Source organism: Hyaena hyaena, unplaced genomic scaffold (assembly GCF_003009895.1).
Source record: "Hyaena hyaena isolate Hyena2069 unplaced genomic scaffold, ASM300989v1 scaffold_817, whole genome shotgun sequence".
Lineage (NCBI taxonomy): Eukaryota > Metazoa > Chordata > Mammalia > Carnivora > Hyaenidae > Hyaena > Hyaena hyaena.
Window position 1 is genome coordinate 180,044 of NW_024081450.1, and position 72,089 is coordinate 252,132.

At 35.3% G+C, this 72,089-nt stretch overlaps 3 protein-coding genes across 13 annotated transcripts in view; 1 reads left to right on the plus strand and 2 right to left on the minus strand.

The window, feature by feature from the left end:
* ARL6IP6 (ADP ribosylation factor like GTPase 6 interacting protein 6) overlaps window positions 1-6,452 on the minus strand; it is a 38,542-nt gene extending 32,090 nt beyond the window's left edge. The window contains exons 1-2 of the mRNA XM_039219419.1: window positions 5,973-6,452; window positions 4,387-4,437 (exon numbers count right to left, since the gene is read on the minus strand). Coding sequence (XP_039075350.1) covers window positions 4,387-4,437; window positions 5,973-6,372 — 451 coding nt within the window. The 5' untranslated portion in view covers window positions 6,373-6,452. The remainder of the gene's footprint in view (window positions 1-4,386; window positions 4,438-5,972) is intronic.
* A 767-nt stretch (window positions 6,453-7,219) lies between these two features.
* On the plus strand, window positions 7,220-60,151 carry PRPF40A (pre-mRNA processing factor 40 homolog A). Of its 8 annotated transcripts, none has more exons than XM_039219411.1 (26): window positions 7,404-7,790; window positions 8,863-8,994; window positions 20,685-20,765; window positions 22,132-22,162; window positions 24,200-24,216; window positions 38,023-38,133; window positions 39,502-39,622; window positions 39,861-39,914; window positions 41,375-41,399; window positions 42,084-42,458; window positions 45,113-45,221; window positions 45,692-45,756; window positions 46,103-46,267; window positions 47,232-47,340; window positions 48,405-48,555; window positions 49,249-49,382; window positions 53,095-53,209; window positions 53,371-53,474; window positions 53,587-53,703; window positions 54,014-54,151; window positions 54,442-54,537; window positions 56,459-56,545; window positions 56,626-56,722; window positions 56,811-56,872; window positions 57,713-57,844; window positions 59,103-60,151. In XM_039219411.1, the coding sequence occupies exons 1-26, from the start codon at window positions 7,581-7,583 to the stop codon at window positions 59,193-59,195; spliced, it is 2,931 nt and encodes a 976-aa protein (XP_039075342.1). In that variant the 5' UTR covers window positions 7,404-7,580; the 3' UTR covers window positions 59,196-60,151. The 8 variants fall into 8 exon arrangements, with proteins under 8 accessions (XP_039075344.1, XP_039075342.1, XP_039075345.1 ...); XM_039219415.1 differs by having other exon boundaries at window positions 7,415-7,664; window positions 59,103-59,195; XM_039219416.1 differs by having other exon boundaries at window positions 7,421-7,664; window positions 53,383-53,474; window positions 59,103-59,195.
* Window positions 60,152-64,622: 4,471 nt separating this feature from the next.
* Window positions 64,623-72,089, minus strand: part of FMNL2 (formin like 2) — a 319,145-nt gene continuing 311,678 nt past the window's right edge. For 2 of the 4 annotated variants that reach the window (XM_039219404.1, XM_039219407.1), the window contains 2 exons: window positions 72,077-72,089; window positions 64,623-66,715 (listed from right to left, as the gene is read on the minus strand). The exon at window positions 72,077-72,089 is cut by the window's right edge and continues 111 nt beyond it. In XM_039219404.1, the coding sequence (XP_039075335.1) occupies window positions 66,606-66,715; window positions 72,077-72,089 (123 nt within the window). In that variant the 3' untranslated portion in view covers window positions 64,623-66,605. Of the gene's footprint in view, window positions 66,716-68,543; window positions 68,638-72,076 lie in introns of all 4 variants that reach the window. The other 2 variants (XM_039219406.1, XM_039219405.1) reach the window with 2 other exon arrangements.

Sequence of the window (72,089 nt, forward strand, 5' to 3'; positions counted from 1 at the left end):
AACATGAACGCAGCCATAATGTATAAGGAAATGGTAAAGCCAGGCTATAACAAATTTTATTTACAAAAAACAGGTAAGTCAGATTGGTCTGTAGGCCATCGTTTGCTCTAGAGGATTCCATCATAATTTATTTATCTTTAGCAAAGTTAAAAAGTAACTGATAAGTACTATTAAGATTACTCCTAAATAATGAAATAGCAAAATGTCTTGAGATATAGAAAAGATCACTAAAATTTCATTATGTATCTTAGGTTTACAAAAGGACCTAAAAGACCAACATGGTAGTATCAAGATTAAATAAGCTTTATCAAAAATGTAATTCAATTTTCTCTTTAGTCACTGAAAGATGCTCCAAGAAAGAATTAAAGTCACAAAATATCAACCTTTACAAATAAAACTCCTCATGAAAATGGAAAAATGGGACTTTGATGTTATATTGGACATTAAAGCACGCAGCCAATTAAGTGACTTTAACTTTGATTGAGTAGATAAGGGTTCTGTAAATTTAAAAAATCTGCAGGGTTTCCCATGAAGATTTCTTTCAAAGATCACAAGAGAATGGCAGTGTCTTAGATCCATTCAAAATTATGTTTCTTAAGAGGCGTTTGCGCTTATATACTATTTTTAGTCCGTCACCAGTCACCTTGCAAGGACTTTTAACTGCTCTTCAGCACACTTTTAGAAGGCACCTGGATGGTTCAGCTGGTAGAGCATGTGACTCTTGATCTTGGGGTTATAAATTCGAGCCCCATATTGAGTACAGAGATTACTTAAAAATATAATCTTTGGGGCAGTTGGGAGGCTCAGTCAGTTAAGTGTCCGACTTCAGCTCAGGTCATGATCTCGTGGTTCATGGGTTTGAGCCCCACATTGGGCTCTGTGCTGACAGTTCAGAGCCTGGAGCCTGCTTCAGATTCTGTCTCCCTCTCTCTCTGACCCTCCCTTGTTCACGCTGTCTCTCTCTCTCTCAAAAATAAATAAAAAACATTTAAAAATTTTAATAAAAAAGAAAGAGAAGGAGAAGAAGTATCTTTATTTTATTTATTTTTAATGTTTATTCCTTTTTTCAGAGAGAGACAGAGTGTGAGGCGCAGAGAGGGAGACACAATCTTTGGGGCAGTTGGGTGGCTCTGTCAGTTAAGTGTCTCTGTCTCTCTCAAAAATAAAAACATTAAAAAAAAATTTTTAAATGCAATCTTAAGAAAAAAACCCAAAAAACTACATTTTAAAAAAATGAGATTCTCACCCTGCAAACATATTTCCTTAATGGCAGTACAGCAAAATCACCTGTTATAAATGAAGATTCTCAGACTCCAGGTGCAGAAACAAAATCTAGAGGTACTTTTTAAAACAAAGTCCAGGTGATTATTACACATACTAAAAGGAGAACTGCTGTAAAATCTGCTCTTAATGAGCTATGCTGTAAAATCTGCTCTTAATGAGCTATGCCAATCTTGGAATAGGCCTCAATTGCAATGCAAAAATTTGCAGGGGCACCTTGGTGGTTTAGTGGGTTAAGCATCCAACTTCCACTCAGGTCATGATCTCATGTTTCTTGAGCTCAAAGCCCTGCTTTGGGCTCTGTGCTGACGGCTCAGAGACTGGGGCATGGTCCAGGTTCTGTGTCTCACTCTCTCTCTGCTCCTTCCCTGCTTGTACATGATCTCTCTCTCTCAAAAACAAACATTTAAAAATTTTTTTAAAAAAACCTGCAGTGTGAAAATTTTTATTAGTAAGTCTAGAAAGAGAATGGTTTCATGGTAGAGTAGCTACTATGCTTACATTACTTGTTTCTAAAAACCAGCTGATTTTCAAAGAATTGAGGCAGTAAATAAAATTTAAATAGGAATCACTGAAATATAAAGATAACAACATGTACAGACAATAATAATTCAACAAAACAAAGGGGAATGCACAAAACAATCAAACATTACATTAAGCTATGAGATTCCGAGCAAACAAGGCAAACTAAATATAATAGAACAAAATCAGAACGACTTGAAAAGGCTGCATTCTGCTTTGTCTGTAAGTAATGGACAAATTCAACACAGTTTTTACTAAGATTGTTTCTTCATGTGAAAGCTGTTATATCAATTGCAAATAGGTAAATATATAATTCCACAGGCATTATCTCAGGGATAAGCTAATACAGCAATCCTTCATATGTAAGCTAATCAACTCAAGGATGATTTGAATGTAAGTAAAAATTTGAAAAAAACAACTGGCCTATTTTCACCTATCAGCTGTCTCAACTGGACTTTGAACCAAAGACTAGTAGTCAACCCACAACATTATTCTGTAAAGGTGTAATGTTCTATTTTTCTACCAAAGGAAGAGAATTTCAGCTTAAAACAATGTAAGGGCAAGTGTTATCTCAGTAACCTCAACTTTATAAGAGTTTAATCATCCTGGCACTGCTTCTCCAGAAGAGACAGGTTTTTAAGAATCTTACTCTCTTTCTAGAGAAGAGCATTTTCTATTACACGTTATAATGAATACTTGTTACAAAGAAAGTTACGCTTACTTCAAAGTTATCCTCAGGAAACTGAATTAGTCCATTAGGTGACCCTGAATATATTCGCCATTTGACCACTGAAGCATTGGTTCAAAATATGGATTTTTGTTTTGGCATAATTGTTTAGTGGGGTTTTTTTGGCCATATAGATATAGCAGTTTCTGAGGCACCTGGGTGGTTCAGTTGGTTAAGCATCTGACTTCAGCTCAGGTTATGATCTCATGCCACAAGGCTCGTGGGTTCGAGCTCAACGTCAGGCTCTGTGCTGACAGCTCAGAACCTGGAGCCTGCCTTGGATTCTGTGTCTCCCTTTCTCTCCGCCCCTCCTCTGCTCATGCTGTGTGTGTGTGTGTGTCTCAAAAATAAACATTAAAAAAAAAAGATATAGCAGTTTCTCACCTCATTTGAATCTCCAAAGTATATTCAAGATGTTAGTAAAGACTTAATGATCTTCATATATGCTGTCACAACATTAACTATCAGGCACATCTAAACACAATACCAGACTAACTGGAAGTAGATAAAGAAGTGGGGCAATGATAAAGCCCTATTATATCCTTTTGATATTGAACAAGCTATTCCTTCAGATGACAAGTGCTTTTCATAAATGTGAATGAAATCTTGTTAACTTAAAAAATTTTTTTTCATTGATTTTTTAGAGACAGAGAAAGAGCACAAGCAGAGGAGGGGCAGAGAGGGAGACAAAATCCAAAGCAGGCTCCAGGCTCTGAGCTGTCAGCACAGAACCCAATGCAGCGCTCAAACTCACAAAGTGTGAGATCATGACCTAAACTGAAGTCAGACTCTTAACTGACTGAGCCACCCAGGCACCCTATGAATCTTGTCAATTTTTAAACAACTGAGAATTCGTGCTTAGTTCTTAAGATTCTGTTTCTGTTGTATTGAGCTGATAGATCAATAAATGCTATGAAAATACTTATAATCTTGACTGTTTTTAGACTGTTGTTACACAACATACATTGTTAAAATGAATCATCATGAAGTACATTTTCTCATGCAAGAAACTGAGAAGACAATAGACAAGTTTTCATGGGACATCTAGCAACTAATTTGTTTCTATAATTTGAAGATAAGTTTCTCCTTCTGCAAAATCAGGCAGACTCTATTTTGTATCATTGTGAGGGCATTAGCCTTGAAGACTAGATTAAATAGTTTAGCTAAAATTGGGAGGGAGTTAACATGCAGGATAGGATCTCAACCATTTTTTCTGTCCAATTCAGAGTGACCAAAATAAATTACAGCAAACAGGAGTAAAACACACTAAACAGGTAAAGTTCTATACATTTTAAAATCATTTTGGCAGAAAGAAATAAATACAAGAAAATAACCCTCAAATTTTTCATTAGTAATCTGTATTCTATAGCATTCTACAGACATTGCATAAAAACTAAAGTCTCTTAGTCATCACTAATCTGTACACGTATGCCCAATGCTTTTCACGTTTTTGAAAAACAAGTTGCTTATAAGGAGAGTTGAATTTAAATTTCTCCTGAGGTCTGCTTATGATGCCATCTTTGCTTAGTTTATAAGTTTGTTTTTAATTCCTGGGAAGAGGTATAGGGAGACTTTTCCAGAAGGTAATTAGAAAACGTTAAATGGTCTCTGGGTCTTCATCACATACAGTTGTGTTCAAATTGTATTCCTAGTGTGGGCAGTGTATACACACACCAAACATACAAAGAAAAAAATCTAACAAAATATGCCACACACAAATGCAAACAAAAAAATTAACACTGAATCACACAAGGGAATATATTAAGCATTTTATCTAAAATTTTGTATAGTTTAAACATGTTCCGGGAAAATAAAAATGAAGTCAAAAACAAATTAAAGGACAGTTAAGTCTATACCTAGTAGCCCAGTGTCTGCATCTTCAGTCTTCAAATTCTCAGCATGTAACTCTGTAAAATACAAAAAAATGGGGCTTGTGTAAAAAAGATGATTTTACAATTTGAACAGTAGCTCAAAGGCTTGGAAGAAACTGTGGGAGTTGTGGAAAGTGCTCTGGAGTCATAATCAACTGGTTCTAAGTTCTGATTCCATTTACTAGCTCCGTGACCTTCAATAAGAAAAAAAGGTAGTTGAGTCAACTTTAGTGTTACTGTGAAAATATTTTTTTAAGTTTATGTATTTAAGTAACCTCTACACCCCATGTAGGGCTTGAACTCACAACCTCAAGATCATGCTCTTTCAAATGAGCCAGCCAGCTCCTGAAAATATTCTATATAACACAAATTACACACCATATTAAGTTCCTTCCATTCTCAAAAATAAGAACTCAATGTCTTCCACAATGGCCTCCACTTACCAAGTTTTGTGACTTTATGATATAAAGGGAACCTCTCACGGCATAAGAGAAATGACTTACAAAACTCTCACAGAGTTTCAGTGAAAAAAAGGAAAGAGTAGTGAAAGAGAAATGAAACACTGGCAACCACACGTTTCATATTGACAGTTTACACCCAGGACCGCTGTATAAAGAGGTTCATGTTAACTTGCCAATCTGTCTTGTGAATGGAAATCAAGCATAAGTTGTTAGATGCCATCTGCAGCCCAATAAGGGCTGGGAAGCAATGAGGAAAAATTCAAATTGGAGTCAAGCCGATTTTATTCTGTTAAGTGAAGTAAAACGAATACTTGAGTGACATCAGTTGTGTGCTTCTCACAGAACTAAGTGCTCTTGTTTCAACTTTTCTTTGTCAATACCTTGGCCAAATCACACACAGTGAGAACTGGCATTTAAACTTTGGCCTGATTCTTTCCACTGTAACGTAAAATATTCCAGCCATATAATACAACTACATAAATTCTGAAAATTCTTTCATGGCACATCTCTTTCTTGCGATTGGGCCAGTATTTAAACTTCAGACACAAGAAAATAAAACTGGTAATCAGAAAAACAATAGATTATCTAGCTCCTACATCTTCACACTCGGTTGAAAATCTAACACAGAATCAAGAGAGCTAATTATTTTATCTGTGAAAGTAGAACTTTAGGCTGTGGGATGGAAATCCTGGTCTCTCAGGAATTCTGTGAGTGTACAAGCAATCAGTGGACAGCTCAATGACCACTTGTGGATTAAATCAAGTCTTTATGTTTAGCCCATTTTAATCGCACGCTCTTCACCGTCTTTTAACGACTGTTGCCCTACATACTGCTTAATATTGCCGACATTTCACCGCAAGTGTTCGCTGACTCGATTGTTTATTCGACAGTACCCATTTAATCAAGACCCTTCCTTATAATGGGTCTCCGAAGCTTGGACCAAGGTCCTCCGCTCTTAAGGAAAAACAGAGGAAGAGCAAAGAAAGGTGCCAATGAGGACTCCGGGTGAAAGCCGCTACCCGCTCGCTGGCCTCTGATGGGGAGGAGCGAGACGAAAGCAAAAGCCTTCAACTTTACTCTGGAGAGACTTTCAAGGCCGAGCTTCAGTACCTTTTACGATCAAGTAGGTGATGGCGAGGAGGAAGGCGAGGAGGATGGCGAACAGCAGCGAACAGATAATTGAGAGGACCTGGACAGGCCACCGCCGAGCCTGGGCCCGGCCGCCCGCAACCGCAGAGAAAATGCCATTGCGCTTATCGGGCAGAACCGGCGACCCGTCCCCGTCCCGCTGGAGTAGCAAGCCCTTTCTAGGCTCCGACGACGCCCCGGCCGAAAACTCCGCCCGCAGGTCGCGGGCCACTTGGTCGCATCCGTCCTCCTCGTCCCCTTCACCTTCACCCCAACTGTCCCCCTGACTGAAGGCGGAAAAGGCCGGCCGGGCAAACGGAATGGGGGTGCCGAGGCGTCGGCGCAGAGGAGCCGAGCGCCGCCCGCTCTCCACAAACGACATGGCGGGAAAGACGAGGAGGCCAGCAGGCGTCGAGAGACTCCCACCCGCCCCGCCCCGCCCTCGCAGCAGCCAATCAGCGGCCAGAGCCCCCCACAGCCTCCACCACCCGGCACTGACGCGCAGGGGTGTCCGGGAGCGCGCTACGGGGCGGAGAAGGTGCTGTGGCGCCTAAAGAAAGGGTGGGCGCCCTGGGATCAGGGCACGACCCCCGGGTAGTAGGAAGGAAGGGAAGCAGGGAAGTGCGCAGGGAGAGGAGAGCCGAGGCCGAGGGTAGCCAAGTCTCCTCTCCCTGCAGTGCTTCGTCCCGACCAGAGACCTCCGCCACCGTCGCGTCACCTCGCGGCAAGCGCGCGCCCCGGCAGCCCCAAAGCTGCATCTTCTCGACGCCCGGTCCTAGCGCCCGCCCATACTCCTCTGATTCACATCTCCGAACTGATTAGCTTTCTCCCTTCTTCCACTGGACGCACCTAGTCTCCTTTGGCTTTTCTGTTTAACTGCAACTTATCGCCCAAACGCTCTCCCCTCGTTCTAACTGCCCTTCCCTCTTTTTCTTTTGCATTGTTCTCCCCGTCCCTATCACAACTTCCCTCCACGCTGCTCGACACGCCTCCCTCCCGCCCCCGCCGCCCCGGAGCGGGCTCAGCAGCTGGTGCGTACGGGGCTTTAACTCTTCTAAGGAGGCCCCTTCCTCTCCTCTTCCCCGCCCCCTCCCCTCCGCCTCGAGCACCGCGCGCGCCCCCGCGCGCGTCTGTCCCTGACCACCGCTAACGCTAGAAGCTGCTTACCCTACCCCCCACCCCACCCTACCCCACCCCAGGCAGCCTCAGGTTTGTGGGGCGTACGTAACTCGGGCGGAGTGGGTGAAGGTGGCAGGCCCCACTGCCCCACCCCCTACGGGGTGAGGCGGTCTAAGCTCGGGAAGCTGGGACAAGGTGGTCTTCTCTTCCCCGGGGAAAGTTGGTGGAGTTTTCCCGGAGGAGGCGCAGAAACTTCCTCCGTCCCCCTCCCCCCCCTCCATGCAGGCGACGCCGAGTGAGGCTGAGGCTGGGGGCGAATCGCCGAAGAGCTGCGTGTCGACAGCGCACTCTGATTGGACGGCGGGGAAGCCTGTCAGTTTATTGGCCCCGCTGATCCCGCCCCTTAGCGCAGCGCAGCCTTTAACCTTTAGCCCCAGCGGGCGCCAGCCACTCAGATCGCTTCTTGTTGGTATGTGTAGCGGCAGTGGCCGCCGGCGGAGCAGTCTGAGCCCGACGATGAGGCCGGGGACGGGAGCTGAGCGTGGAGGCCTCATGGTGAGTGAAATGGAGAGCCATACTCCTTCGCGGGGTCCCGGGGACGGGGAGCGGAGATTGTCCGCCTCAAGCCTCTGCTCCGGCTCTTGGGTCTCTGCTGACGGCTTCCTGAGGAGACGGCCCTCGGTAAGGGATCGGTGGAGCAGGGGGAGAGCGGCACAATGAAAAACGGAGTCAGAGAGGGAGGAAGCGTTTTCCAGATGGAGAAGAAGAAAAGAGCGGACGGAGGAAGAGCTCGAGATGGTGGGATATGTAACGAGGGAGAGAACTGGAGAACGGGGATGCACAAAAGCGAAGGATGTGGGTCCCTGGAAGTTCCCATAGGGCTTGGCCTAGACAGATGCGCGGTGGAGGTGCTGGGCCTTGGGCGCGGCGAGCCTCCTGGAGAGGCAGGCCCGCTGTAGCAGGAAGGGGGAGGCGGAGACTTGATTTTGTAGATTTTTAAAGAGCCTGGCAGAATCCGTTCTCACCGGTAGTAGTGGTGTCTGCAGGGGGTACAGCTGGGAAAATTGGGAGGGGATAAGACCCGGAACAATGGGCACACAAGTAAAGAAATAGTTGTCTTTTAAAAGAGAATTAAAATGGGTGTGTTAGTTGTTTGTCTTAAAGGTCTGTGAATGACAGATCTTAGTCTTTGAAAATTTTTTTCTTCTGGCGGAAATAATTCTACTTGTGTTAAAGATTGTATTAGAAAATAGGTTTATGTGTTTAGAGTTAAGTGCCCAACGGTACACATACTGTTTTTTTGGTAAGACCAGTTCTTATCTGAGTTACTTCGGTAAATTCTCAGTTCAAAATTTAAAATCCATTTAAAAACAAATTTAAAGATAATCAGTGTTGTGACATTAGTTAGCCATCTTCTGTGTGAAATAGAACAAATTTGTGGTTTTTCATCTCTAACAATTTTTAAATTGGCTTGCACATACATGGGCTCTGAGTTTAGCAAGCCATCTAGTAACTGATAAAAGCAGTGTGTTTAAAAAAAAGAACGAAAAGAAAAAGTTTAATTCTTTCCATTTTGTTCTGTAATTTGGTTAGTTGCAAGTTCATTATAAGTACTTGTGTGTACTGCATTTTGTTTGTTAATTAAATTACACATTGACCTAACATGCCACTGCACATAACCAGTTTGTTGAAATCAGGTTTATGAGAGCATTTATTGTTACTTGCTAATTTTTAAATTGTCTGTATTTTTCAGATGGGGCACCCTGGCATGCATTATGCCCCAATGGGAATGCACCCTATGGGTCAGAGAGCCAATATGCCCCCTGTCCCTCATGGAATGATGCCGCAAATGATGCCCCCTATGGGAGGGCCGCCAATGGGACAAGTAAGAAAGTTTTTGTTTTATTTTGTATTTATTTGTTTATTTTTGGTGGTATCATTGTGTCAAGATTTCAAAATCTGGGTCAATGCTTGCAGCTGTTTAAGGATTAGTTTATGCCAAAATAATGTTGTCAAATAAATCAAATGTTGAGTGATGATGTTAATCAAATTTTGAATGTAAGAAAAAGCCTTCTGCATAAAAGATTTATTTTCTACCAACAACAAAATTAAATTCTTTTTTAAGTAGCTGTATACGTATGTAGTCTTTTTAGTTTAATAACTTTCTTTTTCCTATTATGTGAATTGAAGATAATGTTTCAATAGTGGATATTTTATAGGTCAACATAATTTATGTCTGTGAACCATGTAAAGGCATAAAATCTAAAAATAGCGGTTGTTTAGGTCTTGGCTTAGAATAAAGTTTATTCGTGAAATAGCTTCCTCCTCTGTGTGTGTGTGCGTGCGTGCCTGTGTTGGGAGTAAAATAGGGAGGTTCTACTCTATTTTAGTTTATCATAGGAAAGATGATTCATTTTCCACTTACACTGTTTTGTTTTGTTTTGTTTTAAATGCTTATTGCTTCTGCACTCCTGCTTTTGAGCTGTCCCTTTCATTTCCAGTATAAATTGTAAATGGACATTTTGTGGGAGTGATTTGTATCAAAAGGTTTTAATGCTGACTCAGTGAATTCAGTAGAACTGAGTTCCTAGAGAAGCATCCAAGAAAGGTAACAGGTTCAGTTACCATGAATAATTTTATGCCCCCTGTCAGGTTCTGTGATACCTATATTCTTTGTTGGCTGAGTTCTTTCCATTTGAGTATCAATAAATCATCAAAAGTATTTTGGAAAGCCAATTAGGTATGGTCTTTCTGCTAATTAATATGGTTTATGTTGATAATTGCTTGAGACTTGATGCTTTAATTTATTGGTGCAATCATAGTGGAGAAAGGAGTTTGCTCTGTGTCTTTCTCTTTTTAACTTAACATTAGGAGTAGAAGGGCTTAAAGTCAAGTGGTTTTCTTTTTTATTTGGAACATAGCCCTTAATTTTGTATAAAAATTTTTACTCAAAGACACCAGGCCCAAAAGATTCTGCTGGTAGGATTTTTGTTTGCTTGTTTTAATAAAAGAACCATTTATTCTGTGATTCTAGAGTAACACAAGTTTTAAAACTCCCTTAGCTGATGGAGAAACAACTCTGATTCCTTTTCTGTTTCTCTCCATCTCTAAGCAGCAAGGAGCTCTTCTGGTTTTCTTAGTAGAGCTGCTCTAACTAGATAATGAGCTTTAAAAAATATTTATTCTTTAAATGCTCTGGTTCTTATTTAAAATTAGTTTCTTTCCACAGAAAGATAAAATAAAACAATTTGCTACTGCCAGATGCTTCTCTCTTTTCTGGGGCCTTCTGTTTCCATTGGGCCAATCAAGGTAAGTTTTGCAAGGGATTGACCTGCTTACCCTTGCTGTAATGGTGCTGTTGCACTACCAAGACAAGACACCAGCTAGTCATTTCTAGTAAAACGCAGCTTTTATTTATTTATTTTTTTTAAGTACCTTTGTGTATCTCATTGACATAAGCTGGTCACAGTTTGCTTTATGGCCCTTTCTCTTCAGGTTTATCAGTGACCATCTTCCTAGTAAGGTTAGTTGCTGTTTGGTACGCATCAGTTCAGATCCTCTGAATTTTACCTTGTGGTTTTCTTTTTTCCTAAACCAGTGTATGGCATGTATCTAAGTGGACCTGAGTATTTAGAAGTTTAAAAATCTGTCTCCCTGTTGGCTCCTGTTCAGATCATGAATGAATGAATGACTTAAGAGTCCAGCTCTGAGGGTCCCAAGAGAAACCCCATTGTTTTTCCTTAAAATTAGAATTTTTTCCTTCTTAATATCTAACTTATATGGGACCCAAATTAGTAAAACTAATTCTTATTTTAGCATTGGTAACAGACTGGGAGGGCATGGATAATTTAAATTGTTAAGTAATCTCGAAATCTAATTTAAAGCCCTGTAAACAACTAACTTAAAAATAAAAGTTGCTAATTAGCAAAATTGTTCTTTTTTCTGCATATATCTCTTCTGTCTACCCACTCTCAGAGATATTAATGGTCAGAAGATAATGAAAAACAGTAGGGTGCCTATATAGTTCACTGTGGTGACACAAAGTTAGAAGGATTCTGCCATTCAATTTTAAGAAGCCAATTTACAGATTTAGACTCTGGGACTGAAGGTTATGGAACCTTCATGTATATTGCCTCGTTCACATTAATATCTCATTCTGGGACCAACTGAAGATGAAATTGGTGCCAGTCTCACTTGCTAAATGATTCTGGTCTTTGGAGTGTTAGCGAACATGACGTGAAATTTTAAAACTTGTTTGTAAAATGGTATGCAGACTGGACAGAATAACCATGTATGGAAGCCAGAAGTCATAATTTTTTTTTTGGTGCATCAAGTTACAGGTTAAAGGAAAATTACGGGTTTTTTAAAGAGTTTTTTGTTTGTATGTTTTTATTCAGGAAACAACTTAAAATGCCCTTTTTAGAATTCAGGCTGAATCTGTTACTACTAAAAACTGTATGTCTTTCAAGTTTATATCAGTTATCTGTTGTATAGGTTAAATTTGCCTCTTACCATATGTTAACTTCAAATGGGAAAAGTTGTCCCTCTGCTTTTACAGGATTATAGAATCTTAGCACTGGAAGGGATCTTGAAAGTTGTGTAACCTTTAATTATGGAAATTAAATAATGGTTTATCACTGGTTAAAAAACCATTGTAAATAATTTGCTTGGTGACAATACTCAAAAATTTGCAGTAGAAATTTGCCTTAAGACGTGATTATATGTGAGACCATCTTCTATTTATATAGTAAGTAATGTTTTGCTTTTAAAATGTTTTCATATCTTACTCATTTTTGTTCTTTGTACACAAAGGACATCAAGTCCTACCCTTCTGACAGATGATTTTGCCTTCACTGAAAGCCTAAGAGAGTCCTTCTCGCTGGCTTTTTTTTTTTTTAATTTTTAATTTTTCTTTTAATGAGAAAGTAGAGTAAAAGACTTAACTCTTTAGTCTCTAACATCCTATGGTTCAATTCAGATCATTTGATAAGAAAAATAGGTAACATGTATGAGATATTATGGGTTGATATGGGAATAAAAACAAAATACTTTTAGTAGTGCCTCCCTAATTCTAATTATTCATTACTTTTTGGTCTCTTCAATTAATTAATAAGTGAGTAATTGCTTTTTACAAATTAGTTTGCTTTTCTTGTTCTTAAATTGAATAAGACAGGCTTTATAGATCTTGAGTCTATTCCTGCTGCCATCTGGACCCCAAGTAGTTACACCCCCATGCCCAGCATGCTCTTAACTTTGAGGGGTTTTTTTGTTATTTGTTTTGTTTTGTTTTTGTTTATTTTTGCTTTAAGCCTGCCCCTTCAAATTCTTTTAGATTTCAGCGCGTTGTCTCCTTGCCCAAGAACCTCCAGTGTACCTGTATAATATCTACATTTCACACTTTAACTTCAAGACTCTCCCATAGTACAATTCAGTGCATGATTCTGAGCTGCATGTCTTCACACTCCCTAATTTGAACCCAGGCTGGTCTTTTTATGATATCTCGAGTGATTTAATTATTAGCTCATGACTGAGCTCGTACTGTTCATCTCCTCATGACCACCATGAGCTTTCCTTTACTGACTGAAATCCTACCATTGCAAGTTCTGCCTTCTCTCAAAGATCCTCAGCAATAACTTTGTCCAGTATACACCTCCGCTTCAAAATATTAAAATAAAATCCAATGAAATCTGCCTATAACTCTTATTATTTTGCTTATTTGGGAATTTAATTTTGATTTGTTCTGTTTAATGGTTTAATTGCTCTGTCTTTCCAGCAAGTAATAGACTGTAAGCTCTTAGAGGGCAGGGCCTGTGTTTTCTACTTTTTAAGAAGTCCACAGGTGCTGAGCACAGTTCTTGGCACAGCTTGGGTGCTCAGTAAAATACTTGTTGAATGAATGAAACAAAAACATATTCTTTCCTACATTATAGGCCATGAAGACAGTAGATGTTACATGTGACTATTTTCAGTGGTTACTTGTGACTTTACATTGTTACCACTTCGTATTCTTAGTGTTTGCCTCTCTACAATTGCCTTTTCATTTGATAAAAATGAAAGATAAGATGAAGTAAATAATTTTTGTTTGGTGAATAAAGCAAAAATATGTATTTCCTTTCATTTTAAATTCTAAGCAAATGTATTTCTATCAGTATGACTGATATGATGGTCTTTTAAAGGTTTACTGTAAATTTTTCCATACCCTAAGGGAAAATGATTTGGAATATAGACCTTCCAGAGAAATCCGAAGTATTGGTATCTTGGGTTTTTCTGGCTGATTTGACCAACTGATTTGTTCCTATTGGTTTTGAATTATGTTTACTTTTGGATATTTACAGAATCCATGCCGTTGAATTGGACATTAGTAAGTGACAAAAAGCCTTTTTTCTTAGGTTATTTGCTCATAATTCTTGAATTTCAGTAACTTTCTACATGCATTTACGTTATCCAGGCAAGTAATTTTTTTAAAAAATAGATTGACCTAGACCTAATGTGTTTGTATAACTTCTAGGCTGTGTGTGCATAGTTAGATTTTGATGGATTTACTAATGATACTATTTTCTCTAGATAGTGTTCAGTTAAATATGAACTAATCTATTCAGAAACCTTAGCTAGAGTAGTATTTCTAAATATGGAGAGTATTTGGAGAGATCTAAGAAGACGATGTAAGTGTGGAATAATGAACTGTACCCCTCTCCTGCCTTTAATATTAACAGGGAACAGTATTTTCTAAAGATGTTGAGAAGTCTTGCAGAAACCTTCTAAAACCGTTTTTCTTAGTGTTTCTTGGTTTTATTTTACCGTCTTCCCCAGCCTTCTTTACCCCCCTGTTATGTGTTTATTTTGCTTTGTCTAATACATTGCATGGAATTGATGTTGCGTGGAATTAGCTTTTTATGAGAAATGCTATTATTGGGGCTGCTGATTCATTTAGTCTGGTCTTTAGGAGAAACGGCAACACCCAAATTAGTATTAACAGACATGAATGAAGCATTGTAGAGTGCAACAAATTTATTCATTGAGCAACAGGATTAAAAAGGAAAGAACAATCTTAACAGGTTAACAGGTTGACTTTTAATTGGGTTTGTTTGAAATGTCGATGACATGACTTAGAATCATGAAATTGTATTATCAGTAGCTAGGTAAAGATTTGGTGGCTGTGTATATCCTATAGCTCTGTACTAGGGTGTTTGATTTTTACCTAGAGATATAATAGAGCTAAGTTGTGAAAGTTTATGAAAGAATGAATAGATTACTGTCTCATATAGAAGCTGTTAGTCTTTCATTCTTCCTTTTTTTTTTTTTTTTTTATACCATACCTTGATATTACTTTCAGTCAGTAAGCATTTAGGTCTTCTGGCTGTAGTGTTAAAATGAATATATGTATCCTGTACTGAAAACTTACAGGCACTGCTCACATGCTTGACTGACTGTATTTTCTCATCTTCTAACTGATGGCTGTCACATTACTCCAGACCTTTGTAAGTTTTGTGGAGATGGATCTTTTATATTTGTTTTCTTTCTCTAATCAAGGAATCCTACATTCCTTTTGCTTATTAAAGAAAAATAAACAGTAGTTATAAAAATAAATAGTTACTAAAGATAATTAAGTTTTGCATGATGGGTTTGTAAGAAAATCTGCTTCTAATTGCTTCTTTTTTACTTGGTACAGTACACTGAAAGTAAAATCTGAATCTTCTCCAAATCTGGATGGTGCTGGTAACTATGTCTTTTGAAAGACTAAACATGCCAGCAAATGAGGACTGTTTTGAGTTAACAGATAATTTGCTTTATCTTTGGTTTTGATTTTTTTTTCCCCTTAAAACCCATTTATCTTTGACTTAACAAAAAATGTTCTCACTACAATACAAGTATAATTTTACTACTTAGGTCCTGATATTCTGTTGGTGTTAAGACTTTTTAAATTATCTTTTGATAACAGTAACAGCTATCAAACTGTTTTATGTTCCTCTATACTTGAATCCTAGGTAGCTTGTGTTTGAAAGAAGGCCTCGGTGACTTTTTTAAAGGAAGCTTCAAAGTATAATTCTGTATGACTAGAGACATCACTGCTTGTGTGTGTATTCCTAGTCCATGTTTAGAGCTTTTTAAAAATTAAAATTAGTTTATTTTCATTCTTCTCTGTTTTTAAGTTTTTGTATATCCATAGTCAGTAGTTTTTTCTTTATATTTTCTTTGCCCTCATTTAAGAAATTTGGAGTTTAGTAAGAGATAGTGGGCTAAGTATCAATTAACAGAGTAAAGTATTTATTTCTCCTTTTGCACATAATTTTTTTAAGGTTTTAGAAAATAGTGTGGTGATGCCTAATCTGTTTAAGGATTATAATTCTAGCACCATCTTTATATATAATTTTGTGATATTTGATCCTTTTGACTCTGGAAAGTGAATTGGCTAGAGGATGTATGTCTGATTTATAGATGGCAATAGTAGGGTCCTGGGAATGAAGTGATTTGTTTGGTGACATGGCAGAGCCAGCACTAAATGTGATGCTCAAAATGGATTACCTTATTACACATGTTGATTCCTGGCAAAGATGATAGTTTTACATTATTTACTAGATACCATCTTAAAGAACCAAGGTGCCTATCTAATAGTTAGGGAGTAGATTAGAGACCTGGCAAGAGAAGAGAAACTTTGATGATCTTAGATGAAGGAGAGCAGTGATAATAAAACAGCTGCCTTATAGAGCACTGTTCTATGCACCTTTGTGCATTGTCCCATTTGATTCCTATAGCAATCTTAACAGATGAGTGCTATTCCCCCCCTATGTTACAAGGAGAAAATTGAGGCCCAGATAGCTTAAGTAAATTAGGCCAGGATCACACAGCTGGTAAGTGCCCATGCTGGTATAGGAATTCTGGTAGTCTCACTCTAGACTATACTTAATAGCTGTAGTAGGCTGTTTCCCTGTATAGCTATAGCAATAGGAGATTATGTCATTAAGCTAACCTCCTTAGAATCTGAAGGAATAGTGTATACTTCAGCAATTCTGCACTATCCAGGTTGAGAGAATTTAGCAAACTAAATATTTTTGAATCCTGGAAATTAATTTATTAAATTTTTAATGGTTTCATATTGATGGTGCTCAATATGACTGACCTAAGTCGACACAAATCCTCTCAAAAAAATTCAGATGTGTTGAAACATATATACCTATGTTATGTGTATCCTAAAATGAATGAAACCTCATAAATGGTAAGGTTCTATTCCAGTTTGTGCAAATGTTGTCTATCTTTTGTTTATCTAAATATAATATCAGAAAATGGTAAATATTTTGAATTTGTATATAATTGTAGATGAGGAGGACAAAAGTTAAATAATTGTCCCAAAATACAACTACTTATTATCTTGGGTTGTTAAGAGTATGCTTTAAACAGAAGTATTTCTGTTTATTTCTAATCAAATGAATATCTCCTTACATTCAGAGATGTCGTTTTTATAGTTTTTCACTGATTAATTTTTGCATTCATTCATAAGGTAAGTTAGTGGTATAAAAGATCATGGTTTTTAAGTACTAGACTTAATAGCCTCTGTGTACATATTTGTGAAATTTGACTTTAACACATTTAAGAAGAACCAAGTAAAAAGACAGTCTTAACTTTTTATGAGATGCCTGGGTGGCTCAGTCAGTTAGACGTCCAACTTTGGCTCAGGTCATGATCTCAGGGCTTGTGAATTTGAGCTCCATATAGGTCTATGTGCTGACAGTTCAGAGCCTGGAGCCTGCTTCAGATTCTGTGTGTCCCTCTTTCTCTGCTCCTGCCCTATGTGCTCTTGTCCTCGCTCGCTCACTCTCTGAAAAATGAATAAACGTTTAAAGATATATTAAAAACAAAAGACAATCTAACTTTTTAGATAATCAATTTGCAGCGTCAGGTTTGCAGAAAGGATGGTTTTGAAAAAATCAACATGATTTAAAAGTTAATATTTAGACAAAAGATAGCTTAGGTTGTGTGATTTCTTTACAGCAGGAAAAACTTCAGGAAAAAATAATGAAGAAAAGAATTTTTGAAGGGCCCACGTGAAGATCTTTACTTTGTTTTATTACTATAAAACAACTGGGCTAATTTAGTTTACATTTTGAGTAACTAATGTGTTGTAGCACTGATGGGATTGCTTTTATTACTTTACCTTTAATTTAAAAAATATCTGGTAAAGAATGAAGCAGGTTTGTTTTTGTTAACATTAGGACCTTCCCAAATTGGGATACTAAGATTGAGCAGATTGTGCAGTGCTCCCTTGTTTGTACTTGTTTTTTATTTTCTTCATACTGTATTTCTTTTGAGGACATCATGATAATTGATTTAATTTGTATTGTTAAAAGAATAGAAATATACATAGAAAAATTTTTATATAGTATATATACACAAATGTTTGGCCATTTATGAATAAAGTATGCCAAGTAGTATATCTGAATATTTTTTTGGTTTTTAAAAAGTGGCAAAATGTCCATAAAATTCAGGTATTTAATAATTTAGACAATTTAACTTATGTTTTACATGTATTGTGTTCTACCATTCCCATTTTCTTGTTTCCTAATAATTAAAAAGTTGTAATTATAAAACTTAATGTATTCTCCAAAGTACCTTAATTAGAAATTTGTAAAGTTCTACGAGGCTGTGATTTTAAAGTGTGCTTTTCATTAAGCTTATGTGAACTCCTACTTTGTAGCTTTAAGAATGATCTGGCTGATAGACTTTGTAGTGGCATCATTGTAGTAACTGTGTTAAGAATTTTTCCCTTTAACTCTTTTGAGTCAACATTCCATTTTCATTGAACTTAAGATGCCTTTAGTGGTAAGATACTCCGTTATATTATGTGTCTTTAGAGAGGAAAAAAAAAAAACTTAATGAGAAGTCTAAAATACTCCAGGGTCAAGCTGGGAAACCAAGGGTTTATTTATTCCCTTCATGTGAAGCAAGATAACCATATACAAAGGGACAACTTTTGAATGCCTCAACTTTGGTTATTGGGCAGAGGGGGGAAAAGTCACTTCTGAGGATTTGAACCAGAAATCTCATAAGCCTGCAACTTGGATCAGTTTGTATTTTTTTTTTTAAATTTATTTCTAGGAGAGAGAGACAGCGTGAGCAGGGGAGGGTCAGAGAGAGAAGGAGACACAGACTCCGAAATAGGCTCCAGGCTCTGAGCTGGCAGTCAGCACAGAGCCCGACGCGGGGCTCGAACCCACGAACCGCGAGATCATGACCTAGGCGAAAGTCGGACGCTTAACCGACTAAGCCACCCAGGCACCCTAGGATCAGTTTGTATTAAAACAAAATAATGATAACTTAGAAATTTTAAATGGTTTCACACTGATGGTGCTGCCAAGTAATTAGCCTAAGTTAACACACATCCTCTAGAAGAATTCAGATGGATTGAAAAATATATCCCCTATTATGTGTATTCTAAGGTTAATGTTTAAAAAAAAGGAAATCGCAACATTTTCACAAAATAGATTCTTTAGGCTTTGGGAAACCGACTTTTTGTGATGCTCAGGCGTCTGCTGGATGAGCTCCTATTTTGTCTAATTTTTTAAACAGCTTTTCATAAAAATGTATTTTTCATATTTTATGTTGTTATTTAGCTTCATCTTTAAAATACCACAATCTTTTGTTTAAAATTACAATAATAACCTATTTACTTTTAGATACTCAGTTGTACATAATTTAAGAATCTTTCCAGTGTCCACCCTAACTAGTTGCTTAGCCTAACTGCCCCCTCAGAATTCAGAGAGATATTGAGGGAGAATTTAGATTTTTATTTAACACTAAATCTCATTCTATAATCAATTCCATGATAAGTGCAAATTTCTAGATGTTGTAAAATTGAAAGTGTGGTAAGAAAAACAATTGAGAGAACTCTGTCAGACTGTTTAATGATTTTCAAATATTGTTTGCCTTAACTGTCACTGGCCAGTTTTAGTCAACTTTTGTTATATATAAGGATATTTGTCCCATGTTATTTAAATGGGATTTGATCACTATCTTACAAAGTCAAGAGTATTTCAAATTGAAATTACATTTTTGTACTGCTAGCATATGGAAATGTTCTGTTATTACATGATGGTTTTATCCTACTTTTCTTGATGTCTTTAATTGTTATGAGAAAATACTTCTTTCCCAAGTTTTCAAAGTTCAGCTTTTCAATTTAGCTTAGAATTCTAGTTTTTAGGTATGTTGACAGCTTTGGATTTTATATATAGGCCATTTTAAATACCATGCTGTTTCTCTCTGTTGCCCAGTATGCTTCCCCTCATAATCTGTTATTTAGTACTTTAAGAATTCAAAACTACTTTGCTATTAGTCTAAAGTAAAATTAGGTGTGAATGTTTATGTGTTGGGAGAAGTGAGAAGAGGGAATAAGCCTAGTTCTCATTGTATGCTCTTGTTTTTTTCTCTTAATGTATAAATGATTTCTCTAATTCTTTTAGCCTGGGTGGAGGCTTGTGCTTCTGTTTTCAGATTCTGAACTTTTTTTTTTTTTTTTTTAACCATTAATATCACCATATATTCCAAGTACTGGTCACATGTTTTCTGTCAGGTTCTTGTTTCATGATGTTTAAGCAATTTATTGGCTATTTTAAGGAACAAAAAACCTTCCTGTTTGTTTTTTTAATCCATTAATACAATGCTACTTCATTTTAATGGTACTTTAGTCTTGTTTTGCTCTGTGAGTTAACTTTCTCAAATAATAAAATTCAGTATGCAGGTGGTTTCATAACCTTTAGTAGACTTGATACGTTCCTGTTGATCACTATACTTTTTTTTTCCATATTTCTCCAATTTTCATTTAATTTGAAACTGAATACCTGTTTTCTGTGTTCTAGTGCCTATGATTGTTATATGCGATTTTTATCCCCCTCCATGTTTTTCTTAGATTTATTCATATTGAAATCAAAATTATAAGGTGGGATTTTACTAATATGGATGACTATTGTGTCAGAATTAGAAATTTATGTTAATTCTCATGATTTTTATTTTTAGTAGTAAAGATTCATTAATAGATTTGGATGGCAGTCATTGGTAGGCTAGATTAACCTCCAAAACTAATATTTTCTTTCTTCAGATATTTATTTATGTGCTTTATTAAATTTTTCTTTTCAAGAGAGAGCATAGATGATTTGTATCTGAAGTTTGGCTTTTTTAAAAGAGCCAGATTACTGTCAAATTTATTTAATACAGATATTAAAAGTCAAAGTTGAGAAATAGAAAAAAAAATTTGTCTTGCTCCAAAGAAGGGAGAAAACATGAGTGATGAGTTAAAATTAAAAGGACATTAATATTCTCAAATTCATTGGAAATAACAACACAAACTTTTAAGTTTATTTGTTAAATAATTTAACTATACATTTAAATTTTGGCAAATATTAAAATAGCTCATTGATAAAATACTTCATTCATTCAACAAGCACTTACTAAGCATACTATTTATGTAATACAATGTTTTTTGGGTTTAAATCTTGAGGTGTACATATTAACTTTGATAAACAGATTTTTAAAGTCCTGTCAAATGCTTTGGTTTTATATAGTAATCGTTTTTTACTTTTATTCTAGATGCCTGGAATGATGTCTTCAGTAATGCCTGGAATGATGATGTCTCATATGTCTCAAGCTTCCATGCAGCCTGCTTTACCGGTAAATCTAGTAAAAATGATTATTTTTGTGATATTTTGACTGCTTTGCCGCTTTTATACATGATATAACATCCTATATATATTTTTTTATAGGCAGCCATGTTAGCTTTTTAAGTATTTCTTGAATACTGTAACACAAAATGGGAATTACTGTGGGCCTTTCGTTTTCTAGGTTCTTCAGTGTTAGGCATTCACATTTTTTCCTGTACTTTTTTGCAATCCTTAATTTTTAATTCTGTGTTAAACAAGAGTAGTGTAACTAAGAAGTATAACCTGTCCACTAGAAGCATTTTATTGATCTGGTTGCATTTTTTGAGGAGAGAGAGAGAGAGAGCGTGAGCGCATGTGCACAAGCGGGCAGGGGTAGACAGGAAGAGAGAGAATCTTAAGCAAGCTCCCTCCCCAGAGCAGAGCCCAACATGGAGCTCAGTCTCACAACTATGAGATCATGACCTAAGCCAAAATCAAGAGTCAGATGCTTAGCTCACTGAGCCACACTGCCCCTGGTCTGGTAGCATTTTAATCTTAAAGAGTAGACATTTTCTTTATGGATTGTTAATTAAAAATTGATGTAATGGGATATAGTACATCCCATTCCTAGATTCAGAAATCAGAAGGTTCTATTTGAAATTTATATTACATGAGACTTCAGTGATGGCACATTACTTAGAAAATGCTTGACAACTTTATCACCCTTATTGGATTGTATGGCAATATGTGTATCATTATGATATTCATATTAGCATAACTTATTTATTACTGGATAGCCTAGTGAATGTAATGTGCAGATGTGGCATACTCCACTGGGGTGGTAAGTTTGCAAATCTTACCCAAAACCCTTGGACCAAATATATTTTTAAATGTTTTAATATTGTAAAATTATACTTTGTGTATGTCATATATTGTATAAAGATTTCCCTTGGGGTGTTGGACAGTGCCTTGTAATTTTGAACACAATATTTCTGTAGCAGTATCTTGGTATTCTCTCTGGGGTGGGATAAATAAAGACAAAGAGCTCATGTCATTCAGGGCAGATTTTCCCACTCTAATGAACGGTGATTCGAAACTTGAAAAAACTTGGTTTATGAGCTTTTTCTGTTTCAGAATTGTGGGTAAAGGGTTGTGGATCTATATGTAACTGATGATCATGCAAATAAAAGACTTAAAGTGCTTCAGTAGCCACAAGTTATTAATGCTTTTACAATTTATAGCAAGCTCAGGGAACTAATACCACTGAAACTTACTGAGAATCTTTGAATCAGTGGCTTGTAAATTATTCATAAAACGGACCAATTGTACTTTATGAGGAACTACATAAAATAAAGTTGAAACAGATGAATATTACTAATTTCATTTTTTTCTTACAGCCAGGAGTAAATAATATGGATGTAGCAGCTGGTATGTATACAATTTATGGTTTAATATTAGACTTCATTTGAACAGTAGCTGTCATATTGTTAAATAAGCAACAAAAGCAGTATCATTTGGGGCTTTATGATTAACTCCTGACTTTTTTCATTTTTTTTTTTTTTAAGCTGTGGGAAACAGAGGTAGCATTCATAATTGAGTCTATAAAAAAAACTACTAGATCTGGAGTCCTGGGACCAGTTTGGTCTCTAGTTATTCTTTACCTAAACAGTGTTTTTAAATTTTATAATTAGTTACTAACATTTAAAATCTGTGGCCCTTATGTAACAATTAAATTTATCTTTTTACACAAAGATTGAATTTGTTTTGAAAAATGGGCTTATCTGAATATTCATTGTTTACAGTGGTCCTTAACACAGTAGATAATTAGAGAATGTTTGAATTAAAAATTCTGTTTGAGTCCATATTTGCACTCAGCAAACATTGTGGAATGAGTAGTAACTCCTTCCTTTAGATGTGGAGCATAACTCTCATTGGCCTTCTGGACTGCTGCTTCCTTGTAGCCATTGGAGTTTGTAAGCCTTGTGGTAAACCAGCCAGCTGTCAATAACTATTTGTTTCAACTAGTGTCCCTTTCATATATAATAGTAATAATGCCTCAATTATCCATAAATAAATAATGTTCCAGATAAATTGGTTTTACAGATGCTGAACTTTATTCCATAATTATGCCAAAACATTTCTTGTTTTAAATATGGTTTGAAACATTTAAAATGACCATGCGCTTTCCTGCAGGTTTATATGAGGCATAATTGGTCTTTTTAAGATGTTTCAAAAACTTATTTAAGCTGAAATAATGTGAAATGCATAGTATAGTATTTTGCCTATTTGAATATCTAGAGCTGATTACTATTACTATTAGCCTAAATACTCCTGGAAAATTACCTTAAAATTTCTTTGTTTTTTGATTGAAGTATAATTGACATACAATATTCTATTCATTTTAGTTGTAGAACATTTTGATTCAGTATTTTTATACATTACAAAATGATCCCCATAGTAAGTTTAGTTACCCTTTGTCACCATCCAAAGTTGATACAATATCATTGACCATACTTCCTATGCTGTTTACTACATTACCTTATTTTACAACTGGAAGTTTGTGTCTCAATCCTGTTTGCCTATTTTGCCATCCCTTCTTAGGTATCCATCTTTTGTTTCCTGTGTCTGTGAGTCAGAAACAGATTCATAAAATTCCTTCTTAATTACTTTTTAAATGCCTTGGCTCTACCATTGACATCCATAGTAGCTTCTTTTGATTATTCTCAGTATAATGCGTGTGTGTGTGTGTGTGTACTTTGTTTTATTCTCTATTTACATGTAGTTACTGTTTTTTGCACATAGTTTTAAGTTACTAGTTGCTAAAGTTAAAGCTTGTTTATTTGAACTTGGTGACTAATGGATATTTCCCTTATGTCTAAAGGGGTTTCAGTGTAAGACAGTACCATCTAATAGACCTTTCTGCAGTGATGGAAATGTTCTATAATATATACTGTTGAATACAGTAGTCAGTAGCCACCTGTGATTACTGAGTACTTGAAATTTGGTAGTGCAGAAGAACTGAATCTTTGTTAAAAATTTTACTTTAAATAGGGACATGTTGTAGCTAATGGATACTGTATTGTACACCACAAGTGTGGAATTATATAGTTGAAGTTGCCAGAAATCTAAAACAGAATCTAAAGTCTGAAGCAGTATTATATTTCAGTAAACACTTATAACAGCAAGACGAGAAACAAAAGGCAAAGGTTGTTAATACTTCTCAAACTGGATCCAAGTGAGTTTTTATTTTTAAAGTTCAAAGTGCGAGTTAATTCTGAAAATGCTTTACGCTGTAGCTGTTTTTTTGTGGATAAAGGAACATGCACATAGGTCACAACAGCCTTAGGATATTTGTTGTGACAGGATAAGGCAGAAGAAATAGTATGAGCAAATAATTTAAAACTTCACTCAAGGAGAGTATGATTTATCACATTGTAAATATTTTTTTTTTTTCTTTTTTTAAAGGCACAGCGTCTGGTGCAGTAAGTACCTCTGGAATATATTTATTTTATTTTACTTCTTTAGCCTACGACATTGATCCTTATTTCTATTTTAAAATTTATTTACTAAAGTTGAATGTTTTCTTCTTTCTTTTCTATGCCAAAGGTTGGAAAATTGTTTGAGGGGCGCCTGGTTAGCTCAGTCGGTTAAGCATTTGACACTCAATCTCAGCACAAGTCTTGATCTTAAGGGTCATGAGTTCAGACTCCACGTTGGACTTCGTATTGGGCGTGAAGTTTACTTTAAAAAAAAAAAAGAAATTTGAATGATTTATCTTAAAATCTAATTTTGGTGGGACTTTATGAGGAAAAAAAGAAATCAGATATCTGTCAGATTTTACAAGGATTTGAATTTCCCCATTACAATTAGAAGGCAAACAGAACTTGTAGGTGCACGGTAACTAACCAATAATATTCACATAAGGTTTATATTAGAATGTGCTTTTGTATACAAACATTTGTGTGCTCTTGTTTATTAGTATAAGTCTTACATAAACTCTTCCTAATACACAGAATTTTAAAATACTTTTTTGCTCATACCTTCCCTAATTGTGTCAGAAACACAAATATAATATTCAGAATTGCTTGACTTTTCCCTACCTTAGGGAAGGAGAGAATGATACTGTATGCTGCATTTCTTTTTCTCCATACTTGATCTTAAAATAGTAATTACAGTCATTTTTATTGGTGTTTTCTGTATGTGGTGTTCTATTACATATTTTTGTGATGTTTGGAAAATAATGTAAACGTACTTAAAGATCACTTAAAGATGCCTATTTTATTCTTCTTGATAAGAGCCATACCTTGAACAAAACCTCAAGGTTTTCTTTGATTTTTGTGATTCCTTAAAAGATCAACTGAAGGAAGACTATATGTCTAATCTCATTTACTCAGAATAGTTCTGAGAGGTAGCTGGTATCATCATATTATGGTTGAGGAAATGGCAGAAAGCTATGAGTTGGTTATAAATGTGTTAATATTTTAAATATGGGGGAAAAGACTTTTAATTGTGAGCTGTATTTAAATGTTTTAAAGTTTCTCATATCTTCTGTTTTTTTTAAAGTTGAATGGTTATTAAATGTCCATGTTGTATTCTTCCATTATAATTGCCTTTTTGTATTTTTGACTAGTGATAGCTGCATGTTTTTCCTATTGATTTAAATAATGCAAGCTCACTTGAGGTATTAAGAAGCAAACTATAAGTTAAAAAGAAGAAAGTAAATATCAGCCTAAGTTTTTCCACCTTGAGGAGACCATCGCCATTAATGTTTTGTTGTGTTCATTGTCTATCAAACCCCTTTTTCCCTCAATTGAAAGAATCTTTTCTGTCATATATTCTCACCTATTCTGGCATCTGTTTCTGGGTTTTCTTCTCCACTGTCTGTATCTATTTTTCATGCAGTTTTACATGTTTTCTGATTAAAATAGCTTTAGTATTTAGTAAGGCAAGTCTTCATGGTTTCTCTTTTCATAATTTCCTTAACTGTTTTTGGAAGTTAGTATATGAATTCTTGTATCCTCCAAAAATAATCCGCAAATACACACACATTCCACACACACTCAAAGGACAAAATTGAGTTTTTACCTGGGATTATATTTAATTCATTTCAATTTTGGGAGAATTGACATTTTTTACTTTTCTATTAAATTTTCCCATCTAAAAAGTACTGTATATTTGAAAATTTCTTTTTGCTTTAATTTTTTTAGATTTCAGATACACAGATTTGAGTTACTTGAACTCTTCAGATGATGGTCATTGTCACTGATCCTGGGAGGATTCCTCACATTTTTTCACTTTATTCTTCATCTTCACTCCTATCTACCCTCCCTAATATGTGATCACTTGGATAAATGTCTTCAGACTTGCATGTATTGGGCAAAGTTTAGGAAACTTTTTGTGTAGATTTTTTGTGTGTTTTTTCTTGTTCTTATTTCTTTATATTCATGTTTATTATTGAGGTGTAATTGACATAACATTTTAGATTTTACAACATAATTATTTGAGATTTGTTGACATTATGAAATGATTGCAATAAATCTAGTTAATATCTGTCATACATGGTTACAAATCTTTTTTTCTTCTGATGGACTTTAAAGATGTACTCTCAATCTTCAAATATACAACAGTATTAACGGTAATTACCATGTTATGAGTTAAATCTCCATGACTTATTTTATGAGTGGAGATATGTACCTGTTTACCTCCTTTACCGATTTCTAACTTCTACCCCCAATCTGTTCTCTATATCTCAGTTTGGGTTTTTTAGATTGTTTTTTAGATTCTACATGTAAGTGAGATCTTAAGATATTTGTCTTTCTCCCTCTGACTTATTTCACTTTAGCATAATGCCTTCAAGGCCCATCTGTGTTGTTGCAAATGGCAAGATTGCATCCTTTTAATAGCTGAACAGTATTTTTGTGTGTGTATCACATCTTTATCCATTCATCCATCTAGGGACACTTAGGTTATTTCCATATCTTGGCTGTTGTAAATAATGCTGCTATGAACCTAGGGGAACATATGTCTTTTTGAGTTAATGTTTTTGTTTTCTTTGAATAAATACCCAGAAGTGGGACAGCTGGATAGTATGGTAGAGGATAGTTTTTTGAGGAGCCTTCATAGTGTTTACTCTATCGGGGCTACAGCAGTTACATTCCCACCAACAGTGCATGAAGGTTTCCTTTTCCCCACATCATGGCTAACATTTATTATTGCTTTTTGATAATAAGTATTCTAACAAATGTAAGGTGATAGCACATTGTGGTTTTGATTTGTATTTCCCTGATAGTGATGTTGAGCATCTTTTCATGAGCCTTTTGGCCATCTGTGTATCTACTCTGGAAAAATGCCTATTCAGATCCTCAGCCTGTTTTTTAAATCAGATTTTTGGAGGGCTTTTTGCTGTTAAGTTGTATGAGCTCTTTATAGATTTTGGATATTAACCCTTTATCCTATACATATTTTGCAGATATTTTTCTCTTACTCAGTAGGTTACTTTTTCATTTTGTTGATTTCCTTTGTTGGGCCAGAAGATTTTTAGTTGGATGTACTCCACTTATTTGCTTTTGTCATCTTTGCTGTTGGAATCAGATCCAAAAATGATTGCCAAGAGTGATGGTCAAGGAGCTTCTACTGCCTCTTTTTTTTTCCTAGGAGTTTTATGGTTAGGTATTACATTTAAGCCTAAATCCATTTTGGGTTGGGTTTTGTGCATGGTTGAAAATACTAATCTAGTTTTGTTCTCTTGCATGTGGCTTGTATATTTTTTTGTATATTTTCTTGTATATTTTTCTTCTTGTATATTTTTGCCTCCTTTGCCATAATTTAATCAACCCTACAGAGTTTATTTCTGAGATCTTGATTCTGTTATATTGATCTATATGTCTGTGTTTATGTCTATACTATTTTGATTACTTGGTAATACAGTTTGAGAGCAGGGAGCGTGATGCCTCCAGCTTTGTTCTTCGGATTACTTTTTAGCTGTTCAGTCTTTTTGTGGTTCCATCCAAATTTTGGGATAATGTGTTCTTTTTTTTTTTTTTTTTTTTAAGTTTGAAAAGTGTCATTGGACTTGTGATAGGATTACATTGATTCTGTAGATTGATTTAGTTAGCATGGACATTTGAACAGTATTAGTTTTTTCAATCCATGAGCATGGAATGTCTTTTCCATTTATTTAGTCTTCAGTTATTTTCATCCATATCCTAGTTTTCACTGTATAGGACTTTCACCTCCTTGATTACATTTTTCCTAGGTATTATTTCTAGTGTCTCACTAGAAATTCTTAATTTTTCTTAACTTTGTGTTTAGAAATGCAACAGATTTTTGTACCCTGCAACGTTACTGAATTTATTATTTCCAGCAGGTTTGGTGACGTCTTTAGGGTTTCTTATGTATGATAAATATTTTTTCTATAGATGACATTGTACTATCTAAATAAATTTTTAATCAGTTTGTCAGGTTGTCCAAAAAGATATTTTTAGTATTTTGGTTAGAGTTGCATTGAATTTATAGATTATGGGGGCTTACTTAAATTATTAAGTCATATCAGTGAACATGGTAGTTCTTTTTTGTCTGTTTTGTAATATAGCTTGAAATTTTTCCTTTTGAAGGCTTGTCCATCTTTCATTCTGTTAATAAACTTTGATGCTATTTTGAATCTTCCTATTGCTTTGTGGGTTTTGTGTGTGTGTTACACAATCTTCCTCAAATAATGAGGTTTTCTAATCATCATATCTAATCTTACAACTTTTATTGTGTCAACCAGAACCTCTAGTACTATGGTGAGCAGTAGAAGTGATTAACTGTCATTTTTATCTTGTTTTCTCTCTCAAAGCAAATATGTATTGGATTTCTCCATTTAATATGTTTACTGTAGCTTCTTGATATACAACCCTTATTGAGTTGATGCTTTCTTCTGTTCCTGGTTTGCTGAGAGAGGTCATTATGAACTGGATTTTAAAACTGTCCATTGTGTTTTTCTGTAGCAGCTGAGATGGTCATAATATTTCTTCTGTAGTCTGTTGAAGTACAAGTACACAGATACATTTTTTGATGTCTCATCTTCACTAAGGTGAATCCTAGTTATTCATTAAAGGTGTTAGGAGTATATATCTGTGCACATGTATATTTAATTCCTTCTGAATTCAATTTGCTTATATCTTACTTAGGTTGTTTCTATCTGGGTAATAACCCTTCTCTTTCTGATCCTTAGAACAACTTACATAAATGATGAATAACTTATTTCTTAACAGCTTGATAGAACACAACTAAAAACCAACCGGACCTAATACTTTTTGAGGATAAAGATTTTGGATTACCATTTCAATTTCTTTAGTGGTTATTGAGCTATTCCAGTTTTAATTTTCTAATTTTTGTCTTTCCAGATATTTATTTTGTTGAGGTTTAATAATTATTTAGCATAGAGTTAGAAATCTTGCCATTGCCTTTATTTTGTATTTTGGAGAGGACAACCATTCAGTTTATTTCTGTCATCTTTATTTCCTTCTTGATTACTCTGTTGCCTTTTTTCTAGCTTCTTGAGTACTTGGCTCATGGTCGTTACACATTCTTATTTTTTTGTAGGGATGTAGCTATGTTGCTTAAAATTTGACACTTTTCATTTTACTCAGCTCCCAATATCTTTTCCCCCCCTTCATTTGATATCTTTATTAAAGGGTTTAAGTGGTATGTTTTTCTTGGTTCCTAGATTTGGGATTGTTTTAAATAGACTTTCTGTAGAATGCTTATAGGTTCTTAGCAAAATTAAACACAAAATAGAGTTCCTTAATACCCCCTCCCCTTACATGCATACAGATGCATATCAGCATCTCTCACCAAGGTGTTACATTTGTTAAAATTAATGATCCTACCTTGACACATAATTATTACCCACAGTCCAATTTACATTAGAGTTAACACTGTTATGCATTCTACGAGTTTTAACAAATGTCGGTGACCTGTATCTGTCATGACAGTGTCAAGCAGAATAGTTTCACTACCTTAAAAATCTCCACCCCTTACCCTGGCAACCACTGATTTTTTTTTTTTTTAATTGTCTATATAGTTTTACTTTTTCTGAATATCATATGGTTAGAATCATAGAGTAAGTAAATAGCTCTTCAGACTGGCTTCATTCACTTAGTAATATGTATTTAATATGCACTTTTTTCCATGGCTTAGTGCCTCTTTTTCTCTTCGGGACTGAATAATACAATATTAACAATAATGTTAGTGAATAATATTTCATTGTTTGGACTTGCCACAAGTTTATCCATTCACCTACTGAAAGATGTCTTAGTTTTGCTTCCATGTTTTTGAAGCAAATGGTTAAAACTATTACAAACATTAATGAGTAGGTCTTTGTGTGGACAGAAGTTTTCAACCATTTCGGTAAATAACCAAGGAGTGGGCTTGCTTGATCATATGGTAAAAATATATTTAGTTTTTGAGGCACCTGTGTGGCTCCATTGGTTTAGTGTTCAACTTTGGCTTGGGTCGTGATCTCATGGTTTGGTGAGTTAGAGCCTCATATCAGCACAGAGCCCACTTCAGATCTTCTGTCCCCCTTTCTCTCTGTCCTTCCCCCTCACCTCTTGCTTACACTCTCTCTCTCAAAAATATTAAAAAAAAATTTTTTTTTAATCTATTTAGTTTTGTAAGAAACTGCCAAGCTCTCTTCCAAAGTGGCTATACTGTTTTGAATTCCCACCAGTAATAAATGGCAGTTAATTTTAATCTATAATAATGCACATTGTTAAGAATCTTGTCATAGGCTTCTTTATCCCTGTATGTCTTTTTTGGTGAGGTATCTGTTCAGATCTTTTGACCGTTTCTTAATTAGGTTGTTCATATTCTTTTTTTTTTTTAATGTTTTATTTATTTCTAGGAGAGAGGGAGAGAGACAGTGTGAGCAGGGGAGGGTCAGAGAGAGAGGGAGACACAGAATCTGAAACAGGCTCCAGGCTCTGAGCTGGCAGCACAGAGCCTGACTTGGGGCTCGAACCCACAAACCACGAGATCATGACCTAAGCGAAAGTCGGACAACCAACTAAGCCACCCAGGCGCCCCATGGTTGTTCATATTCTTTTTTTTTTTTTTTTTTAATGTTTTATTTATTTCTAGGAGAGAGGGAGAGAGACAGTGTGAGCAGGGGAGGGTCAGAGAGAGAGGGAGACACAGAATCTGAAACAGGCTCCAGGCTCTGAGCTGGCAGTCAGCACAGAGCCCGACACGGGGCTCGAACCCACAAACCACGAGATCATGACCTAAGAGAAGTTGGACGCTCAACCGACTCAGCCACCCAGGCGCCCCTGGTTGTTCATATTCTTAATGTTAAGTTTAAAGGGTGGTGGCTCAGTCAGTTAAATGTCTTGACTCTTGGTTTTGGCTCGGGTCATGATCTCGCAGATTCGTGAATTCAAGCCCTGCATCAGGCTCTGTGCTGGCATCTTGGAGCCTGCTTGGGATTCTCTCCCTCTCTGCCCCTCTTCCACTCATGATGTCTCTGTCTGTCTCAAAATAAATAAACTTAAAAAAAAAAAAAAGCAGGAGGGAAAGGTTGTATATTCTAGATAACAGCTTTTGTTGTTGATTTTTTGTTTTTGTTTTTGTGGTTTTTTTTAATAAGGTGTGCCCTTTGCAGATGTTTTCTCCCAGGTTTTGGCATGTCTTTTCTTTCTCTTTACTGTGATTTGGCAGAAGAGAAGTTTTTAACGAAGTCCAGTCTGACAGTTAACTTTCTTTCATGGATCATGCCTTTGGTGACATTTTTTTCGCATGTAATCTTTAGAAAGCAGTCTATGAGATGTTATTTGCATTTTATTAAACCTTCATTTATGTTCCATTTTAAGATTAGTTTTTTAGAATATTTTGTGTGCTTTTAAGTTAAGGTTAATTTGTATTTCTTTTGTCTTGGCATATCTTTCATCTGTTTGATCTACCTAAGGGGAGTGTCTTAAAATCTTTACCTTGAAAAGATGTTATCTTTTTCTCCCTTTATCTTTATTTATTTTTTTTTTTTTACTGTTGCTGTGATTTCAAAACGAAATTGCTAAATGCATGCTAAGTTTGGTGTGTTACTTTTTACCTACATGGAAGTCATTTCAGTTTTTGCTTTAAATTCTGTTTAGGTGGGATAAACTGCTATCATAGCTATTTTTATTTTACCTTCTCAAAATGTGTTACATTATGAATAGGGTATTTAAGTTTTTCTTTCAAGCTAGTTATTGTTCAAAGGTTTTTGTGTATTTACCTTATAGCCAAGTGGAAAATTGAATATTTACCTGGAAAATTAGGATACTTTTTTTTTTTTTCATTTTAGCAGCATTTCATTTGAATCTTCAGCAGTAAAGATAATATGTATATATATTTTTATATATCCCAAGTATTTTCACTACTTATTTATTTCATTTTATTGCCGTAACATGTTTGTTGAAACAGTGATTTCAGGGGCATCTGGGTGGCTTAGTTGGTTAAGCATCTGACTTTGGCTCAGGTCTTGATCTCATGGTTCGTGGGTTCGAGCCCTGCATCAGGCTCTGCTAACAGCTAGCTCAGAGCCTGAAGCCTGCTTCAGATTCTGTGTCTCCCTCTCTCTCTGACCCTCCCCTGCTCACTCTGTCTGTCTGTCTCTGTCTCAAAAATAAATAGACCTTAAAAAGTTAAAAAAAAAAACAAAAACTGCAGGCTTACATTTTGGTCATGATTTTAATGGAAGTGGCTTTACAGTAATTTTTATTGGTTTTGGGTAAGTTGACCTTTATCATTTAGGTGTTTTTGTTGTTTTTAGGATTTTTTGTTTTAATACTTCTGAGTGGTGATAATTTTCAGGGTGTAATTTCACCCAAGTTCTGGTAATGTGCTTATGTGGTGTCTTCTTTTTTCCCTTTGTTACAGAAATAATTTCTTTTTTATAGATTTCCGAATATTGAACCACCCTGCCACTTCTACATAAGTTCTACTTGGTCCAAATATATACACTGAAGGATTCTTTTGGCTGATGGGCTATTATATTTAAATTTCTACATTTAAAAGTAACATTCATAAATAACATTACCTGCTTTTCGTTTTTGATACTTTTCTCTTGAGTTTTGTTATTAGTGAGCTTTTCATCTCTTTCAGTGATCTGAAGCATATTGTAATTCACTGTTTTTAAAAGTTTTTGTGGTGTTTGATGGAATTATCTAGTGAGATTCTTCTATGGTAATTGGAATATTCATGTATGATGTGTTTTCTTCTAGGGTAAATTGTAATTGTGAGGAAATAATTTCCTTTAGATTTGGGTAATTGGTTGTAAATCATCTGTTTGTGGTTATGTTGTTCCTTAATTCTGATCTTCTATTTTGGCTTTTTCTCATTTTCCTTATTTAGAGTACTTGAGAGGACTTTTTTTTATCTGTTTAATGTTAGATTTAGTTACTTTCTTTTGGTTTCGATCAGTTGAGCTTATAGTTTACAGAAGTGGCTATATAGATATATAAATATGTGTTTCATGTGCATATAATTGTTTATATGTGTGTTGAATTTATTCAAAACCTGATTGTTGACCAGCTTTTTGGAATCTTTTAGCTTTCTTGATAATTATATAGGTGAATTTTTTTTTCTTTTATCCAATCTTTTCCTTTTAAGTATTTTTTGTATATATTTTGCTGATACATCACAATGTCTTAATTTGTTGTTCACACTGTATCTTCTACATTTTCTAAATAGATCTAAGTCCACAGTATGATGGACCCTGATTGAACTGTTTTCCTATGAGTGGATATTGAATAATCTCAGATTTTTCACCATTACAAGTAATCCTGTAGAGAATTTTCCTGTACATCTTTGCAACTATATAAATGGGGTTTTGTGGAATAAAATATCAGCATCAAGAGATTGTTTGCATTTTGAATTTTGATGGAAACTAGTAAATTGCCATTCAGAGAAACAATACTAATTTCATTCCCAGCACTAGCATGACTGCACTTTCCTTCACACACTTTTAACATTTTATACTAATAGTCTTTGTGATTTATCTGATGAACAAGTTTTCACTTAATATATGTTTCCTTGATTTACTAATGAAGTTGAATATCTACTTATCTGTGTTGAGTTCTTTTAATGGCCATGTTTATTTTTCCATTAGATCATCTTAATAATAGTAGTAGATTTTTGTATATTAAGGGTGATAGTTTTTTAATTCCTTATTCTGCATATTTATACTTTTAGTTTATCATTTGTAAAAATGTTAACCTTTGGTTGATTCCCCAGAACTGCCATTCATGTTGACAGTTTTTTAATAATATAATAACTGTCAGTAACAATAATTTTGGGAAGGCTGTTCTCTGTGACAAAAGTGCACAATAAAGCCTCTAGTGCAAGGATTATCTTTGTATCTCCTACATGCCCTCAAAGCAACTAACCTTAAGGTTAAAAATAATGTCCTGGTTTTGGGCCATTCAAAATATACATCTACATCTTTATTAGGTTTTCTCCAATTATGCCAGGGCAGCCTAAATATTTGATAGTCAGCATTGGTGATTTGGTCTGGAGAGATCCTGTTTTTTTTAAATGTCAATTTTTAGAAAAATAATGTTTTTTGAATAGACTGTGCTATACTCAGTACTTAATAGCTATTTGCATAAGTCATATTTTATCCTATAAAGACAGTTATCCATATATACCCATTTATGTTTTATGCCATTCTTCATCTTATATTCAACATTCAGGATACATTTGTTTTTAAAAAAAAATTTTTTTTTTTAAACATTAGTTCCTAGTTTTGGCCAGAGGCAAGATACAGTTTTACTTTCAGTTGCAGATTAGATGCACTTAAGGAAAAGGAGCAAAAGTTTATCAGGAACATCATTTTTTATTACTCCAGAATTGATTTCTATAAGTAGATTTGGTATATTAGTTAAGGCATTAGTACAGAATTTATATATATATATATATATATATATATATATACACAGAATTTGTATTCTGTACTACTTACTATTCCTATCGAAAATGGTTGTTTCTGGGGCGCCTGGATGGCTCAGTCCATTGAGCGTCCAACTTCGGCTCAGATCATCATTTCATGGCTCGTGGGTTCGAGCCCCGTGTCAGGCTCTGTGCTAACAGCTAGCTAGCTCAGAGACTGGAGGCTACTTCTGATTCTGTGTCTCCTTCTCTCTCTGACCCTCCCCTGCTCATGCTGTCTGTCTGTCTCTCTCAAAAAAATTTAAAAAAAACATTAAAAATTTTTAAAAAAGAAAAAGAAGATGATGGTTTCTGTTGATGGAAAGTGTTAGAGCCTTGCTGTTTAATAGGACCCCAGTATGTGGGCCCCCACAATGTTCTAATGAACTCACTAGCTAGCTATGTTACCTTGGGCGTATTCCTGTACTTTGTTGTGTTCCATTTTCTCTTCTATAAAGTGGAGATAATAAATTGTATCTACCTTGGGGAGGTTATTAAAAGAATTAACTGATAATTGATGCAGTGCTTTCTCATTAGTAGATCAGGAATTTATCTGTCCTTATTGACAGACTGTTCTGAATATAGTATCCCTGACAAAGCATTTCAGTGTGAGTAAAATGTGGGCTTTAGAAACAGATATGACTGAATTGTTCTAGTTTTATTATTTACTTACTAAATCACTACAAGCAAGTTATATTAACCCTCCTAAGTCTTGGCTTTCTTATTTGAAAAATGAGGATAGTGTTCATACCGCCTGTAGTGTAGCTCTAAGGCTTGAATAAATAGCTTGCGAATACTAAATTGTTTACTGGGTGTTTGTTTTTTTGTTTTTTTTCTTTTTTTTACTGGTTTGTATCTTCCTGTTTTCCCTTTTATTTTCGTACCCTTTTTCATTTTTTTTCCCATAAATTTGTTGCTGGTGAACTTCCTCTTTTCTTTGATGCCCTTTAGCAGATGTGACTTGGGAAGTTTAAATATAATTTTGGAACTTACAGTAGATTTCCCTTTAGTGCAGATCTGAAATGCAAACCTCTGTCTTAGCCAAGTTTAATTTGTGAAATACAGCATTACTCATACAGTTGAAGCTTCCATGTATCTCTGTATCATTACCTTTTCGTTAGAAGATGTTAAATTAGATTAGTAACAGCAAGTTAAATATTTTCCAGCAGTTATTATAATGTTTGCTCCAGAGAGATTGTATGTGTCATATTCTGCATGAAGTGCTAGAACAAGTTAAAGAATGTAATATACATTTTGAGCTTTCTTAACTATCCTACACCATTTTGTAGTCATGTCAGATGACTTAACAAATGTCCATAGGAAAAGCCAAACATTTTGTTACCAAACTTCTCAAATTTTATCATTTCTTTTTGAATTCTAATGTCTATTAATAATCCTTTTACATCAACTCTAGTTTTCTCAGAAGTTCCAGAAAATAACCTCTTCCCTCATCTACTTGTGTTAAAATGACATTAACTTCTCTCCTTAAGTCCTCTTTTCTTGTTCTTCATCCCCAGGTTTTGCAAATGTTTCTTAAATCACTTAGCATATTTACTTTGACCTTTGAACGTGTCTGAAATTGAGATTCATCCTATAATCTATTTTGTGTGTTATGTATGATCTCCATTCTCCAGGGAACAGTTACGGTTTTATTGTGCATGACTGAACCACAAAAGTGCCAACATCAGAAGAATGAATGTCAGTGGTTTGAAAGAAAGTTCTAAAAATAATGGCACAGCACTCTTATCAGCTAGGAATAAAATGATTATGGTGAGAAAGCAGAAAAAGCAATGAAATAATATATGTTGAACCACATTCCCAAAGCAGAAATCAAAAGTAGGTGTGTTCTATTTCTCAATAAAGTTGGTAAGGAACAATGAAAGGTAGGTCAGCTTATAATAAGTTCAGGAGATCATTAATTACTAGTAATGGTGACTTTTAGGTTTTTGTTTTTAATAAATGCTCCATTACCAATATTTTTTTTATAGCATAGAGGATGATATGGTGTGGAATCAGATGGATGTCAGCAACTCTCATACAAAAATAAAATGGTTTCCATGTGAAGTCTAAGGAATAGCTTAACTATTATATTTTGCCTATTTTTTTCTTTTTATTCAAAAAGTGGAATTTTGAATAAAATCAGTGTCTGAATAAGAATACATCTTTTCAAAAGTTTAACACAAAATCTGAGGGTTAAAAAGCATGTAATAGTTTGAAGATGATTTTACTTTTTCTTAGAGGTATGTATAGTAATGTTTTCTCTTAGATTCGAAGAAATGTGATATAGATCATCTTTAATCTTCTTTCAATCATATTTTAATTCATTACTATCTAAATGACTAGATAGCTGCAACTAGACTTAGTACCTTTGATCTCATCCAATAATTCATACGTTCCTGATTCCTTGTGAAATTACTTTTTAAACCTCTTTATTATGATTGATCTATAGAACTGTGTATTTAATGTTTAATGTGTACAACTAGATTTGGGGAATACATACACCTGAGAAACTATCACCACCAAGACCACAGACACCTATCACCTCTCCAAGTTTTTACCTGCCCCTTTTATGATTACTTTAAAGGTGTATTTATGGGGACCTTGTAAAACTCTTAACTAGCCATTATTTGAGGCATCATGTCTATTGATGGCTGAAGTTTTACTAGCAACTTTTAGTAGGCTTTTAGTAGTTCATTTGGACCCAAGAAGGAACTTCTATTCTGTATCAAACTAGTATCACATCAAATTTTCTCACCTATAATGTATTGAGGCACTTGGATTCACATTTTATCACTGTTAAATTTCACCTTGATTGTTAAACTGATTGTCATCCAAAACCCATCCTTTCTAATTTTGACAATTATGTCTTTACAGCATGTCAGTTTTAGAACTTTGTCCAACTTGCTATAAATAAAGTTATTGAGTTCATGATCAATCCACCCTTATACTATATTAGCATCTTCTTCGTGTATTTTATCTACAAGGCATAGGTTGTGTTGGTGAAAGATTATCTTAAGTGTTATGTAAGTTACAACAGTAAACAAAGTTACTGTTCTTAGGTGAAACAGTCATACTTCTGAGAGACTTGTATCTAGATCTAGAATATAGATTCTAAAACCTCAGTAGAGCTATGCTACTTTTGAAGTACTTTTAAAATGATCTGTTTTGCAGTTACCTCCCTACTTGCAATGATGTGTTATTCTAAGTGACTTAAACTGTCAAAAGTATGCCCATTTTATACTTTTAATTTCTTTTATATTGTTAATGAAACTAATGAAAACTGGTATTCACTGTCATAGCACTGTTAAAAAATTTGAATCATTTTGTAATTTTTTCTTTAGAAATCAATGTGGACCGAACATAAATCACCTGATGGAAGAACTTACTACTACAATACTGAAACAAAACAGTCGACGTGGGAGAAACCGGATGATCTGAAAACACCTGCGGAGGTAAAAGTTTGAGACTTGACAATTAGGGATTGTTAAACAGATTAGGTCCTGATTTTTTTGTTTGTTTTGTTTTTTAGGACTTCATGGGTGCTTGTTAGAAGGACAGACCAATTTTGTTTACTGATTTTTGCCTCTGCTCAGGAATGCTTACTGGTTGGGTGGAATCAATTTTAGGAAGATGATTTAAAGAATAAATTGGAAGAACAAAAAGACTCTGCTTGCCCTTTATTCCTTAAATTCACATTTAAAATTGTGTTCCTCTTTATAGCAAACCTAGGTGATTGCAAATGTCTTGCAGTGAATTCTTAAAAATTTCCCGTGAGGTTGGGTAATGGAGATAGAATTAAATTACAAATACAAGTACTTCCTTCTCTTAGAGACAGAAATTATCTGTCTGTGGAAAAAGCCTCTGAAAAGTATGTACATTTCATTTTATGTTGCAAGGTTTATTCAGAATGTATAGATGTGGAAGTTAAATTGAAGGAATAAACTGAGTAGTAAGCATTATAGCATGTGGTTTAGTCAGGAACTAATTAAGAGTCCTAAGTAAGACTTGATCTGGCATTTCAAGCCATAAGAGATTTTTCCTAGTTGGCAGCATATATTTTTTTCTCCTTCTAAATTAAAGAATTTGAGGAGATTAAACTATTTTCCAGGCCACCACACTAATACGCAGTGTATAGCAACACTTGGGATGGAAGGTTGGCAGATACTATAATTATTTTTTTAATCCCAGTACTGACGTAGGCAATTATTTCATCATTAAATTTTACTAAGACACTGTCTAAATTTGAGTTTTCAATAGCATTCTCATGCTATCCTAACCAGTTTTATATATTAGATTTTAAGTATATCATACTTTATTTCCTTACATGAGAGTTCATATAGGTTTAATAAAATACTAGCCATAAAACTAATATCTAAGCATGACTAAACCAGATTTTGCTTTTTCCCCAGTTTTTATTTTTTTCCTACTTTAATTTGTATTTAAGAAGTTTCTGAAATATGTAAGATAATTTTTACCTATGGTGGGGTATAAATAGTAGGGACAAATAAGATTTGAAATTCATATAGACCCAATTTTGAATCTTGCCTCTGCCTCTTAATTAGGTGTATTATCTTAAGTTAGTTTTTTTAAGTAACAGTATAAATCTGAAATAATAATATGAATGTTGCATAGCTTAAATTGTAAAGCTTAAATAATATTTCAAATAACATAACCTGGCAAGTATTCTATAATTGGTAGCTTATCATCATCTCATAAGCATTTGGTTTGTACAGATTGATAATATTTAGTGAAATAGTGATGTGAATGATGACTGATGCTAAATATATTAGTATTAAGTGATAAATTTTATTTCCCTTTAGCAACTTTTATCTAAATGTCCCTGGAAGGAATACAAATCTGACTCTGGAAAGCCTTACTATTATAATTCTCAAACAAAAGAATCCCGCTGGGCCAAACCTAAAGAACTTGAGGATCTTGAAGGTAACATAGGAAAATATAACTTTTAATGTTAATTTTTTTACATAGCCATGTCATTCACAATGAAGCAATCCTTCATAAATAGTATTGTTCAAACACAGGTCTTATTTTTAAAAATTAAATGATTAGAACATTTTAAATGGTGTAACAGTTTTATGGGCTCTTATTTTCTTGTTGCTCTAGATATCAGTTCTATAGATTTTAAATAGATTTTTATTTGATTTGATTCCACTGAAACTAGGATACCAGAATACCATTGTTGCTGGAAGTCTTATTACAAAATCAAACCTGCATGGTGAGCTGCTTTGATAATTCATTTTCTGTTATTTTTTAACATTTTTAGAGTATGTTACTAATGTTCACTAACCATGATTGGATAAATCTGCAGTGCGAAATCTCTAATTCAAAGAATTCATTTAAGGGTTATATTATAAATGAGCTTGGGGCTTTTAAAATTATACTTTAATTTTTAAAACTATTAATATACTATTGGAAAATTGAATAAGGACATCATGTATAGTATTTCTAAATACAGCTGTGAGTATTGGTACATACATACAATAGGTGACTTAACCCATGTAGCAGATAGCAAAGAACCTTGAGTCTTAGTTAAAATCTTTTTAATGTATTCTCAGACTATACATTTAATGCTGATTTTATTTTAGCACGTTTTAAAACAGCCTTTGTGTGTGTTATGGGAGAATTAAACAAATGCCATGTCTCACTTGCAAAGAGGGAGTTTTTCATTATCCTCAACTATTCAGAATACTCCTGGAAATACTACCTAATATAAAACCCAGTTCTTCAAATAGAGAGTAGAGTAAGAATTGAAAATTTAATTCTTTTATTCTCCCTTCTAGTAGAATCTGGTGTCATAAACTATCAACTTAGAAGCAGTAGATTTTAGAAATGCTAATACAGTAGTCTGTAGTGTATATTATAGTGTAGAATAAAGATGTCTGCAGAATGACATCTGAAAGTACAGAGAATAAAAATTACCTAAAGGCACTCTTGTCTCAAGTGTGTTTACATTTTCCCTGTTTCACATAACTGGCTTTAGATCATCATTGTATCAAGTTCAGCTTTGTTATCATTTATGTGGAGTGCCTCGTTCTTTAGTGAAGCTGAATATTTTTGTTACCCATAAGAAAAAAATTACTTTAATTGGAGTAAAAGCTGAAATATTGAATGCAAATTATTAAAGCCCAATTTAAATTTCTACACTATCATTGGTTAATAATAATATTATGGATAGGTAGAATCCCATCTTATTCGTTTAAGAAATATCAAGCTCATTTCTGATATAACTTTACTACAGATAGTTGGCGTGCATAACTATCTACCTGTCAGTGGTAGTATATATGTGCTGGAATTTCATAATGTGAATTTGATCTCATTTTGAATTTGGTATCTAAAAAAAAAATACTATAGTTTTATCTCTGAGAAAAATACTGTTTTATTCCAGAATGATACAGATATTTTCAGGGAGTTTTTGCAGTAGGCAGCAGCCTTTGGGAAAGTAGCAGTGTGCAGAGAAACTTTCCTAAAAACTGCTGTCATTTAAATTTGTCTTCATTCTTTAATTGCTGCCCTGGAACTTTGGAGCAAGCATTTGCTCTGAAAAAGTTGATGTATTAGTGGATGGTAAATTAAATCTTACTGTATGAAACTTCTCTTTGTCTTCCTTTAAAGTTTGTTTTCAGTGACTGTATTTAAAAACCATGTCATATAACTTTTCTTTTTTCTCTTTAATAGCAATGATTAAAGCTGAAGAAAGCAGGTAAGCAATTTTTGGATACAGTTTACAAATGTATCCATTTGTACAGTTTACAAATTTGGTATCTACTGTAACATTCTTGTTTTAACTCTTTGCTTTATAGGATGAATGGTATTTAATGTGTTAGGTCTGGTGGTTGCATGTCTTTGGGACAAGGGGAAGGATGTTTACTGAGGATAAACAAGTGACACTTTCCCTAGACCATGATTATTTGAATTTGGATTATATCGTTTATGAATTAAGACTGTTACGGAAAAGTCCAAAATTTGGTTTATTTCTCAAATTTGGGAATGGATAAAGTAGTATGTATCCCTCCCTTTATTTAGGTTTTCTTTTTAATATGTAAAATGGATAAAATTTAAAGTTCTTAAAGAAATTTATGATATAGGCCAAATTTTTATGTTTTAATGCAATCTGATAGGACATTTAGTAAATAATTTATTGGACTTTTGGAACTTCGGAGTGTTTCTTCAGTCTCTGTCATAAATGTTTGCTCAAAGTAATCCAGTTGCATTCTATGGTTTCAGTTTTTTCAAATGGCTTAATAGTTTAGCACATAGTCTTTTTCCCTTCTGTGGTTTCTCTTATTCATTTGGTTTTATGATAAATATTAGTGTTTTTGGCTTTCTGATATCTTAATGAGATCACCGATTTTTTTGTTTTTGTTTTTGTTTTCTTACCATACAGTAAGCAAGAAGAGTGCACCACAACATCAACAGCCCCAGTTCCTACAACAGAAATTCCTACCACAATGAGCACCATGGCTGCTGCAGAAGCTGCAGCTGCTGTTGTTGCAGCTGCAGCTGCAGCTGCTGCAGCTGCTGCTGCAGCCAATGCCAGTGCTTCCACCTCTGCTTCTAATACTGTGGGTGGAACTGTTCCAGTTGTTTCTGAGCCTGAAGTTACTTCGATTGTTGCTACCGTTGTAGATAACGAGAATACAGTAACAATTTCAACTGAAGAGCAAGCACAACTTACTAGTACTCCTGCTGTTCAGGATCAGAGTATGGAGGTATCCAGTAATACTGGAGAAGAAACAGCTAAGCAGGAAACAGTAGCTGAGTAAGTTTAGTGACTTCACTTTTGCAAATCGGTACCAGGCTCCATTAGTATAAGAAAGTGCTAGTTTACTTGGTGTCCAGTAAGTGTTTAGAAAGTTTTTGAGCATCAAAACATATGAACCTTTAGATAATGAATCCTTTTCAAGGCTGAATTTTGTGGGGTCATGCTCTTAATCTGTTGTAAAACTAATCCTCAGAAGTTTTAGGAAGCCGAATTCGTAGATACAGGGTGAGGCACAAATTTAAAGGGGGTTCTTAATTACCAAGCACCTTAGTAATCAAAGTATCAATAATGGTGCAGTAATTTTTCATTTTAGGTCAGAATTAATGCCAAAAGTCCATCATTAATAAACTAACAAAATTTTAATTAAAGATAGGATCAGTAGTATTGATTTTCCTTATTTTGTGATTGCCAACTATGGCTTAGTACAGTCCTGCAAGGAACTGCTGTGGTTTGATGTACAAACAGAAGCAAAAAATTAAGTAAACAAAATTAAAGATTTCGTAGGGTATAGGAAAACTGTTTTTGGAATTGGTAAATTTTTTTAATAAGGCAAAACAGCTGCATCTGTCAATTTATAGTTTACATATACTTGTGTTCACTTTAATCTGGTAATATTTCATATGGTTGCGCTTTATAAAGATACAAAAAGCACGCTTGAGCTGTGGCTCTTGTCTTTATTGGTGTCCTCATAAAATAATGTTAACTGTGATGTCAAATTCCAAACATGATCATCCATCTTAGTATTTAAGCCTATTATTGATTTCATCTCTCTTTTTGTTCTTGTAAATATTCTTGATATGTACGTTTCCCAAAGTGAGAATTGGTTTAGGATTTTTTCTGATATTTACAAGTTGAAAAAGGACTTTATAAAATATACTTGAAGGCATAAAAGAGTAATTAACATTTTATTTATGTCCTTCTGCCCTTTTTCATTTTTATCTTTGAAGTTGTATTTTTTTAATACTCTCTACAGCTAACATGGGGCTCCAACTCCCAGCCCCGAGATCAAGAGTTGCATGCTCTTCTGACTGAGCCAGTCAGGCTCCCCTCCTTCTGCCCATTTTCTGTGCATTTAAAAATATGGGCATTATCTGTTTTACACATCTATCTAATGTCTTCTACATTGTAAGGATATATACTCTATCATGTTGAATAATGGCAGGTTATATTTACATAAGCATAAATTTCATTGTTATACATATTTAGTTGTTGGGGGAAGATTTTTTTGTTTTGATATTTTGTTAATTCTAGAGAGAGCAAGTGGAAGTGGAGCATGAGCAGAGGGAGATAGAATCTTAAGGAGGTTCCACTCTCAGCACAGAGCCTGACGTGGGGGTGGAGCTTGATCCCAGAATGATGAGATCATGACCTAAGCTAAAATCAAGACTCAGATGCCTAGCCGACTGAGTCACACAGGCACCCCGAATTGATATTGTTTGTATCTTTTATACTTTATTTTTCCACAATAATTTTTCATAACTTTAGGGTCCATTATTTCCTGCTTATTTTCTTTCTAATATATACTTACAGTTCCTAAGTCAACGTAATCTTTTTAATTACTGCAGTGTAGACCATTTAAGTTTTGACTGAGCTCTTTATACTATTTCTGACAATTTTAAATAAACTTCCCAAAGTAAGGTTACTTGATTCAGAGTGTAAATATATTTTGTTGTTGTTAGTATTTGTTCTAGTGTTGCCCTAAGCATTTTACTTCGCTTTTTTGTTTTTTTCTGCATTTTTTCCCCTTTATACAGAAAAACATGTTAGGATTATATGACCTTTTCATTTCATAAAGATCCCCATACTAGTACAGTTGATAACTCTTGGGTATGTTAATTCTTTTGTTTTAGGTCAGTGTTTGGTGTATTTTTTAGTAACTTATCAAAGAGTAAATACTTTTGGTTTTGCAGATCATAAAGTCTTGTCACAGTGATGCAGTTCTGCTGTGGTAGCACACAACAAGCCCTAAACAATATATAAGCTCATGAGTAAAGCGATATTTACAAAAACAGGAGGTGGGCTAGATTTGGCACAGGAGTCATAGTTTGCCCATCCTGATTTTATTGATCCTTCACATGTTTTTTATATTTATGCACACTTAGCCAAATCTTTAGTTACTAAGTGACTGATAGGAAGGCACAGATACATATTTTAGGGTTGGTTTTTTTGTTTGTCTTATGTTCGTTAATTTTTGAGAAAGTGTGTGAGCAGGGAGAGGCAAAGGGGGTGGAGGGAGAAAGGATCCAAAGCAGACTTAGCACTGACATCAGGGATCCTGACACAGGGCCCAAATTCACAAACCATGTAATCATGACCTGAGACGAAGTTGGATGCTTAACTAACTGGTGCCCCTGGATAAGTTTTATAAGCTATTTAAAATTATTCATTTGTGGACTAGTGGAACTAGTGTTATAGTGTAATTGTTTCTTTTACAGGCCCTCTTGTAGGGTCCTATTTAACAGTGATTTAGGGGAAAACTATGCCATCTTTGTCTTTATGTTTAGGTAAGTGTGTAGGGCTCACACTGGAAGAATTTATTCTAAGATTGTAAAATTTAATCTCCATACAGATGCTTAAATAATAAATATTGTTTTTCTGAGTGAAGCAATGTATATTTAAATTATAAATACCATGTTTAAATTTCCCTTTAGTTTTACTCCAAAAAAAGAAGAGGAGGAAAGCCAACCAGCAAAAAAAACCTATACTTGGAATACAAAGGAGGAAGCAAAGCAAGCGTTTAAGGAATTATTAAAAGAAAAGGTATTAAAACATTTTTATATGACACAATCCAATAAAAGAAGTTACTCTTGAATGCAGTCAGTACCTTGATGCCTTTATTGAAAACACTAATTTCATAAACTGTTGTAACTTAGAATGAACTAAATTGATCTTTTTTTGAAAAATACTTTTGTGAAACTGATCTTCACCAAAAACTATCATGTACAGCGTAATACACAGCATCTCCATATTTAATATATTTTTTATTCAAAAAATTGATTACCTTTTAATCAGTCTTAAAAAGTATTCATGCTTAAAATATCAATTTTAAGTTTTCTTTTTAGTCTATGTATAATACCAAAGTTTGCTGGTTCAATAAGAAATTATTAGACCTCTTTTAGACTTCTGGAAGGGGAAGTGCTTGATGTTTGCATGAGTATTATGTTTTAATTCCTGTTGTATGACTTACAGTATATGTGCAAGTTTTAATTTTGTCATTAAATGGTTTTCAGCGAGTACCATCTAATGCTTCATGGGAACAAGCTATGAAAATGATCATTAATGATCCACGATACAGGTAACACTTGAAGTTTTTTATTTACTTTTCCAACTAGCAAATTCAGAATTGTGTGAGATAGTGTAATTTTTCACTTTCACAGTCTTCTGTTATTTTGGATATCAAGAACAGTTTTATGTCAGATATAAACCAAAAAATCAAAAAAACTTGTCATATAATTTGAGCACCAGCCATGGATGAAATTACAATTTTTTTTAATTAGAAATTATTTTCTATAATCATTTCTTAATCAGTAATATCTTACTGAAATTTTCTTAATTTGTGAATGAAATTACTTTTTTCCCCAAAACATCGACATTTGATCATCCTGCCTTCATTTACTTTTATATGGTATTTTTCTGTTTAGTGCTTTAGCAAAGTTAAGTGAAAAAAAGCAGGCCTTTAACGCTTACAAAGTCCAGACAGAGAAAGAAGAAAAAGAAGAAGCAAGATCAAAATACAAAGAGGCTAAGGAATCCTTTCAGCGTTTTCTTGAAAATCATGAGAAAATGACCTCCACAACTAGATACAAGTAAGATTTTAATGCATAATATATGTTTACTGCATTGTTTTTATGTCAGACGTTTTGCCAAGTACCATAACTAGTCTCACGTAGATGCTCATTAAATAAATTATTGTCAGTGTGGCAGTTTCATAAGATACAAGATAAATCAGGGGCACCTGGGTGGCTCAGTTGGTTAAGTGGCCAACTTTGACTCAGGTCATGATCTCACAGTTTGTGGGTTCGAGCCCCGCATCAGACTGTGCTGACAGCTCAGAGCCTACCTAGAGCCTGCTTTGGATTCTGTGTTTCCCTCTCTCTCTCCCCCTCCCCCACTCTTGCTTTGTCTGTCTCTTTCTCTCAAGATTAAATAAACATTTAAAAAAATTTTTAAAAAAAGATACAAGGCCAATCAGTAATGAAATGTGGAATTTAACTTATATACTGAGTTATTAATTAGGGGCTGAAAAGGGAGGTAGACTGAATATAGTAATTAAAGCCTCACTTCTTTCTAGTTATAAAAATTGAGATTTAACATTTTTGCCATAAGTCGTTAGTTCATTATCCATATGTGTGCTTCCTTATTTTCCTCTGTTTTCAAGAAAATCATTAGTGAAGGATTCTTCATTTCTTTAAATAGTCCTCTATTTCATGTATTAACTAAACTTCTGGCAACTCTTTGACATCTATAATTTAGTTCCATAGACCATTAGTGTCCATGTAGCTACCCTAAGCTACCCATGTACCTGCCCTAATATTTTCTTCAGTACAAGACATGGCTCAATTAGAATTATCCACTTGATTTCTAGGGAGGAGTGGACCCCTGTTTTGTTCTTTTTCTTAATTATTCAAAAGCTTTCCTGAGTATAATAATACTCATGAACTTAGAGTGGAAAGGAATGCTCATTGGATGGTTTTACACTTACTATAAAATTGGCCTCAATTTTTATTGAGCAGTATAGAGTAACATCTATTTTTTTTTTTCTCTCTCTAGAAAAGCAGAGCAAATGTTTGGAGAGATGGAAGTCTGGAATGCAATATCAGAACGTGATCGTCTTGAAATCTATGAAGATGTTTTATTTTTTCTTTCAAAGAAAGAAAAGGTATTACTCCTTGCTCTTAGTATTTCTAGATGATACAAAGTATTTCTTCATTCTGATTAGGAGTTACCTTATAACCTGTCAATTTTTTGGTTTATTCAATTTATGTAGTATCGCAGATACAATAAACCTAACTTATCGGAAGTTAGGTTTAAAAATGGATAGCTCCTAGGACTCGGATGCTCAGTTGGTTGCCCATCCAACTCTTGATTTTGGTTCAGGTCATGATCTCACAGTTCATAGGAGTAAGCCCTGAGTCAGGCTCTCTGCTGACAGATCGGCTCAATTAGAGCTCTCTGCCCCCATGCCACTCATCCACATGCTCTGCTCTCTCAAAAATAAAGAAAGAAACTTCAAAAAAAATAAAAACAAATAGCTCCATTAGTAGCAGTTACTAATGTGAACATAGTAGGTACATATTTATCCAACTATTGCTTGAATTGTTACAGAGTGGCTGTCTTATGCCCACTTTGAAAGATACCTTTTTTAAAGTTTTTAAAACACTCAAATTTCATGATCTATTTATGTACATTTCTTTTATAGGAATATAAAAGAATACATATCTATATATAATATATATATAAGTAATATAGAATTGTTACCACTAAAATGTGCTTCTAGGATAGCGTTTTAAAGCATTTCGTGTCTGTTTTATTATGCATTATTGTATATTACTCAGTCTTAAGAAATTTATAAGAATGTAATTATGAACAAAAACTTGAACATAACTGAAGGTGAAGACCATAACATTTACCTATTGTGTGTTTTGTCTACAGACTTTAGTTTTAGACTTTGTTTATAATGCATAGTTATAGGTAGAGAGATTTATAGAGTTGTTGGGGAGATAACAGTTTCCAGACGTCAGCTTCTTAGAAAAGAGGCAAAAAAACAAATGGAAGGTAAGCAATTATCAGGCTAAGCATTTTGACAAAAGCACTGGAAAGGTAGTTTGATATGTAAAATAACATGAAATTTGGAAATCAGACTGTAATAAATAAACCCTCATTGTAGTTCAGATGCCATACTTTGTTTGAACCTCAAAATATGTATTCATATTTTTGACTTAGGAGCAAGCAAAGCAGTTACGAAAGAGAAATTGGGAAGCCTTAAAAAACATACTTGACAACATGGCTAATGTAACATACTCTACTACCTGGTCTGAAGCACAGCAGTATCTGATGGATAATCCAACTTTTGCAGAAGATGAGGAATTACAGAGTAAGAATAATGACTGAATGGGAGAAAGTTCTTTAAAAGTCCCAATAGCAGTGAATTCTCACTTTTATTATGAGAACACTAAGTGAATTTTATAGAGTTGTTTGTCCATTCCTGATACAGTGTTGGTTTCCAAATAGAGTCTAGTTGAGTTTCATTATTTAGGAAGAAAATATTAGCTTTATCGGATAATTCTTGCAATATATTTGTCACAAATCAAACCTGAAATTATTTTTTACCTTTTTTATGTGACTGGTAAGAACCAGATTAATTATCCCAATTTTATTCACACTGTCTCCTTGAGGTAATGGCTTTAGAGATTTGCAAACAGCAAAAAATGTGTTCACAACATCCTATATTAAGCTCCCCCAGGTTCTGTCTTCTTCTGACTATCTAGTTGCTTTTTAAATTACACTTTTCTGGATTATCCCTAGAATACCATACCATTGTGTTTGGGGTAGGGCCTAAAACTCTGTCCTTTGAAAACATTTCACCCTCAAATTTAAGGTATCTTTTAATGAGAGTGTTTAGAAATTTTCAAAAAATATTTCCTATTTTGATGATTACAAGTCACATTTGAGTTTTTAAGTACAAATGTTTTGGAAAGATGAATTTGGGATTTGTAAGAAGGTAATGTAAATTGTGTATCTTACTGATATTGGACATTTTAACTTTTTTTAACTGAAAAAACTCTAGACATGGATAAAGAAGATGCATTAATTTGCTTTGAAGAACACATCCGAGCTTTAGAAAAAGAAGAAGAAGAAGAAAAGCAGAAGAGTTTGCTAAGAGAAAGGAGACGACAGCGTAAAAATAGAGAATCTTTTCAGGTAATTAAAAAAAATTTCTCTTTTCTATCTTAACTTCATAATATGGTTAGTAAGGTCGAACAATGATAGAAACAAATTTGAGACCCCCCCTGATCCCAGATGATTAACCTGGGCTTTTAACGTAGGTTTCGTGGTGGATCCATACACATTTAACTCATGTACTGTAATTAGTTTTGAATCCACCCAAGGAAAGCAGCCATTTTAGGCCATGGGAACATAAAAGGCTATAGCATATTTGATGTTTAAGGTGAGCATTGATAAGCTGATTAAAATTTTACTTTGTGGGGGGAGGGTGCCTTAGTGGCTCAACTCGTTGGGCGTCCGACTTCAGCTCAGATCATGATCTCCCAGTTCATATGTTCGAGGTCCACATCGGGCTCTGTGCTAACAGCTTGGAGCCTGCTTCATATTCTGTTTCTCCCTCTCTGCCCCTTCCCTGTTTGTGCTCGCTCACTCTCTCAAAAAATAAGTAAACATTTAAAAATAATTTTTTTTTTTAAGATTCACTTGGGAAAGAAGAGTAGCATGAGAGAAAATTGAAAACAAAATAGCTATGATGACTCGTTAGTATTAGTTGATTTTTAGTGTCTAGAAAACAGTAGGGAATACTGTGGAGTATATAGTTTGAGGATGGGCCATAAGTGTATACATAGAAGCTGAAATTGTATTTCCTATTTATATAGACTAGTTGCTCATTTTCACCTCCAAGTACCACTTTCATCCTCTTGTTAATAGGAATAAGATGGAGTAATGAGTTTCTGCATAAGATGGAGTAATGAGTTTCTGCATTTCATATTTCACCAGACTGCCTATTTCAATAATTACCTTTAAAATTTTTGTTTATGTTTATTTTTGAGAAAGAGATACAGCGCGTGCAGGGGAGGGACAGAGAGAGAGAGGGAGACTCAGAATCTGAAGCAGGCTCAAGGCTCTGAGCCTTCAGCACAGAGCCTGATGCAGGGCTTGAACTCATGAACCTCAAGATCATGACCTGAGCTAAAGTCAGATGCTTAACCAACTGAGTCATCCAGGTGCCCCTCAATGATTGTCTTAACAGCAGTTAGCATTGATTGCTTACTGCTATACCTTTTAAATTGATAATCACTTAAATTTAAAACAGTTTTTTTAATGTTTATTTTTGAGAGACAGAGCATGAGCAGGGGAGGGGCAGAGAGAGGGGGGGAGACAGAATCCAAAGCAGGCTCCAGCCTCTGAGCTGCATGTCTCAAACCCATGAACCACAAGATCATGACCTGAGCCAAAGTCACCCAGACGCCCCAGTCATTAAAAAAAAATTTTTTTTAAGTAAACTCTGCTCATTGTGGGGCTCCAGCCCAAAACTCCAAGATTAAGAATTGCTTGCTCTACTAACTGAAACAGCCAGGCACCCTACCTAGAGGGCTTTTAAATAAACTCTTTGCTGTCATGTCAGAGGTCATCAGCCATTTTAAATGCCATAGCCAGTGGCATTATTTTAGTCCTCATTCCTTAAAAACTTAACATTTATTACTCTTGAGTTCCTTTATTGTAGTGGTTTCCTATAGGATTCTTTTTTTTTTTTTAAATATTTTTATTTATTTCTAGGAGAGAGAGAGAGACAGCGTGAGCAGGGGAGGGTCAGAGAGAGAGGGTGTCACAGACTGAAACAGGCTCCAGGTTCTGAGCTGGCAGTCAGCACAGAGCCCGACGCGGGGCTCGAACCCACAAACCGCGAGATCATGACCTAAGCGAAAGTCGGACGCTCAGCCGACTAAGCCACCCAGGCGCCCCTCCTATAGGATTCTTAAACCACAAATTTGTTGAGCCTCATCCCTAGAATATGAGTCAGTAGATTTTGGTGGGTTCTGAGAATTTACATTTTTAGCAGGTTTCCACGTGATAGCCCATGCTTTGAGAATTGCTCTAGCCCAGTAGCCATATTTGCATGATTAGGACTGTATTGTCCAGTTTATCACATTTCAGCTTGGAAGAAGTTGAAAGGGCAGTTGGTTTTTGGTTTGTTTGTGTTTCATTTTTTTTAAAGCAATGATGTACAAGTTCTGCTCTTCTTGATATTCAACTGCTGAGAATTTTGGTCACATGGCTGCAACTAGTTAAAGAAGACTGGAAAATCTACATTTTAAATAAGCAGCCTTGTGCCTAGGAAGAAGGGAAAAACACATTTTTAAGTCTTTTAATTTTTTTTAATTTTTTTTTTTAATTTACTTCTGAGAGAGAGAGATGGCGTGATCAGGGGAGGGTCAGAGAGAGCACTGAGGTCTGCCAGCACAGAGCCTGACATGGGGCTCAAACCCACCAACCGCGAGATGATCTGAGCCGAAGTCGGTTGCTTAACCGACTGAGCCGCCCAAGTGCCCTTAGGTCTTTTAATATTCTATGGCAGCCTTTTAAAAAAGGATACATGTATGATAAAATAATAATACAATAAAAATAAATCTGGGTCATAGAAATTAGAAATTACTATGTCAGTACTGGGACTGGAGAATATAAAAGGGAAATCCTAATGTAAAGTCCAGGTGGGTCTTTTAGTCCTAAAATATGGCTATGATTTCTGATTACTGTTTCTGTAACTGGTTGCAACATGTTACATTGGTTTTGCATCCATTCTTGTTTGAAGAAAAGCGGAGTTGATAGGTTTCTGGTTTTCTTCAGGGCATTTCATTGATGGCCAGTAAAAATTTGTATGCCTCGGGGTGCCTGGGTGGCTCAGTTGATTAAGTGTCTGACTTCGGCTCAGGTCATGATCTCATGGTTTGTGGGTTTGGGCCCTGCTTCAGGCTCTGTGCTAAGAGCTCAGAGCCTGGAGTCTGCTTTGGAGTCTCTCTCTCTCTCTCTCTCTCTCTCTCTCTCTCTCTCTCTCTCCCCCTCCCCCTCCCCCACTCATGATCTTGTTTCTCTCTGTCTCAATAATAAACTTTAAAAAAAAATTAAAAAGAATTTGTATGCCTCATATATGGTTTTAGTATTATTTTTAAATTTCAGTAGTCTTTAATATATCCAAAATATTTTTTTAGCTTGGAATTAGTATTTTTAAAAATTGATTATTTTTTGGTAATCTTCAAAATCATTGTCAGTTATATACTGATGGCATATCTCCATTCAGAGTAGCCATATTTCAAGTACTTAGAAGCTACATTTGACCTGGGTCTACCATATTATATTGAACAGTGTAGGTGTAGTCATTTCAGGAGCAGAATTTTGGGCCATGGTTGTTTTTTTATTTTATTTTGGGCAGCGGTGGCCATAGTTCTTTAGAGACATTTGTTTCTAGAATTAAACTCCCTGTGGATTTGGGGAATCAGGAAATGTGTAAATATACTGAGTACAAAAGTTTCTATGTTGCCCTGAAAAAAAAAAAAGTGAATTGGAATAAGCATCTAAAGATTTAGCTTTGAGATATAAAATTAATATGGAAGAAACTGAAATGCCCATCTTATGGGACAATAAATTAAACCTTGGGAAAATAATTTAGCTTTTCAAAGATCCTTTTCTTAGAAGTGCAAAAGAGCTTTTTGCTAAAAGCAGATTTTACTTTCATCAGAGAGCATGTATTCTTTGTTCTTAAACATACTTGGGATACATTGGTTCAAGAGTTTCAAATATTGCTGTTTTTAAAGTGTTTGCATGTTACAGTAATCAGTAATCTTTCTAATACCTTGAAGATGATTTTTCAGTATAATGGGTTTTTGTTGTTGTTGGGTTTCTCTCCCAGATATTTTTAGATGAACTGCATGAGCATGGACAACTGCATTCTATGTCATCTTGGATGGAATTGTATCCCACAATTAGTTCCGACATCAGATTCACTAATATGCTTGGTCAGCCGGGTGAGATTGTTTTCTTTCCCTACTTATGGTTATGATAGTAGTTGGAATGGGACACAGAAGCAGGGAGTTGTGTTGGGGAATGGAGGGGTGCTTTATTTTTGTTTTATAAACAAAAAAGTAATTGCAGCTCTTTGGTTAGAGCTAGCTTTTGACTTCTTTAGTTTTTTCATTAGGATCAACTGCACTTGACCTTTTCAAGTTTTATGTTGAGGATCTTAAAGCACGTTATCATGATGAGAAGAAGATCATAAAAGACATTCTAAAGGTAAACAGTACACTTAGTATTTGTTGTCAATATGTAGTATATTTTAAAAATTCATGTTGTGTTCCTTTGACTTAAATATATTATTAGTGTTAACAAGATTTCTCTTTCTTAGGATAAAGGATTTGTAGTTGAAGTAAATACTACTTTTGAAGACTTTGTGGCCATAATCAGTTCAACTAAAAGATCAACCACATTAGATGCTGGAAATATTAAGTTGGCCTTCAATAGTGTGAGTTATCATCTTTACTATGAAAAACAACTAGCTTTAGGTTTCTACTAAACAACTACTTTAGTACAGTTTTTAATATAGTCAGCAAGAAGTACTTAAGCTGTAAGCTACTGAATAAGGGAATATGACTAGGATTTTACTGAGTCTTACAGAGAGTAAAGTAAAAGAAAAAAATAATGAAGTTTCCTTTGTTCAAAATAATTGGTATTATAAATTGGCTTATAACTTATATATGATGGGAGAATGCTCAAATTAATATGAATTATTTCAGCTATACTATTGTAACTGATTAAATATGATTTTCTAAAAGTTACTAGAAAAAGCAGAAGCCCGTGAACGTGAACGAGAAAAAGAGGAGGCTCGAAAGATGAAACGAAAAGAATCTGCATTTAAGAGTATGTTGAAACAAGCTACTCCTCCAATAGAGTTGGATGCTGTCTGGGAAGATGTATGTATAATTGTGAAATCTTTCTAATGATTCATTTACTTTACAGTTGAAGTTATTTGTAGAATATAAATTAAATATATTGAGAATGTTTTCAGAGTGTGAAGTCAGCTCTGACCCGGCACTTAGGAATACTTATTAAAAATGGTTTGCACTTCAGAAGAAAAGAAATAAGATAGATTTTGAGGGGACGAGACTGTCACAGTTAACCACTTGCTGTTGTGATTCTTTTTAATCATATTGGGATAGTTTTCTTGATATTTATGTATTTATTTCATATCTGAATTTTTCAGATCCGGGAGAGATTTGTAAAAGAGCCTGCATTTGAGGACATAACTCTAGAGTCTGAAAGAAAACGAATATTTAAAGATTTTATGCATGTGCTTGAGGTAATTTTAGTGTTCTCATAATTGTATCAACTATTAAAAAATAGATAAAAATATTAACGAGAAGATTAAAGTATGTTTTTTAAATTATACTGCCCCTATATAAATGTCATTACCTAAGATGGTTAAGGAATTGATTTTTCCATACAAATGCCTTTAAGTCAAGGGAGCTGAGTTTGCATGAGAATATAAAGATTTGTTCTTAGAGTTTATATTTGTTTCACATTTTGACTGTGTGGGCAGTAGTTTAGCAGCCTCCTAGAATGACTGGTAAACCTAAAGAAAACTTGAACTTTTTAAGCACACTTTTCAAACATTACACTGTGTTAGATGGGTTGACTGTTGAGGGAGGTGTGGAAAATAATGGAATAAGTAGTAAGTTACTCCATTAGCTGAATAAGGGTATTTTGATGATTTCAGGTAGGTACGTGTATATGTATATAATAAATATGCTAAATTGACCAGTAATGCTAAATAATATTTGGTGCCTCTGTGGGGCCAGACATTGTTCTAACTTTTACAAATACTACATATATGAACTTAATCCTCGTATCAACCTTGTGAAGGTATAGATGAACAAACAAAGGTAAAGAGAAGTAAAGTCATATGCAGGGAAAGGATCTAGTCCAGGCAGTTTGACTCTAGGGTCAGTGCTTTTAAGAACCCTATCCTGGCAGTTACATAAAGTGATCCTTTAGAACATGCTAAAAAGCTAGAATTTATTTAACATTAGAGTGTTGAATGGTATGGTCATTGGGCACTGCAGGTCACTTATTCAGTGTTTTCTTTAGATTTCTTATTCTTGATGCATTTCATTGTTGACAACAGTTTGCTCCGTTAACATGTATCCACATGCACCTTTATTATTTCCCACCTGACTTTTCAATCTAGTCCTGGAGGCCTCTAGATCCTCTCTATTTGAAGTATGTTTCAGAGCAGCAGCATCTGCATACCTGAGAGCTTGTGAGAAATTCAGAATGTCAGAATTGCTGGAATCGGGGTCATTGAAACAAGATTCTCCAGCACTACAATAGAGTTAGTTGTGAGTAGCTCTGCTCTAGCTAGTGTCTTAACATTGTCCTAATCATCAACAGGATTCTCTGATGACCTGTGCTGAGAGTAAAGTGCTGAGGTCATAAATGGAACCGAAGATGGTAGCAGAGGGAGGAGCTGATCACATTGGAATAAGTTTTGGCACCCCAGTAGTCTGAGCCTTTGAGTTAGAAAAGGAGACAGAATTCTCATTCAGTAACATAAAGTAAAAGGAGCTTCCCTTTTGAGCCAAATCTTTTATTTCGGCTTACTTGTAAATTGAAGCATAATTATTTTCAAAGCCATAGATAAGTTTGGAGGCAAGGAGCTTTTACTGCAGCATTAAGGAGTTAAAATCCACAAAGACAGATTTCCTTTTCTGATTTTGTGCAGTATTCGAGTTAGATTGCCTTTGGAGCTCTTAAGTTTGACTAAGAAGTGAATGCTTCTTGGGTGCAGAGAAAAAGGAATAGATTTTGCTTTATTCTGAGACTAACCTCATTCGTGTTAGTTCAGGGATGGCTCTGAGGTAGTTCTTTTTCATGGTGCCAAGCCTAGCTTGCTGAACAAAGCCAGATTCATCATAAAACCATGTGTGAACGCAGTTTTATTTCATTGTTGTTGAAAGCAGAACTGCTCTGCAGATTATACTTGTCTGGAGTGTATGTAATACTTTGCTGTGTTTAGATGGCGAAACGAGTGGTACAGGAAGGATGGTTGGGAAAGAACAGAACATTGCTGATTCTTTGCAGTTTCAAGGAATTACATTGTAAATGTGCAAAACAAATGAGATTTTTACTCTAATAACTTGTTTAATATTTCAGTATTCTTTATGATCTGCTGTCTAAAGTAAATGTAAACTTTTGAAATCCTTTTCTTTCTATGCCTATAGCATGAATGTCAACATCATCATTCAAAGAACAAGAAACATTCTAAAAAATCCAAAAAACATCACAGGAAACGTTCCCGTTCTAGATCGGTAAGAAAGTTTATTAAGGCACCCTAAGTATTGAAATTTTCATTAGCAACAATATGAATGAAATTATGTGTATTATGTAGGGGTCAGATTCAGATGATGATGACAGCCATTCAAAGAAAAAAAGACAGCGATCAGAGTCTCGGTCTGCTTCAGAACATTCTTCTAGTGCTGAGTCTGGTAAGTGTTATCTTTTAACTTGATCACAGTCATTGGCACTTGGATATCCTCAAATTCTGACATTTCTTTTTCTTTTCATGTTGCTTAGAGAGAAGTTATAAGAAGTCAAAAAAACATAAGAAGAAAAGCAAGAAGAGGAGACATAAATCTGTAAGCAAGTTTTTAAATTTTTATACCATACCTAGACATTTCGTCCTTAACTTGTTAAGTGGCGATGGAAATCTTTTCTGTCTAGTCCTGTGCAGTCCCACACAGTTCAGGTAGACCCCTGACTCAGAAATTGGATAGTTTGTCTTGACCTTAATTTTTCTGTAAAATCTTCTAGCGATCTTTAAAACCATACACACACACACACCAGTGTTAAGATTCCCACTCTGGCTTTTTAAAATAACCTTAGAGAAAGACCCAAGTGTGTGGGTGTATGTGTTGCAGCTATGGTGAGAATCACAAGTCTAAATGTTCGACCGCTTCCTCTGCTCCTCATCCTTAATTTTACATATGCATCAAGATACATGTAAGGACCTTTTTCAAAATATAAGTACCTGTTGAGAGAGGTGTTTTTCTTCATGCTGTTCACTTAAATTTGTACAGAACTAATTAAGGACCACTTACTGAGGTGGTGACAGTATACTTTAAATCCTAGTCAGTTGAGGTTTTGAGGAGAGAATTTTATTGTATTACAGTCAGTCTAATCACAGCATCTTGTACATATCTGAACATTTTATTGGGTTGATAGAAAATGTAATGTTTGTCTGCATTTTACGTAATAAGTAAAATCCAGTCTTGTGTGCCTTCTTCTCTAATTTAGTAAAGCTCTTTTGTGATGTTATTTTATTAGAATGTCATCCTTCCCAAAGGACAGACCTTCCAAATTTCACACTAAGAACACACCTATAATATATGGATGTTCTTAAATATTACTTATATGGAGATATTAAAAAATGAATGATGTCTTCATCAAAATGTTAACATTACTTTTTATTTACACAGGACTCTCCAGAATCAGATGCTGAGCGAGAAAAGGATAAAAAGGAAAAAGACCGAGAAAGTGAAAAAGACAGAACGAGACAAAGATCAGAATCAAAACACAAATCACCTAAGAAAAAGACTGGAAAGGATTCTGTAAGTATTCAGAATTATTTCCTACTTGTGTTTTCACAATACAAAAATGGATTCCATGATTAAAATTATGACAGTAAATAGACTTTTGTCTACCACTGAAGAAAATGATGAAATTCAGTTACCTTTCACATAAAATAATTTGCTAGCATATATGGTTATGAATGACCTGATGTGAGTGTCCTATATTTTATATTCCATATTCCTCAGAAAATAAGTCTTCCATGATTATTGTTTTAACCCACTAAAAAAGGATATGATCTACCTTGTAAGTTCTAAGAAGTACTACTGTACATTTTTCTATCTGATTTTTTAAGGAATATAAGAGACTCAGTTCCGGAGTTCTCCCACCAGATGTGCACAGTTGATACTATTAAATTCAGTTTCAAAAGGTAGCATTTCAGTAACTTTCAGAAGTAATCATTCTGAGGGAAGAGGTGAGGGCAAAGGGATAGGAGAAAACTACAAGGCTAAGTTAACATTTTAATATCAAATTACATAAATAGCTTTTTAGTTTCCTATATATATGTGTGTGTGTGTGCATTTATGTCTTTGTATACGTATATGACAGCACAATAACAAGCCTTCCTACTACCCTTGCCATTCCTTCCACAAATACTGTGGAGTTAACAGGATTAATGCCTTTGAATCCACCTTGTATGCTCACTCACTCTCAAAAATAAACAAATAAAAGCTGCCCTGGTGAGTGATGCACATCCTTGGTGAAGAATGAAGATTAAGCTACTTATTAGCATCTCAGTGGTTTTTCTTTTTAAGAAGTTAAATGAAATCTCTGAAGGGAAGGATAATAGGTAAACTATCCACTTTCTAAAGGTTTTTCACAAATATTTTTATTGTTTGAGTTGTTTTCTAACATAGGATTGTCTTGTTCATAAATATTAAATGTTTATAGGAGGATAGTATCCTTAAAGCATAACACTTTTCTCTAATATAAAACACTTATAAGGTGACCTAAAGTCTGCAAAATTAGCAAGGAATATAGTGCTTTAGGTAATGAGCCCCCCCACCCCCAGCTTTCATTAAATGGAAACAAGAGATTTCATATTCAGTGGTATAACAGGAAAGAAAAGTAACCAGTATAAAAGTTTCTTCTGTCTCCCCTAATGTAACAGCCGTGTGATGGGTTTGTTGCTGTGGAGAAGAATCCATATAAATTTTGGATTTCCCTTTTCAAACATTTACTACTACTACTTAATGTTTTGAATACTGGCGTTAAATATTGTATCCAATGTCTTTTCAGGGTAATTGGGATACTTCTGGCAGTGAGCTGAGTGAAGGGGAATTGGAAAAGCGCAGAAGGACCCTTCTGGAGCAACTGGATGATGATCAATAAATTATACCAAATATATGTTTACAGTATGATTTAAAGTCTAATTCAGACCAGGGACTCTATTTTAAAAGTTCAATTGAAATAACACTGGGTTTTAATTAAATCACAGGAAAAAAAAAGTGCATTTAAGTATTGTTATTGTGGACTTTATAAAAGCAAAGGAAATTGAAAATAACTTTTGATTCTGTATCAAGAATCATTATTTTCATACGGTCATAACTGTCTTTGAGACCCTTTCATAGGGCACTGCAGGATGGATTAAAGGTGGCAATTTACTGATAACTGCAGATGTCTGTACTTTGTTCTGAAGTCTAAGTCAGCAGGTGATTTGATTTACTTTATAGAAGTTGGATTTTGAAGCTATAACAAAAATTTTTTTGATATTTAGTAGTACAAAAAAAGCACCAGCAACTGATAAAACTGCTTTTTTGTGCACTACCCAACTGGTTAAAGCTGATATGATCTTCTTTGGTGAATTCAGATATAGGTGTTCATAATGGAAACCTGGTAGACCCTTAACTATAGTGGTGCTAATGAGCACTACTATAATAAAGCCACCATTATTTTTTATGAAACATCTGAATACATTTTAAAAAGGCTGTCGTGAGGGCATTATTTTGAGGTGATGTTTAAAAAGTTAACATCAAATCAAATTGTAAATTAGTTTAAATATATTTGCCTTAAGGACCTACTAAAGAATGTGCCACCAAACGTTAAGCGATAGTTGCAATATCCTTGTCTGAAACAAAAATCAATGTTGACTTAAACATTTTCTTTAACAGTTGTCTTTTTTTTTTTTTTTTAATCCAATCTTTTCTCTTGCTTTTTTTCATTGAGGAAGTCTTTTATCTTCCCTGCTCACTGAGAAGTATTGACTTCGTGGTACACATTCTAAAGCATTTCTGATTTGAATATTTTTGTACATTTTTATCAATTATTAAACCTTCTCTTCTAGCGTGTACTAGTATTTATTTCTACTTAAACTACTTTAAGAAAATTGTATGATCATTTCAAGATATTAAATCCTTGAAATTTTGCTTCATCTTACCCACATAGCTAGGTTACTTTCCCTTATTAATATTTAGGAATATTACAAGTCAGTACATTTGAAGCCCCTATAATTTGTTTTTGATCTACAAATTTCCTATAGAAAATCTTTAGAAAGGCAATGGTTTGAAGCTAGAATCCTCTTTACATGCTAACTTTTGAAAGTTGGTAATGTAATTTATAATATTTTCCTTCAGTGCAGGAAATTTTTTTAATAAGTAAATTTTAGCACATAGTCTTTGGCATTATGTATTTTTTTTATTTTGGACACTTGGAGCGATCCTATTTCAAGTTCGGATTTAGAAGAACAAAAATTTCATTTTATTTTTCCTTCACCATTCTAATGAAATGACCAGGACTATGCTCCCATCCCTACCCACTGTTTCAATTAAATCTAGCATCCATCCACTGTTGAAAGCCTCATAAGGGAACGGGGAAGTTGTTTCTCCTCTGCCAAGTCATTTTTCTGCTACGAAAACTGACTGACAGGACTGGAAAATGAGAATCACTATCCTTAGAATACGAGAAGTAATCAAGTTGCTTGCTCAAGGGTGAGTCTCTTATTTTATCTTAGAACCAAAACATATAACAACTTTGGCAATAGGGAGTGGGCTAGGTTTAATTTTCAGACGTCTCATAAGAGTTAATACCGCTAATCATGTCAAACACTTGACATGTACATCAGTGGTAAAATCTTTAAAGTCATATCATATTGGCAGAAGTACTAGTGGTGTTTCACAATAGAATTTAAAATCTGTAAAATTTTGTTTTCCATGAATGATGACTTTTTTAAGTTTTAATTTTTCTATTTAAATAAAAAACTATTGATATGTTTTAGCATGTCCTCAAAATAGATTTCTGTATTTCTTAGAGATACTATCTTATCACCTCAAATCCCTACAATACAAATTCAAGTTTCTCTACAGTTCATGAAAATTATCTGACCTAAAAACTTAACCACAGAATAAATTGCAATTCAAAATACATCAATATTAATAAATCATTGGATTAAATTTACTAATATTTAATATCAGAATAGTCAAAGAATCTCAACTATCTGATGTTTTCTTTTTCTTGCAGTCCAGTAATTCCTATATGGGAAAATTGAATTTGTATAAGGAGTTACCTTAGTCAAGTATGATGAATTCTTTGCACTTTCCCAAATTTCTTTAAATAATGCTTTTAAATAAAAGCAATGGTCCTACCTTTGTTTTACAACACAGCAAGAGTATTTCGTTATTACCCATATGAGCTTCAGCATCTAGATTATTCATGGTTTTGAATAATAAAAACTTCAGTTTCTATGCCTACCAGTAAATTTGAAAATGATCAAAATGTCACAGCTTGACTTTTGCTAATTGGGCCTCATTTCATACAATTATAAAAATGGCCTAGAGTAAGGCTTTAATTCATTGGTGGAGTAAAAAAAAAAAGTAAACACTGAAACATCTCTACATTTTTCTGGAAAGAGGGTCCATGATTATAATTTTTCAAAGGGCTTTTGCCCTGTGGTACAAAGCATTTGCCTAGATGATCCTGGTTTTCTTCCAGTGTTAATGGTCAACTCAGTGCTGACTAGGCAGCCACTTTTTGCATCCAGAAAGGAGTAGCCTTTACATAAAGATTTTCTTTTTTTTTTTATAGGTTAGATGCTAATTGAGAGAGAGAATGTTTCTAATCAAATAGTGCCCAGGGAAGAGTGATGAATGCTTTAAGTATAGAGTATGTAAGAGTATTATGTAATTTAAATGTAAAGTACAAAACTAAGGAACCAAATAAACATTTCTAAAAGCAACATGAGGCAAAGCACATTAATTCCTTGTATCTTAAATCAGGCTGCTGCTTTTCCCTTGGAGATGTATCTCTCTCAGTACTAGGTACAATTCACATTTTCTAGGTAAAACTGTACTCACTTTACATAAATGGAAAGCAAAATGTCATGAGTAGTTTTTCATGGAACTGTGTTCTAAATAGGCATTATAGCATATTTCAGTCTAATGATTCTTACCTTTATTAAATCTTGCCTTGCTCTTAAGTTTTTCTGTTGTTTGGACTTCAGTAGTAGTCAAGTTCCTGGGAGACAGTGATTTATGTGTCCTTAACTGCTATATCCTGTGGATTAGAACAGTGCCTGGCACACCATAGGCATACATTGAATGAATGTAAAATTTTAGTTGACAGACTCATCCAACATCCATGGTACCCACCCTCGTGCATTCTAGGGCTTGAACATGATACAACAAACAATACTAGACCACAGTGAAAGCCACATACATAACTGAAATGCACTGAGGACAAGTTCTAGTGATTGTACCTTGTAATTTTTACTACAGAAATGTCCAAAAGCTTGTTAGTACATGTAACTTCATGTGGTTTTGAATAGGAAAGGAAATCTCTTGTGATGATGTGAAACATAGCTTTTTTTCATATTCATAAATATTTTAGTAGTTCAAAAGTAGTAATTTCTATTTAAAAGGAGAACGTTAAGCTAGATCAAAGTTAGTCTTTCATTAAAGGCCATGCTGGAAACAACAGCAAAATGCTTAAATTCTAAACTCAAAACTATCATTTCAGGCTACTTCCAACAAAACGGGAGGTATGGGAAGTGAGAAATTTTGGCTCCAGTTGCACACTCCATCTCCATTTTATTTAGCTTGTCTCCTTCACCTAAATTCCTTAAGTAGATTTTCTGTGCTTTTCAAACTTGCTGCATAACAACTGCTTTTGTGACTCCACAGGATCTATACTTGAAGGCCATCTTGTTCTATTGTTAATGACTGGGAATTGCCCCAGGTATAATGGCCTATTCAGGAGAACTACCTGTACCCCCCCATCCCAGTTTTCATTGGTAGAAACAGTGGCTGCCTAATCAGAATCCAGCTAAGCCAATTCTTGGTGCCCTTTTATGCTGTTCCTTGGGGTATCTAAAATGTGCTATTTATAAATATTTTATTTTGAACCTGCCGGAAACTTTGGTAGGTTCGGTCTCTTGCCTCCCTACAACTGAAGATTTGTTCTGAAAGTTGAGTAATAATAAGAGGAGGAACAGGTTTCTATTTTCCTTGTTTGTAATTACCAGATTTTCTCTTCTGTTTATATATTGTTCTGATGTAAAGAACCTTAATAGTTATATAAAATTAGACTTTTGTAAATAAATATAATTTATTAGAAAAAAATGACTTTTTACTAAGTAAATTGGATTTGTGTCAACTTTTTCATTGAAGCACCCCTCATATGCAGCAGTTGTGTGCTGTGAGAGGCTAGATGCCCACATTGTTTCCTCAGTGTAATACTTGATTTTCTCTATAAAAAGTAGACCAAAGAAAATCTATAAACACTTGATGTACTTTTTCTTCAAATTTTTTCTTGAAAATAGATTAGGTATTAGTTTTAAGAGAAATTAAAAATAGAATAATCCTTTCATATATACTGGGCCAATCATCTTCGCAGACATTTCTGATAAAATTTTTCAAAATGTCTTGGGGCTAAGAGCTGTTTTATCGCCTTAATTGGCATGTGAATTGTAAAGCTATTACAAAAGTAGATCTTCCAGTGTAAAGAGATAATTTTACAAAATCCAATACATTGAACCAGTGGGTGATATATCAGGTCCCATTCTGGGTTGAGCATTACCAAGTCAGCAGGGCCCTTTGGATGTTCATTGCAGTGTAATTTTAGTAGATCAGAATTTAGACTTTTAGAGGATTGAGAATGGGGAATCGGGAGACTTAATTTCTGAGTCATGGGCAAGCATCTTTAAAAGTGGTTAGGGGCGCCTGGGTGGCTCCGTCTTTTGAGCGTCCAACTTCGGCTCAGGTCATGATCTCACAATTTGTGAGTTCAGATCCCGTGTCGGGCTCTTTGCTCAGATCCTGGAGCCTGGTTCAGATTCTGTATTTCTGTCTCTCCCACTCTCTTTCTCTCAAAAATAAAACATTAAAATATATCAAATTTTCTTGCTTCCCTAAAAACAATCTACTGAATGTTGCACATGATTTTTTTCTGAGGACCTGGAATTATCTATCACTACAAATCTCAGTCTGTCTGGGCAATGGAGGCCAAATGGCTTGTACGTACCTGGCCAGCCAACGTGGTTGTCAGCTGCAAGATTACCTGGTTACATCTGCAGTCCACACATAACATACATGTATACACACAACTTCCTCACTGAACAAATCTGGGGGGAGGCAATACCCTCACCAAAGAAAAGTGCTTCTTTGGAAGCAATAGAATCATTAAGTACAGTTTTGGAGATGTATCCCTCGCTACGAAAATCTGGTTCCTATGTTCCATTAGCGGATGATCAAGAGTTCGTATCTTGAATTTAAACCATAGAACTAGTAACCTCCCTGCCAAAGTATGCCGCTGAAAGATCACAACATGTTACAGGATAGTAGTGTAAATAGTTTATTTGCTCATATGCCATGAAAAGACCAGAAAAGTAACATGAACTGCTTTTTTATAAAACATTTCTAATATTGCTAAGAAGCAGGCCCATTAATAAACAGAAAAGAACATGCCAACATTATTGTCTATCTATAGATTAATAAATAGGCAATTGTTTTAATATATGCTCATTAGCACTGAGCTCTGGAAAACAGCTGCTTGTGATAAAGGGCCAACTACTTGTGTTGTAGCTCATGGTCAAATTGCTCTTTTCATCAGAATGAATGTGTCAACAGACAAAATCTTGGCATGTTCTTTTTAAAGTACACATTTATGAAAATGTGCTAGCAGGTGGCAGTTTTAAAAGTAATTTTTTGTAAATAGGTATGCTAAAGTGAAATGTAACTGATCCCTAAACTGTCCTTGTAGTTAAATATATATATTAAAAAAAAAAACCTATAAGTTAAAATAACATTCAGATTGTATAGCACAGGCTGATGCATTTTTAAACAATATTTACATTATTACCCAGAGGCTTAGGTGGGAATTAAAGTGTAAAAACCATAAAAAACTGCACCAATTTTATAGCAAAATATCTGTACATTTAAAAAGAGATCATATAACTACACATTATCCAAGGAAAATGGGACCTTCACCAAGGAGCTCACATAAGCACAACATAAAATAAGATTCAGTGGTTAAATACTATACAATAAACTTTACAATTAATATGTTGATGTACTGTACCAAGAAGGTAAGCCAGAAGCAGAATGTATGTTATGAAAAGTACAAATTAGCTTTAGTCCAGTTTTTGACTTTGGAATGAATCAAGTGCCCTGCCAGAGAGGAAGGAAAAACAACAGTGGCCTAATTGGCCATTTAGTCCCATTACCTATCATGTAAGCTTCACCCCAATGTGAATATTTCAAGCAATTAAATTGCAGCTCCCCATAAAGCAATGTGGGAAATACGAGAATTTAGCTTTGATAACATGATGCAAAATGTATCCAATTTACAAAAGGAGGAAGAATAAGGGGGAAAATAACTTGGCGATTGTCAGGAGAATAAGGCTAGATTAACTAACACTACTAGCTAGCAGAAGTAATCTTGAATGCTTGTTGGTAGAGCTAGTGAGCTTCTCCCTGGCTAGCAAGGCACCAATTTCTGTTCTTAGGATTGGCCCATAATAGTCCTCAGAAATCCTAAGAGTGATTACTGAGATGTTAATTTTAGTGCTAATTAATAAATACATTTGCATTATTTTTTTAAAAGCTGCCTCTAGCTGAAGAACACAGTACTGCAAATAAATCTTACACAAATCTGTACGCCATTATATCCTTGCATTCATATGGATGAACTTTTCTCAAGGGCATCATAACCCTAGCACAGAAGTAGTAGAATGTGGAAGGAGACAGAGTTAAGTGATGTATCCCATGCCACTGCAATGCATCGTGTTTGTACTTCACTGGGGCTTGCTTATGGACAGGAGTCGATCATGTGACCTTTTCCTGCTTCCATGTCGCAAGCCCTTTAAAATACAAAGCTGATGGGTATGGCTAAAACACAAAATTCCTTAAGACATTTCAGCAAAGGAAACCCAGAGCAGAGTACATCCATGTTATTTACAACTTATCAGGAAGCCAGGGTGTGCCATCATGGGACAATCATGACGGCAGATAACAAATGTAATACGAAATTTACATTTTGGTTAAAAAATTGGAATAATATACTGGTGTAAAAAGATACCTAATCAAATCAAACCCTATTGCTTTGATTAATCTGAGCAGGTACTTCCACTTGTAGGCACTTGTTAACAAAGGTTGAAAGGAGAGCCCATCATCTTTAAATTCCTATGTGTTTGCTAAATCTGAGCCCTTAGAAGATTTTATCAATGTTCAAGGTTGCAGTTAAATGGTAGCACATAAAGTTCATGTGGAGCGTTTCATTCACACACTCTATTCATGCAGGCAGGTCTTAGGTTCACATGGTTATTTCGGCACCATTAACAGAACGCATGTTCTGATCATCAAAGCGCCGCCTGACACTTCTCCTCACCGCATCGGCTCGTCTGTATGGTTGGTTTCTAAGATCTGTAAAGAGAAGATCACCAGTGAGAGAACTGCAACCTTAGTATCATGTGTCTAAGCAAGATAAAAATCAGCTGGCAGCCAATCAAAGCAGCTTGTGTAGAAGAGTCAGCTAACAAGGCCCTTCAAAATTCATTGAGTATTTGAGCCAAGGACATGTACTTTGCCCTCAATATTTAAACAAAGCAGGATGTAATACTGGTGTGATTCTGAACTTTAAGAAAAATATACAGGAGAGGCAATTGCTTCTGTCACTGGCCAGAGAGTCTAGCTGAAGTCTTATTCTGAAGTATTTCTTCAACTGGAAAAAAAGCTGTGGCTTAGTTTTGTTTTTTATTTTCTGGAAGCTAAGTATCAACAATAATTGCAATGAGTCTTAAACTGCAAAACCAATAAGCCTACTGCCCTGTCCTATGTTACCTGCAATTTTAATCAAGGAAGGACACTAGGCTTACTTTGCAGGCAGAGGTTCCGTTATTTTTATTCAATTAATATTCACTGAAGTCCATTTTGTATTTTGTGAAGTAGAAACAATGCTCAGTTAACCCCTAAAAATGATCATCACTAAATCAAACTACTACTCCATACCTGTACATTCTCTCCTACCATAGGTCGTTCCTGTTTTTCACTGGAAGGGAGAAGCTGAGTGGGCCCTCCTAAATTTTCCAGCTGGTATTACAAATATACAGAATGTTTAAAAATGCCTACCATTTAAAAAAAAGTCTTATTGAGTAAATGAATCAATCACTGCATATGGCTCAAGGAGGCATTGTTCTAACAGAATAAAGTGGGATGAACAAAGGGATTTTATTCTATGTAAGTATTCTTAATATGAAATCATGCTTTGCACTAGCAAGCAGGTAAGCTGCTTTTGGTAGTGTCAGGGCAGGCTTTGCACTTTGTTTCCCTTTCATTAACTTAATATTACTGACTTCTGTTAGGAAACATTCTGTATTTAGAAGGGGGAAACAAACAACAACAGAATTAAACCAGATGGAATCTTTATCCCTTTACCTACTAAGTAGCTTGCACATGGTGCCAATGGGCCAAATCTGGCCAACAGAATGTCTGGCCTCCAACTTTTATGTTTATATACAGTTTCCTGATCTTTAAATAGATAAGTAATACAAAGAACAGGGTTTTTGACTTCCCTTGGAAAATTGGAAGGCCTGGCAACACCGAGCCCAAATTTTCACATGGCAAAAATAGACTGGAGCTATGTCAATGCTGAGACCTAAGCTCTCTGGTTCAGCACAATCCCCGCCAGCTCCTGACTCCTTGGAATCTATTACCCGGCCCTACTTCTAAGTTTAAGGGAAGAATAGTTTTGTGTGCCTTAATCCTCTCCTGCTCCTGCTTCCTGGCCCAGAGTGGTAAGGGAAGTTCGGAATTCCACTTCTGGCTAAGGATGTGCAGTGACTTGTAGCTCTCTGATGCCTGACTCTTCCGAACAATTGGCTCTGAAGATCTTCATCTTTCTTCAAAGGCCATATAGATGTGTTCCCCGGCCAGGACATGCTCTCAACTTCTTCAGATCAAAAGAAGTTAATTGATTAACCTGAAGGCCAAGAAAAGGGAAGGGGAAGGAGAGCCTAGCACCCAAAGCAAGTAGGATCATCAGCAAATACCCTTGCCCAAGCCATCACACTTAATAACATGGAAGCAGGCCAGAGAGAGTCCAACAGAGAGGCTCTGCCTCACATACTGAAATGCGAGGTTACAAAGACTTCTCCCTGGTCAGACTCTCACCAGTATCACCCCTCAGCCATAGACTGAAACCACTGATCTGCATACAGAGAGAGGAGGAAGCTAAGTAAAAAGTGATGCTTGCCAGCTCTGTGTATCCTCCACCACCGGTGTGCTAGAAGAAATCCTTACCCTCGAGTGAACATTTGGAAATTTAGTGATATTATTCTTCTTTAAGGCTAAACAGAAAAAAAAAACAAAAACACAAAATGATGGTTAAGTAAAAATGGGATGAAAATGGAAAGCAATTCAACTTAGTGCTTAACATACCTGGCAAGTTAGCCAACAGAGGAAGAGAGTGGGAGGCCATTAATACAAGAAGTGTTAGATACAAGGGAGAGAGGAGAGGCTCTTCCCACCCAGCCCTCGGTCCACCCAAATCCAAGCTGCTTTGAAAGTTGGCTCCAGAATGATAGTCCAGCAGCAAAGCTGACAGGAATGTTAGCTGAGCTGACAGTGTCTAGCCTTGTTAATAAGCACTAGTGAGTAAGTACACTGCAGGGCAGGCAACAACACACCACGTCCTCTGAGACCCTCAGCGACAGAGGCACATACGTGACAGGTCCAAGTCACAGAAGAGCTAGTGCCACAATTGAAACAGGTACCCTGTTCCATGTCAATCTCAACATGGGAGTTAATGGTTATTTCCAATTAGAATATGTGCCTCCCTGGTCCATTTTCTAATCAACTGGGCACTGCAGAGAAGTCTGTCTCTTATCTAGCCATCAGGAACCAAGGGCAGGCCATTACTTCTTGAAATTTTGGGGGTTGTGTTTTGTTTTTATTCTAAGAATAGTGGCATTCTCTGAGAATAGGATTCTGCTATTAGTGTTTCTGGTTGCCACCATCCTGATCAGAGAAGCAGGTCCAGATATGATCTTGTTTCAAGAGAAATGCCCTGGATTTGACATGGAACTGAGCCACGGTGAAGCAGCACAAATGAGGTAAGACTATGGGGAGCTCCTAAGCCTCTGTTTTCATTTTCTGCCTCACAGCCTTGCTCCAACATAGTATCTGAATGTGGGCATGACCTTCAGGAGAAGAGGCTGAGTACAGAGCTATGGATTGCCTGTATCAACTTACACAGATTTCTATGTCCAATGGGCTACTTGTTTGTGCCATGAGCTCCATCATACTGTGGATGATGGCTACACATGGTATAAGATAGTTAAGACCCAATTTACTATTGTGTGTAGTTCACAGTTCTTTCTGCAAATCATTTTTCAACTTTAGAGCACTTTGTACTCCTGAGCTCATTTTGTCATCAAAGCATGTTAACTGAGAATAGAAAGGAGGCTGATTAACTATCTGTACTCCCATGACAGAACAGCAAATGCTCAATAAATATTAGGTATAGTAGTTAACTGTTATTCATGACTATCATTTTGTGTTCAAAGATACTGGTAGCCCAGAAGTCTTATAACAACCTACTTGGTCCCAATACTACCAAGCAGTAGTGCTCTCAAAGTAGTGCTCTATTTATACTATTTTTCTAAAAATTTCTGCAATTCTATTAATTCAACTCCCACAAACTCAGACCACCACAACCGTGTGGATCATAGACATACTGAAAGTGGCAGTGAGTAAGCAGTAATGACTGAAATGCAAAACCATGCGGCATGAAGGCAACATGAAATATAACGTGGTGGAGATGGCAATTCCATGCTAGCATACTGGGTGGCTCAAACAGACAGACAGAGGGGCATAAGAGGTCAAAAAATCTGTAGCAACCTGTAGCATCAGGTGAGAAAGAGTAATAGTTTAGTAATGGTATTCCTCAGTGAGAACAGGTTCGCAGAAAAATCGAGAGCCACGTTTGGCGGTGCGAGCGGTAAAGGGCACAGTCTTCAGCACTGCATTGAAAATGACAGCCAAATAAGACAAACAGCAGAGAGTAAAAAGCCAAGATCTATCATATTAGTACATGGTTAGTGCTATGTTAATCATACCTGGGGAAGGGGCAGGGGTGGGAAGTGACCAGGGAAGGAGGGAAAGGCAATATATACCCAAGTGAGTTCATAAAGTCTAAAAGAGTTACTCAGTCTGGGGCTTGGTGGGTGAAAATATTTTAAAGAGAATAAAACCTGCTCTGGAAGCAGATACTCATTCACTTCCAATGGTAGCTGAATGATTAAGGTCAGGCAAATAGAAACTGTTCATTTCACTCAGTTTACAAGCCAGGTGTCACTGACATGGAGAACAGACTGGCAGAAAAGGAACTCTAAATTCTTAATATTCGAGGCTCAATGCTTCTCTCCCTACAAGCTAATCTTATTATGGCACTGAAGCTAACCGGTGCTTACCCAAAAAGATCTGCTCCTGGTCTTGCTCTGAGCAGAGCTTCTCCTTCAGTATGGGGGATACAAAGAGGGGGTTAAGCAAGGGGGACTTTCTCTGGGGGCCATCTGCAGGTTACTGCAGAGTGAACAATGAGACACGGGCAGACGCACGTGTACTGATTATGTGTGCGTCACATGCAGGCACTTCATCAGCCACTTACCTATCCACAGACGACTGAGACGGCTTTACTCTGGACCAGAAACTCTTTATTGACTTCCTGTTAGTGATTTATTTACCTATTTTATTTCCTTGGGTCTGAGCTCGTGGAAAAAAAATTGTGATTTTGGCGGTTTGGGATCGATCCCTATTTCTGATGCTGACTGAACTATTAACAAAAAATGAGAAATAAAAAATCTAAAAGTTTTATTTCTTAGAAATGAGGACAGTGGAGGAAATGTGACTAATGACTGCACATTTGATATTAAAAAGTTGTTAGTTTTAGAGGTATGTGATAATGGTACTATGGCTATATTTGCTTGCTTTATTAAAAAGCCCTTATCTTTTGAAGACACAAACAGAAATAAAACCGGATGAAATTATATGTCTTAGACTTGCTTCAAAATAACCCCAGAGGTTGGTGAATGGGACGTAGGCAGCAGCAGACAAGGGAACTCATCATACTATTTTCTATACTTTTGCATTGCATATTTTTAAATTTTTCTACAGTAAAAAAGTTTAAAGTCTCTTGGAAGCTAATAAACAGTATTCATATGCAACAGACAAGAAAGCAAAGTCACCAGTGGCCAATCACAAGGTAGTGGCTCAAATTACTGTCCTGATCTGTAAGAGAATGTGGAATCTTTACAGAATGGATTCAAGCAGCAAGCATTAGGCTACAGCTTATTCAGTCAAGAGCTGGGCTGGGTTAGGCCCCACTCACTGACAGCCCAGGCCTAGTAGCCTGCTAGCTAGAAGCTTGATTTATTAATCAGGCACCTGGGTAGGAGTGGCCACACAGTAGAAAATGGAGCAGGCTAACAAACTGAAGACAATGGAAAACCATCAGAAGGTGGGGCCTGGTGAAATGTGCAAGGTTCCAATGATAATGGGAAACAGATTTTCCAAAGAGTGCTGGGGCTCTTTAACAGAAAGTACACAGCCACTATAAATATGCTTTAAACACTAGCATGGAGTCCCCCTGTATAACTCTGGATCTGAATAAAGTCACCTGAAAAACTTGTAAATCCTACACAAAAGCGACAGCACAATGTGCGAGTAGCTCACTACACGTAAGGTCAGTGGGGTCTCTAAGGGACACGATGAGAGAGTATCTTTTACCTGTGATGATATC

Excerpts from the sequence above, each read along its gene's own strand:
- PRPF40A (XM_039219413.1), top strand. The coding sequence starts at position 7,389 with ATGCAGGCGACGCCGAGTGAGGCTGAGGCTGGGGGCGAATCGCCGAAG. Across the intron at positions 41,400-42,083 it reads ATTAAAGCTGAAGAAAGCAG|TAAGCAAGAAGAGTGCACCA; the intron begins GTAAGCAATTTT and ends CTTACCATACAG. Across the intron at positions 53,210-53,370 it reads TAATATGCTTGGTCAGCCGG|TTTTTTCATTAGGATCAACT; the intron begins GTGAGATTGTTT and ends TGACTTCTTTAG.